The sequence below is a fragment of the Symphalangus syndactylus genome, chromosome 24 (genome assembly GCF_028878055.3).
Source record: "Symphalangus syndactylus isolate Jambi chromosome 24, NHGRI_mSymSyn1-v2.1_pri, whole genome shotgun sequence".
Lineage (NCBI taxonomy): Eukaryota > Metazoa > Chordata > Mammalia > Primates > Hylobatidae > Symphalangus > Symphalangus syndactylus.
The window spans coordinates 40493950-40563861 of NC_072446.2; the positions used below are offsets into that span (position 1 = coordinate 40493950).

Below are 69912 nucleotides of genomic sequence, written 5' to 3' on the forward strand. Positions count from 1 at the left end.
ACATGTTCATTTGCTGAGTTTTTACAAATGCATATATATTTATGTAACTTAAACCCCATTAAGAGATACATTTTTATCACTCTAGAAAGTTCCCTCTTGTCCTACTATATATATATATATATACACATATATATACACATATATACACGTATATATATACACATATATACACATATATATACACATATCTATATACACATATATATATACACACACATACACACACACACACACACACACATATATATACACACACACATTTTTTTTTTTTTGAGAGCAGGTCTCGCTATGTTGCCCAGGCTGGCCTTGAACTCCTGGTTTCAGGTGATCCTCCCACCCCAGCCTCCCAAGTAGCTGGGACTACAGGCCTCTATGGTGTATTTTAATTGCTGACATCCTATGGGTCAACACTAAGCACAGAGCCAGGTATATAGTAAATGCTCAATAATGTTGGTTGAAGTAAGGAATGAGTCTAGGAATGAATGTGCAGGTGGCTTGCTCCCCTAAGGGCAGGACCATGTCTTCTTCTTTTGCAATCACCATGGAATTGATACACATCAAATGCTTAACAAAGGCTTATTGATTGTGCCTGGGAAGGGTGGCTTACACCTGTAACCCTAGCACTTTGGGAGTCTGAGGTGGGAGGATTGCTTGAGCCCAGGAGTTTGAGACCAACCTACACAACAAAGTGAGACCCCATCTGTACAAAAATAATAATAATAATTAAAAAATTAGCCCAGCATGGTGATGCATGCCTATTGTTCCAGCTACATGGGTGGCTAAGGCAGGAGGATTGCTTGAGCCCAGGAGGTCGAGGTAACAGTGAATTGTGTTCACCCCATTGCACTCCAGCCTGGATGACAGCACGAGATGGTCTCAAAAACAAAAACAAAACAACAACAACAAAAAACAAAACAACAACAAAAAACAAAACAACAACAAACAAAAACCTTTGGTGATTGTATTAGTTATATACTGCCGTGTAACAGATTACCCAAAATTTAGCAACTTAAAACTGTATAATTATACAGAAGAAGCAGGATTGAGATTTAAAAAATTGTAACTATTAAAAAAAATAGAGACAGGATCTCACTATGTCACCCAGGCTGGTCTGGAACTCCTGGCCTCAGGCAATCCTCCCACCTTAGCCTCCCAAATTGCTGGGATTACAAGTGTGAGCCACCACACCTGGCCAACATTTATTATCTCACACAATTTCTGTAGGTCAGAAATGTGGAACTAACTTAGCTTAGTGGTTTTGGCTTGGGATCTCTTATGAGGCTGCAGTCAACATGTCGGCCTGATGAGAAGTCATCTGAAGGCTGGACTGGGGCTGGGGGATCTGTTTCCAAGATAGTTCACTCACATGATTGTTGGCAGGAGGCTCTGTGCTGGGTGCTGTGATGAGCTCCAGGGAATGTAGGAATGAGTCAGAACCAGCCTCCCTTTCCAAGATTCTCTGTGTGTGTGTGTGTGTGTGTGTGTGTGTGTGTGTGTGTGTGTGTGTAAGTGTGAGTGTTGGGAGTAGGGGTGGGGTTGGAGGGGTCAGACAGATATGGAAACAGATGGTGTCTGTAGAGTTCGGTAAATACCACAATACTGGAATAGTGGTTTTTGAAAAAATTGCTTTGCTGTAATTCATATTCATGACATAACATTTAGGACACATCATGCAAAGAAAGTCTCCTTCTCTCCTTATTCTATAGCCACACACTCCTCCAGCTCAGAGGCAGAACTATAACTTGTTTTGTTTACCTTCCAGAACTATTCTACACTTAAAAGACATTTCCCGCCTCCTTAAACAAAAAGACAGCACTATTCAAAGTGCATTGTTCTGTACTTTGCCTTTTTTTTTTTTTTTTCACTTACTCTATCTTGGAAATAATTCTGTATCAGTACACAGAACTATGTTGTTCTTATTTATGGCTGCATGGTATTTTATTGCCTGCATGAACCACAGTTCTTTTTTTTTCTTTTTTTTTTATTATTATACTTTAGGTTTTAGGGTACATGTGCACAATGTGCAGGTTTGTTACATATGTATCCATGTACCATGATGTTTTGCTGCACCCATTAACTTGTCATTTAGCATTAGGTATATCTCCTAATGCTTCCCCTCCCCGCTCCCCCCACCCCACAACAGTCCCTGGAGTGTGATGTTCCCCTTCCTGTGTCCATGAGTTCTCATTGTTCAATTCCCACCTATGAGTGAGAACATGCGGTGTTTGGTTTTTTGTCCTTGCGATAGTTTACTGAGAATGATGTTTTCCAGTTTCATCCATGTCCCTACAAAGGACATGAACTCATCATTTTTTATGGCTGCATAGTATTCCATGGTGTATATGTGCCACATTTTCTTAATCCAGTCTATCGTTGCTGGACATGTGGGTTGGTTCCAACTCTTTGCTATTGTGAATAGTGCCACAATAAACATACATGTGCATGTGTCTTTATAGCAGCATGATTTATAGTCCTTTGGGTATATACCCAGTAATGGGATGGCTGGGTCAAATGGTATTTCTAGTTCTAGATCCCTGGGGAATCGCCACACTGACTTCCACAATGGTTGAACTAGTTTACAGTCCCACCAACAGTGTAAAAGTGTTCCTATTTCTCCACATCCTCTCCAGCACCTGTTGTTTCCTGACTTTTTAATGATGGCCATTCTAACTGGTGTGAGATGGTATCTCACTGTGATGAACCACAGTTCATTTAACCAGACCCCTATCACTGAACATCTGGTTTATTTCCAAATTCTTGTTATTAGAGACAAAGCTGCAATGACTTTCTTTGCACATTGGTTTCCACTCATGTGGGTATAAATGTCGGAGAAATTCTTGGCAGTGGAGTTGTTGCATCAAAGGGCTCATGCATCCTGGTAGATGTTGCTCAGTAGGGTTTATACCAACTCGCTCTCCCACCAGAAATGTGTGAGAGTGTCTGTTTCCTGACACCTACACCCACATAGTGAGTGATCACACTTTTCCAAACTTTGCCAATCTCTTAATTGAAAACTGGTTGCTCAGTGTTGTGTTAATTTGCATTTATCTTATGAGTGAGGTTGAACATCTTGTCACACGTTTTAGAGTCGTTTTTATTTTCTGTGAACTGTCTGTATAAATAATTTGCCTATTTTTCTCTTAGGCTGTTGGTCTTATTTACTTGTAGGTCTTTACACATCAAATGCACTACCCCTTTGTCCGCATGATAGGCTTTGAAAATATTTTTTTTTGAGGAGAACAGCCTGCTTTTAGATATAAATGAGAAGTTTCTGCAGATTGCATCATTTTCTGCACATTGCTGCAGGGCTGCCCAATGGCTGAGGCATCAGAAATACTGTGTGGGGCTCTTAAAGGTGAAGTTAGAAGCCAGGTGGGGGGCCCCGGGGATGGTGGGCAGGGAGTGGGGGGACAAGGAGGTGGATGTTAGCTCTTGCATTGGATAGAAGGGGCTGCCACAGGAGACAGTGAACTCCCCAAGGTAGGAAGTGGGCAGAACAGGCTGGCCTGGCTTTAAGGCCCCTTTGCCCCCGCTCTGAAATACCTGAGGATAAGCAACAAGTCAAGTGGGAGGACCCACCAAGAGGGCCATCAATTTCTGGCCATTTAGGCCTGATTGGGTTGTTACTGCATCTGGAAGCTCCTAGTAACATTTAATAGTAATATAAACTCCTAGAATGTAAACTCCAAGAGGCCAGGGTTTAAATGCTAAATAAATGGTTGTGGAATGAATGAATGAATGAATGAATGAATGAGTTTGGTCAAAGAATGTGAGGGGCTACTATTTCTGAGTGGGGGTGGGGGTAGGCAGAGTTCTCTTTCTCTCCCTTCCTCTTTGAACCTACTCTCTCCTCTTCCTTCCTCTTACCCCAGCTCAGTCAGGTCTTAGCATCTCTCATGTGGTCCTGGTTCCAGCCTCCTCCCCACTTCCCTGCTTCCAGACACTCCTCTGTTTTCCTGTTGATCCTCCTCTCCAGCAGCTCAATTCGCTTCAAGAAAATGTAGGTCCCCTGGCTTGTTCCCAGGCTGGGCACCGTGGTTCACACCTGTAATCTCAGCACGTTGGGAGGCTCAGGCGGGTGGATCCCTTGAGCTCAGGAGTTCAAGACCATCCTGGGCAACATAAAGAGAGCCTGTCTCTACAAAAAAATTTAGAAATAGCCAGGCGTGGTGGCACACACCTGTAATTCCGCTACTTTGAAGGCTGAGGTGGGAGAATGGCTTGAGCCCAGGAGCTGCGGGCTGCAGTGAACTATGATTGTTTCACTGCACTCCAGCCGGGTGACAGAGTGAGAACCCACCTCAAACAAGGAAAACAACAACAACAACAACAAACGTTAGATCGCCTCCCATTGCCTACACTTCCTAGCCTGCCCTTCAAGGGCTTCTAATCTACCCACTTCTCTGGTTTCCTCTCCTGCAACTCCTACCCATCCACCTTGCCTCCCACCTCACACACTCCGTGTTCCTCCAGCAATCACAACGGTCATTAATTGAGCACTTTCTACGTGTACTTTTACGTGAAATATCTTGTTTAAGACTCACAACAATCTATGGAAACTACGAGGGTGAGGCTATTATCAACCCCACTTTACAGATGAGGAAACCAAGACCACCAAGACCCAGGGACATTTTAGGGGCTTTCCCAAGGTCACCCAACAAGCAGATGGCAGAGTTCAGATTCAAAACCCTCCGACCCTCTGGCCAGGGAGCCTAAGTGCTGCACGAGTGCTAACCGGTTGCCAGTCCTGGAGCACGCCATGCTCCCTCAAGCTCCCCTGCCTTTGCTTGTGTCAGGTCCTCATCTGGAGGGCTCTCCCTTCTATTGTTCACCCGCCAAAAACCTTGTCCTTCAAGCTCTCTCTCATGGGTCACCTCCCCTGTGAAACCTTTTCTGGCTTCCCCAGAAAGAGCTGGTGTCTCACTCTTTGACTTTACAATTGAGAACTTTGTGCTGTGATTATCTGGGAACTGTCTTCCCCATCAGCGTGCCCCTCAGTGGGCAGACTGTGCTGTATCTCCCTCTAGTGCCTTGTGCAATGCCTGGCACAGAGCAAGTGCCCTCTAAATGCTTAGCGGCTGAATGACAGTGGCCCCAGGACTCCTTCTCCTGAGCACATAGTTGGGAAGGACTGCTGGGAGCTGCCAGTGGAAGTGGGGAGCGGGTAGGAAGTTTCAGGGCCCCACCTTGGGAGAGGTGTCCATCTACGGCAGCTGGAGACAATTTTACCACTCACATTTGGGCCAAGACTGTCCCCAGGGGATCCAGCTGGTGGGGAAGTTCCATACTTGCACTACCCCTAGAAGTCCTTGGGAACCAGCTATCCCACCCCTAGGGGGGTTTCCCCTCTTGTGATGTCAGGAACTGAACCAACAAGGGAAGCAATTCTTGGCAGGGTCTCTGGATGCTACAGGAGGAAGTGTGGCCAGAGTCTCTAGGCTCAGTGCCTGGGTTGTCCCAGCCAGTGTCCTTTGGACCCCAGGAACTAAGGGGTTACATGGCTTTGGTAAGAAGGTAGTTCCGGAGTGGGTGGGGACTTCCTTGGGGTGTGAGGGAAATTGCCCCATCCCCGGAACTGTGGGGTAAGAACTGTCTGTCCCAGTGCCTCTCAGCAGCCCTGTCACTGTGCTGTGGCTAGGACTTTGGGCAGTTTCTGAGCTTTTCTTGGAAAGCCCCAAGGCCTTTAAGAGGGACTCCTATATCTTTGGCCCCTGTCCCTACCCAACCAACTTTTCCCTCTCCGGCTGCCTTGCTCAGGAACTTACTAAGGCTCCCTGTAGCCTCAGGTCCGAATGCCTCAGGCTACGGCCACTACATCCCAAAGTCTCAGAGACGGGACAGTAGAGAGGCTAGGGACATGGGCTCTGGGTTAGCCAGACATGAGCCCAAAGCCCAGCTCACTGTGTGACCTTGGGGTATTCACTTCACCTCTTGAACTCCAGTTCCTTCATCCAGAAAATGAAAATAAATAAAATCGACAACCTCAAAATTAAGGAATTTGCTCAATAGAACAAGTTTGCCCAGTGGAAGCCATCACAAGTCAGTTGTTCTCAGAGAGGTCCCTGGACCATCAGCATCACCTGGGTACTTGTTAGAAATGCAAATTATTGGCCGGGCACGATGGCTCATGCCTGTAATCCCAGCACTTTGGATGGCCGAGAAGGGCAGATACCTTAGGTCAGGATTTGAGACCAGCCTGGCCAACATGGTGAAACCCAATCTCTACGAAAAATACAAAAATTAGACAGGCATGGTGGCGCACGCCTGTAATCCCAGCTACTCAGGAGGTTGAGGCACAGAGTTTGCAGTGAGCTGAGATTGCGTCACTGCACACCAGCCTTGGTGACAGGGCAAGACTCTGTCCCCCCAAAAAAGAAAAAGCAAATTTTCAGGCCCTTCCCCTTCTTTTATGGAGAATCTCTAGGAGTGGGGCTCAGACATCTGTGTTTTAGCGAGCCTTCCAGGAGATTCTGATGCCTGCTGAAGCTTGAGTACTGCCACAGATAAACTTGACAGAAGGCAAATATATTAGGTGAATATACCTGGAACATCAACATCCAAAAGGAATTAATATCTAAAATTTATAAACTACTCTTGCAAATCAATGAGAAAAAGACAGGAAGCCCAGTAGGAAATGAACAAAAGATATGAACAAGGAAATCACAGAAAGGAAAGCTCAAATGGCTGACAAGTATAGGAGGAAGTTATAAATTTCAGGATTAACAGAGAAATGCAAATTAAAACAACTTGCCATCTTACACCCACACTGAAGGCAAAGTTACAAAATCAGATGATGAAAAACCTGATGAAGATGTGGGGAAACAGCATCCTTCACTCACCATTGGTGAAAGCCATTCTGGAAGAAGTTAATGTAATTTAAAAACTGCCCTGTAATCTAGTAATTCCACTCTTGGGTTTGGAACCCAAAGAAACGCTCACATAGGCCCATAAGTTCCATGTACAAAAACGTTCATCACAGTGTTGTTTGTGGTAAGAGAGAGTTGGAAGCAACCTGGGTGTTCATCTCTGGGGAGATGGATAAAGAAAACAGCGGATGCTCAACTCGAAATATCTTGCAGCAGTTGGATGCAACAGTGACATTTTTCAATAGCTGCATAGGTAGGTATTTAAAACATTATAGGGTGGCTGGGCTTGGTGGTTCACGCCTTTAATCTCAGCACTTTGGGAGGGTGAGGCGGGAGGATCACTTAAGCCCAGGAGTTCTTGCAGTGAGCTGTCACTGCACCATTGCAGTCCAGCCTGGGTGACAGAGCAAAAACCTGTCTCTAAAAATTTTCTTAATTTTTTTTAAATTAGAAAAACATTACAGAGTAAGAGAAGGAATCGAGTGAAATTCTTATATAATATCATTTATACAAACACACACACAAAGCACTGTGTAGTTTAGGTCCAGGGACATATATCAGCACATAGGGTTAGGTGCTCATAGTAAAGAGGGAAAGGGAGTGTGGGTAACATGTGGATCGGGAGAGGGTGAAACAAAACATCAGAAGGGCCCTACATGGACCAGTGATGACGGGATGATCATTTATCACAAACCAAGTATGAATTAGGGAACTCTTTGGACCTGGAGTCCTCATAATATTTTTTGAAAATTGCTAACAGTACCTATTTTATGGTGTGTACAATGTGTCTGGCCATGGAAGCCTTTGCAAGGTTTTACAAACACATTTTGGCTCTCCTATGTGAGTCTCTGGCCTCCTCTCAGGCCTCATCCCTTTTAGCTTTCTAGCCTTTACTCAGGCTGTGCTGAATGCTGGCCTTATCCTGACTTCTCTACCTCTCCAGCCTTTCCTTCCCATTTCTTTGACTACCCCAGACTCCCAGATGGCTGCCTGTAGAGTCTTGGCTATTTCTTGTTTGGGACTTGAGCACAGAGCTAGGCTGTAACAAGGCTGCAAGGGCACAAGTACTGTTTCTTCTTCCCAAACAGTGAGCTCCCCTGAGGGTCTTCTGAATAGTTTACCGCCACCTCAGTTGGGGTAGGATGCACCCAGGCATCTTTTGCTTATTACCAGGCAAGAAAGGTGAATTGAGTCAGAAAATGTTTGATGTGGAAAGGAACAACATTTATTGAGCACTTATCGTGTGCTAGACCCAGGTCTAAGGTCTTAACCCTCAGTAATCCCTATGGCATGGCCACCCTGTTAGGTGGATGGGGGCTGAGCTCACTGGACAGATGGGGAAACGGGAGGCACACAGAGGTTACGACACTAACCAGATAGAGGCTGCAGATCCTGCAGCTGAACAAACCCTTGTTTGGGGTCTTAAGGCCAGAATGGGACCCAGTTCATCCCCGAGTCAACCCTGGGTGGAGGAAACCGTCTACTCCACACTGACTGTACACGTCAGGCATCAGGGGACGGGAGACCCTGACATTTAGAGCCTTAAAAAGACCTTCTACACTATTTAGTATGGTCAGTTTGAGGTCATGTAAGGAGAATCAGGAGATTCCCTCAAGCCCCTTCCCCTCTTCTTGAACCATAGTTTCTCAATCTGTAAAATAGGACCGAGTTCTGGAAATTCTTTTCTCAATCTGCCAGCAGGTGGAGCCCACTCTTCATGCCTTCCTCAGCCTCCAGAAAGCTGCGGCGTCCCGGGGAGGAGGGTGTGTTCTGGGGCTGATCCCTCTGGGCTTCTGGGACGGAGCAGGATCGCTGCCCAGCCCCAGCCCGGCAGAGCGGCCCGTGAGCCCCAGACTTTAGGGCCCGGCTTCGCTTTCCCCCTGCAGGACAGTCTCGGTACTGCATGGCCTTGGGCCCCCAAGGGCAGGGAGCGAGACCCTGGAGTGAAGACGCCCCCTGGCCCCGCCAGGTGTGATGGGGGGGCCCTGGGGATAGGGTCCCCGAAGCAAAGCCGAGACTCAGAGGTGGGCTGCGGGGTCACGCCGTCCGCAGGGGTGGTGGCTACAGGTAGTTGTCTTCGGCGGCGTCGCTCCCGCCCCTGGAGCCCCGGGGCTCATCCTCGTCGTCGTTGTCATCGTCATCGGGGGCCAGCGCCTCGATGTCGTGCGTGATGTCAGCCAGCAGCCGGTGGAAGGCCTGTGCCTCGGGCCGCTGCGCCGCGCCATCGTAGCTGCGCACTGCGGAGGCCGACGTGGAGCTCATGCTGCGCTTGATGCGGCCGAAGCTGTCAGTGAGGATGCCGCCCTCGCGGATGCCCACGCCCTCCAGGAAGCCCTCGAAGTAGCCAATGTCCTGGTCCGGGATGAAGGGCCGCATCCCTGCGCGCCGAGGGGCGTGGTGAGTCCCCAGGGCACGTCCCCTTTCCCTCCCACAGGGGAAGCGTCCTCTCTGCAGATCTGGGTGCAAATCCCTGCTGTCACTCACTGGCTGTGTGGCCTTGCCCAAGGTTCTTAACTCTCTGAGCCAGCAAACTCAGCACACAGTGAATGCTCACTACATACTAGATTACTGTACTTTTATTATTATTATAGCCTCCGCCTCCCAGGTTCAAGCATTCTCATGCCTCAGCCTCCCAAGTAGCTGGGATTACAGGCGCACACCACCATGCCCTGCTAATTTTTGTATTTTTAGTAGAGACAGGGTTTCATGTTGGCCAGGCTGGTCTTGAACTCCCGACCTCAGGTGATCCGCCAGCTTCAGCCTCCCAAAGTGCTGGGATTACAGGTGTGAGCCACCTTGCCAGGCCTATTTTTGTTGTTATTATTAGTACCATCATTATATTCCCATTGATTAATTATGTTGAACCTCATTTTCCTCACCTGTAAAACTGAGATAATTGCACCTGTTCTCTGGGTAGGGATGTGAGGATTAAATAACAAGGTACTCAGCACATACTGAGCGCCCCGTAAACAGTTTGTTTTATTCCCATTCCTACTTACTAGCTATGTGACCTCAGTCCTTTACTTTGTAACTCTGAGTCTCAGTTTCCTCACCTGCAAAATGGGGACCAATAATAGTACCTACTTCTCAGAACTGGGGGCATTCAATGAGATGATGCTTGGCACAGGGTAACTGCCAAGCACATGTCAGCTTATTTGTATTATTCCTCTTGTTATTATTAGCCCTACTTACTAGCTACGTGACCTTGGACATGTTCCTTAGCCTTTCTGAGCCTCAGCTTCCACATAGGGTAAGATGGGAAGAATCAGTCCCTCTCCCAGCTTTGCTGTGAAGATGAAATGGCCACACCACTGCTTAGTTCTTCTTATCAACAGTGTCTCCCAGCTCTGACAAGTCCTTTCCCTACTCTGCACCTTGGGCTTCTCATCTGCCCTGCGAATCTCATGATCTGGGTTTCATCAGAGGCTGAAAGATAAGGAGAAAACATTTGCAGCCTGGTGCCTGACTGGGATGGCATGGACCAAGCAGGGGCTCTAGCTGACCTCTGGGGGTACAGCGGGAGCTCACCAAGGAGGAGGAACTTGCGCCGGTCTCCGTAGAGCTTCAGCAGGCCTGTGCAATAGTCCTGGATGGGCAGCCCCAGCCGGTACTCCCGCAGCAGCATCGCAAACTGCTGGATCTCGAGGGGCCCCAGCTTACTCCGCAACTATGTGGGGGACACCATTTGAGATCAATCCCAGGAAGCAGCGCCACCCAACCCCTGCCTGAAAGGCCCAGAGTCTTCCCTAAGGGCATGTTTGGCCCAGCTCTCCTCTGAAAACGTTCCCGTGGGCTACTCAGAGGACATCTAGATCCCTTAGGCTGCATTTAAGAATAGGATATGGACTCAAGCTGCCTGAGTGCAAATCTTGACCCCTTCACTGGATCAGCTCTGTGATCTTGGGTAGATGACAACCTCCATGAGGCTTGCTTTTCTCATCTGCAAAGTGAGGATAATGATGGCATTTTCTTCTTGGAGTTGTTGAAAAGATTAAAAGAAATAATGCATGAAAGGTGCTTAGAATGGTGCCTGGTATACAGCAGGCACTCAGCTAATGCCAGCTGACTTTAGTTAAGGCCTTTCACAAGCTGGCCTCAGTTTACTCTCCTAACCTCATCTCCTGCTCTGACCTCTGATGTCTTCTGCTTAGGTTATGTCCAGGGCAATGTGCAATTCCCAAAATGTTTACTCCAGCCTCCAGGCTTTTTGCTTGTGCCATTCCCACCACCGGCCCCAGCTCACCGTGACCATGTAATCCTGTAACTGCTCCAAGCCCAGACCGCTGTGGTCGCTGCTGCTGCAGTGGGAGCCGTGGAAAGAAGGTGTGGACGTGCCGCTGTAACATGCTTCAAAGGTGTCCTGGGAGCCATTGCTGCAGGCACGGGAAGAAGGGCTTTCACTCGCCTCCCTCCAGCTCCTTGCCCTCAGGCAGGCTGAAGGTAGGAGGCCTCATCCTAGACTGCATGCTGGCCTCCAAGGCCTCGCACACGCTGGCCCCTGGCACCTCTCAAGTCTCATCTCTCACTGTGCTTGCCTTTGCCTTTGCTCTTTGTGCTTCGCGCCCCCCACCCCCCTTCTCCTTCTTCCTCTACTATCTCCTCACCTCTGGGTGTTTGCACCTGCTGTTCCCTCTGCCTGGATTGCCTCCTTTCCCCTCCCTTTTGCTCAGCTAACTCTTATTCATCCCGTGATCTTAAATGTCATCTCCTCAGGAGAGTGTTCTCTAATTCCCCTAGGTTGGGTTAGAACCTCTGTCGAACATGCTCCCTCAGTCCATGGCCTACCTGCGACACGCATGGCCTTTCCAGGTACCCCCAAGCATCCTCTCTGACCACTCTTTCCCTCACACCATTTGCCACAGCCACAGTGGCCACCTGCTGCTCCTCAAACCCACTAAGCTCTATCCTGTTCAGAATTATTATTTTTTTTTTTTTGAGACAGATTCTTGCTCTGTCACTGAGGTTGGAGTGCAGTGGTGCAATCTTGGCTCACTGCAGCCTCCGCCTCCTGGGTTCAAGCAATTTTCATGCCTCAGCCTCCTGAGTAGCTGGGACTACAAGCATGTGCCACCCAGCCAATTTTTGTATTTTTAGTAGAGACAGGGTTTCACCATGTTGTCCGGGCTGCTCTCGAATGCCTCACCTCAAGCAATCTGCCCACCTCAGCCTCCCAAAATGCTGGGATTACAGGCGTGAGCCACCACGCCTGGTTAGTTCAGGATTCTTACATTTGCTGTTCCCTCTACCTGGAACACTCTTCCCCCTTTCATCCTCCAGGCCTCAGTTCACGTGCCATCACCTCTGAGAGGCCCTCCTGACTCTCCAGCTGAGTTGCGGTCCCCCTCAGCCTCTCTTATAGCACCCTGAGCCTTCCTTTAGTACTTATTACCATTAATGATTGTTACTGTTAATTGTGATTTCATTGCCTCCCATGCTAGATAGTAAACTTGACAAGAGCAGGGACTTTGGTTTTCTTCATTTGTTGAACACCTACTATGTGCCAGGCCCAGGTTTTGCCCTCTGTATTGTGTCCATCTGTATCCCCAGCACACAGCACAGTGCCTGGCACATAGAAGGTACTCAAGAAATATTGCTTAATAAAAACTCAACGTTGGGCTCCTGCCTGCTTGTCTGTAAATTGCTCCAGAACCATCCTCCATTATTACCTACAAAGAAGCAGTGTAGCTTTGTGGTTAAAGGACTGGATTCTGGAGCCAGCCTTCTTCTGTTCAAATCCCAGACCTACAACTTACTAGTGCTTGACCTTGGGAAAACTAAACTTAATTTCTCTATTTCTCAATTTTTCCATCTGTAAAATGGGATAATAATAATTAGTGTCATCGTGAGAATTAGAGGAGTTAATATTTGTAGAACACTTAGAATTATGGGCTATAAGCAATAAACAGTAGCTGCTGTAATGTTACTATGTTGATGAAAAAATAAAGTGCTTAATAGAACAGCACTTAGTACATAGCAAGCTCAAAGTTCAAACGCTATTATCACTATTTTATCTCTTCAGTAGATATCTGGTTGTTTAAAGACTAGCCTAAGGGCATACAGTATGAGGAAGGCAAATCTGTTGCCACTAAAAAGGAAAAAAACAGTAAGGCATATATCACTGGCAGAGACTGCTACATGCCAAACTGAAGCCCTTAGTAACATGACTAGGTGATCAACCAGTAACCCAGGACTTTCTTGGTTTTAGCACTGAAAATCTCATATCCTGGGGAACCCCTCATTCCTGAGCAAACTGTGACAGCTGGTCACCCTAAACAGAACCCTGGGTAATGTTCCCAACTGAATTGTTTAAAATTTTATTTATTTGTTTATTTATTTATTTAAATAGAGACAGGGTCTCCCTATGTTGCCCAGACCGGCCTCAAATTTGTGGGCTCCGGTGATCCTCCTGCCTTGCTCTCCCAAAGTGTTGGGATTACAGGCGTGAGCCACCGCGACTGGCCTGAATTTTTTTTTTTTTTTTTTTGAGATAGAGTCTCGCTCTGTCGCCCAGGCTGGAGTGCAGTGGCACTATCTCAGCTCACTGTAAGCTCTGCCTCCTGGGTTCACGCCATTCTCCTGCCTCAGCCTCCCAAGTAGCTGGGACCACAGGTGTGCGCCACCATACCTGGCTAATTTTTGTATTTTTGGTGGAGATGGGGTTTCGCCATGTTGCCCAGGATGGTTTGGAACTCCCGGGCTCAAGCGATCCACTTGCCTCAGCCTTCCAAACTGTTGGGATTACAGGTGTGAGCCACTGCATCTAGCCTGAAATATATTTTTTTAATCCTAAATTTTCCAGCTTTTCTTGTAGCTAGTGATGGCTATGCGACCAACTTCTGGCCTATGAGATATAAGCTCATAAGAAGTCATCAGGTGGGAATCTGGCAAAACTTTTTAAAGAGGCCCCTTAGCATGCTACTGTGATGGCTGGAGCTACAACCACCATCTCGGTCCATGAGGTGACCTTGAGGATGGCTGCAAGTCCTGAAGAGGGTAGGGAAGGAAAAGAGAAGCCTGAACTCCTAACAACCATGAAATGTTGAATTGTTGCTCTATTTTATGTCAAAGATAAGAAAAAAAAGTTCTATCTTGTTTAAGATACTCTTTTTGGGAGTTTTCTATCACATGGAACCAAAATTAAGCTATGGTTTTGGTTTCTGCAGACCACTGTGCCGGGATGACTGGGAGAGAACCACAGGCCTGTGTGGACCCACATCTGAGTTCTGGTGTCTCCTGGGTCTCTCAAGGGTCTGGATCCTGTGAGTTTCCAGAGTCAGGGAGCTCAGTTTACCTCCCCCTCTTGGTGCCCAGTGTCTCAGCACACATCAAGGTTGGGTCACCTTCTCCTACCCTCTCTAGTCATCCTGTTTGTACAGGGGTAGGGGGGCAGGGTGGAGTCCCTGACAGGGGCTGTACTCACAAGGAGCTGCAGCAGCTGAAGTCAGCGTCATAGGCATACGTCCCATCTGTGTGGCAGCTCTCACCTGGGACCAGCAGACAGAGGGACTGTCAGAGGCAGCAAAGCAGGGATCAGCATCCCCTGCTCCCTGAGGCCCCACCCTCAGTCTCAGCCTGAAGTCTAGTCCTGCCCCTGACACCAACACACAGCAGACCCTGGGGAACTCCCCTCCCCTCTCCTGATCCTCAACTTCCCCGACATGGGGACAATACCACCCCCCGCCTACCTCATGGGGGCTTTGGGAACAGCAGATGAGGAAACATGTGAGGGAATATTTTGTAAACTGTGTGTTTCAGGCAAGACAAAAAAAAAAGAAAAAAAATTTGTGGCTCATGCCTGTAATCCCATCACTTTGGGAGGCCAAGGCAGGAGGACTGCTTGAGCCCAGGAGTTCAAGACCAGCCTGGACAACATAGAGCGACCCTATTTCTACAACAACAAAAAAATTAGCTGGGTGCGGTGGTGCATGCCTGTGGTCCCGGCTACTTGAGAGGCTGACATAGGAGGACTGCTTGGGCCTGGGAGGTCGAGGCTGCAGAGAGCCGTGATTGTACCACTACAGTCCAGGCTGGGTGACAGAGCTGGACCCTGAAAAAAAAATAAATAAAGAAAAGAAAAGAAAGAGAAAAAGAAAGAAAGAAAGAGGAAAGGAAAGGAAAGGAAGGAATCAAGGAAGGAAGGAAGGAAGGAAGGAAGAAAAGAAAGAAAGAAAGAAAGAAGAAAGAGGAAAGGAAATGAAAAAAGAAAGGAAAGAAAGAAAGAGAAAGGGGAAGGGGAAGGAAAAGAAAAGAAAGAAAGAAAAGAAAGAAAAAAGAAAAAGAAAGAAAGAAAGGAGGAAAGAGAAAGAAAGAAGAAGAAAGAGGGAAAGAAATTTGTGAAGGAGAAGGATCTGAAAACCTTCAGAGCAAAGAAACACCAAGTACAGAGAGCTTGCGCTCTTCCTAGTCCTGTTGTCTCATTTAGCTGGTTATTAGCCCTACCCTTTCTGATCTCTGATCAGTGTCTCTTCCTTATCCTCCATGTGGGGCCAGTTCCTCATTATACATTCTCCCAGCACAGTCTGTGGTTATTTATTTATTTATTTATTTTGAGACAGAGTTTCGCTCTTGTCGCCCAGGCTGGAGTGCAGTGGTACGATCTCTGCTCACTACAACCTCCACCTCCCAGGTTCGATCGATTCTCCTGCCTCAGCCTCCCAAGTAGCTGGGATTACAGGTGCCTGCTACCATGCCCAGCTAATTTTTGTATTTTTAGTAGAAATGGGTTTTCACCATGTTGGCCAGACTAGTCTCGAACTCCTGACCTCAGGTGATCCACCTGCCTTGGCCTCCCAAAGTGTTGGGATTACAGGTGTGAGCCACCGTGCCCAGCCTGTGGTTGTGTATTTATTTGTGTACTTATTTAAGCACTGTCAGCCTGCCTCTACTAAGTAAACTTCATGAAAACAGGGCCACCTCTGGTTTTGCTCACCAGAATAACCTACTGATTATCACTGGATCTGACCTACTAGGTGCTCAACAAATATTTGCTAAATGAATGAATTTGTTGAAATATTTGTTGAATTATCTCACTTATTTGCCTATCATCCTTGTGAAAGTTGAACTAACCCAGCTTCCCAACAAGCACAGCTCCCACCAATGCGAGGGTCTTGGGAAGAAAAGAACGAGAACTCTGTTGCTGGTACCATGCTGCGGGAGACAGTGGCTGGGGGAATTCACCCACTGGCCTGAGGGCAGCATGGGGAGTAAGGTTGTTGCTTATAGAAGCTTCAGAATCAGACAGACCTGGGTTTGAATCCTGACTCTGCCACTTACCAGCTGTGTGACCTTGAGTAATTTAGTGACTAATCTGAGCCTTAATGTCCTCATCTGTAAAACTGGAATCCTGGCCAGGCGCGGTGGCTCACACCTGTAATCCCAGCACTTTGGGAGGCTGAGGCAGGCAGATCACGAGGTCAAGAAATCAAGACCACACTGGCCAACTAACATGGTGAAACCCCGTCTCTACTAAAAATACAAAAATTAGCTGGGTGTAGTGGCACACGCCTGTAGTCCCAGCTACTCAGGAGGCTGAAGCAGGAGAATCGCTTGAACGGGGAGGCAGAGGTTGCAGTGAACCGAGATCCCACCACTGCACTCCAGCTCAGGCGACAGTGAGACTCCAACTCAAACAAACAAACAACAACAACAAAAACCAACCAAACAAACAAAAAAATGGGAATCCTAAGGTCTCAGAGAGTTCTTTCATCCATTCAGAAAAAATATTTCGTGAGTATCTGATGTACCCAGTCTCGTGCCAGGCACAGGGGATACAGTGACAAAGAGGACAGGCAAGGTTGCTATGAGGACATGGCACATTGGTACAGTGCTTGGCACACAACTGGTGCTCAACAAATGTCTCTATTAGTCTCATTCTCCTTCTAGTCCTTGAGTGCATTCAAGGACCCATCTGGAAATCTTGGTTTTGCGTTAGGGTCCTGGTGGGACCAATGGCTCAGTAAGCAGACAATACATGTGCTTAGTTTGCTGCAATACAGGGACACAAAAACAAAAGGGAGAGAGAAGAGTTCAGCTCTAGGGGGCTTGTTCTGAATTTGACAATCCAAACATCTTTGAAGAAGCTAAGTTTGAGATCATCATGAAAACTGATGGCTGGGTGCAGTGGCTCACGCCTGTAATCCCGGCACTTTGGGAGGCTGAGGCGGGTGGATCATGAGGTCAGGAGTTCAAGACCAGCCTGGTCAAGATGGTGAAACCCCCGTCTCGAATAAAAATACAAAAAAAAAAATTCGCTGGGTATGGTGGCACATGCCTGTAATCCCAGCTACCTGGGAAGCTGAGGCAGAGAATTGCTTGAACCCAGGAGGTGGAGGTTGCAGTGAGCCGAGATGGCGTCACTGTACTCCAGCCTGCACAACAGAGGGAGACTCTGTCTCAAAAAAAAAAAAAAAAAGAAAAGAAAAAGAAAAAAAGAAAATTGACATTTCACCTACAATTGTGGGGTACACTGTAATTATGGCAGAGATCAGGAACCCTAAATACCTTCATCAGCCCCAAGTCCTGGGACATCTTCCCTCCCCTGGCCTTTTTGGGATGTTTCACGGGGTGAGAGAACAGGAGTTCTGGTACTCACTGCGGCTGCAGAGCCATGGCCGTTCAGGTGTGGATGTGTAGTGGTAGCCAGCCCTGTCCACACACTCAATACTCTGGTCCCCGTAGATGATCTGGAAGACCTGACAGATGAGTGCGCAGGACTCCTCTGCAGCGTCCTGGCCGAGGGAGGAGGAGAGAGAGCTCAGGTCCTCACCAATGACCAAGATGTTACCCTGCGTCCTAAAACACAGTGTGAAGATGCACACAAAGATACACACCTATAGAGCCCTTTAAATTGGCTTTCAAGACTTTTTCCATCAAAATTCTATGGCTACTCTCTGGATCTTAGAACCCCTTTATAGAATTCAGTGACAACTCTAACTCTTGTGCCATGAAAAATGTACCCCAGATTTGTGGAGGATTCATCAGCCTTCCTGAAGCCCTTCTAAGATAAGTCCTAATTTAGTTTAATGTATAGGTATGGAAACTGAGGCCCAGTGAGGGGAAGTGATTAGTCAGGATTAGAATCCTGTTCTCCTAATACCTAGTAGGAGAAGGGATGATTAAATGTATCAAAATTTTAGGCTCAATATAGTTACTAATACTGGAAGCCATATTTAGATATGAGCTTCCTAGCATTCAGTGTGAAAATGGAAGCAGGATAAATAAAATTCAGTCTCAGATAGAAAGAAGGAGTTTAAGTTCTTGGGTAAAACTTTTTTGAGACTGCAAATGTGAATAGGAATTTAGCTCTTGAATTTACCTCTTTATGCCTTAAGCAAGACACATAGAAAACCAGTAATTGATGAAGAGACTGTCTTCATGAAACTTTTCTCTATGTTGTGTCTCTAAAAAGGCCCAAGACAATGGATGGTTGGACACAAAAAAATAGAAATAAAAGAGCCCAAAGAATAAACTAAAATGTAACTCGGGATAGGCATTTTGGGAGAGTAGGTGTGTCCTAATAATTAAACCAGGTGATCCTTACCATAAACCTACAAAATAGACAAAGAGGATCCTTATTTTATAATGAAAGATGCTGAGACTTAGAGTGGTTAAGTGCCTTGTCTAGGTTCACAGAGCAGGGTCATGGCATTAGTACCAGCATCCAAGTTGTTTTTTACTCGAATTCCTATATCCTTCTTGGGACCAGGATGACTCAGATAAGAAGCCAGATGCTCAGACAACCCTGGAAAGCAACTTTTTTTTTTAGATAGAGTCACACTCCGGTTGCCCAGTGGCACAATCATGGCTCACTGCAGCCTCAACCTCCTGAGCTCAGGTGATCCTCCCACCTCAGCCTCCTGAGTAGCTGCGTGACAGGCACACACCGCCATGCCCAGATAATTTTTTGTATTTTTAGTAGAGACGGGGTTTTGCCATGTTGCCCAGGCTGGTCTGGAACTCCTGGGCTCTAGTGATCTGCCTGCCTCAGCCTCCCAAAGTATTGGGATTACACTTATTTACTCACTCCACAAATTCTAACTTAGTCCTATTATGTGGCCGACACTGGCCCAGGTTCAGTTCCCCAAAGCCCTCACAGTCCAATGGGATGATTGTTGGCTTTGTCTGGAATCCTATTTCCAGCCACAGAAGAAGTGGGCATGGTGGCTGGAGTACAAATGGCCTTGTAAGCAATTGTAAGGATGTTAGCTTTTACTTGGAGTGAAATGGGAAGCCACTGGAAGATGTGGAGTAGTGACATGATGTGACTTTCATGGTAATGGGACCACTCTGTGTGGGGGAAGAGACTGTCAGCAAGGGCTGAACCAGTCAGAGGGTGACCACATAATTCAGGTGAGATAAAATGGGGCATGGACCTGGGTGGGTACAGGGGGAGGGTGGGGAGAAGTAAATGGATTTTGATGTTTTTTTGGTTTTGTTTTGTTTTGAGATGGAGTCTTGCTCTATTGCTCAGGCTGGAGTGCAGTGGCGTGGTCTTGGCTCACTGCAACCTCTACCTCCTGGGTTCAAGTGATTCTCGTGCTTCAGCCTCCCGAATAGCTGAGATTACAGGCACCCACCACTATGCCTGGCTAATTTTTGTATTTTTCGTAGAGACGGGGTTTCACCATGTTGGCCAGGCTGGTCTTAACTCTTCAACTCAGGTGATCCACCCGCTTCGGCCTCCCAAAGTGCTGGGATTACAGGCTTGGTTATGTTTTAAAAATAAGAGCCAACAGGATTTATTGACAGAGTGGATATGGGGTGTGTGTGAGAAAGACAGAGAGCGCGAGAGCCAGCCAAGGCCCACAGCAAGGTTTTGGCCTGACCAATGAAAGGACACAGCTGCTATTAATTGTGACAGGGAAACCAAGGGAGTGGCAGGTTTGGGGGAGTAGGTTGGATCTCAGCTTTGGATGTGTTGGGTTTGAAACAGTCGTTAGACCTTCAGATGCAGATCACCTAGAAATGGGTAGATGAAGGATAGATGGAGGAGGGAAGAAGATCAAGGACAAAGTCTGGGGCACTCCAACTTCTGGAGAAGAGGAGGAACCAGCTTGGTAGGAGAAAAGCCTGGAGAAGGTAGAGAGCTGGAAGCCAAGTGAGGAAGTGTTTCAAGGGGAGAGAGACAGCTGTGGTGTCTGAGTTTACTGGTTATTATCTGCCTCACCATCTAGACAGGAACTATGTCTGTTTCGTTCACCACTATTTTTATACAGAGGGATCTGGTGGTCCAAGATCAGAGGAAAAGCTTAGAATGCTCAGAACTTGAAGGTGTCTGCTCGACTGTGAGATCCCTAAGGGTGGACACCAGATGTCTTTTTCACGTCTGTATCCATAGCACCTAGCCCATTGCCTAGCCCAGAGCTGGCACTCAAGAAACATGGTCGGATGAATAAAAGCAAGGGTGAATGAAGAGGATGGGGGAGGCACAGGGGAAGACGGAGGGGGAAGGAAGAATGGCAGGAAGGCTTCTGCCTTGGGTGACCATCTTAGTTACCAAGAGTACTGGCTCTGAACTTCCTGGATTTGAATCTTAAAACCACCACGTGCTTCCTGTGTGACCTTGCCTATGTTACTTCACCTATGGATCTCGGTTTCCTTCTCTATAGAATGGGAATACAATAGTTGTAATATTTGCCTCCAGAGGTTGCTGTGAGAATTAAATGAGTTGATGCAGCCCTGTGTCTGGCATGAGCTGGCCCTCGATTCACGCTGGTGATTAGTGTCCTCGTGAATGTTACTGCGGTGGGGCCAACACCGACAACGTTGGAGAAGGAACGGGCTGGAGGTTAGATCTAGTTTGTTTTGGCCATTTTGAGAGTTCATCCCATTGAGGGAGTCAAGGGGAGATGCCCTGGAGGTGTCCAGGTCCGGAGTTTAGGAGCCATTAGGTGGGGCAGGTGCAGGGAGAAGGCAGGGGCAGATCCTAGGAACCTGGTGGGTGGGGCGGGGGCAAGGTTGGAGGGGAAGCAGCGTTCCCGAAGCCGGGCATTGGGCGCAGGCTGCTCTCGGGCTCACCCTGTTGGCTACAGCCAGGATGACCAGGTTGCAGTAGGCGTCAGGGCTGGGGTCCTGCGGGTCGAGCGGGTTGGGGCCGGGGTGGCGCCGCTCCCAGCTGCCACCGCCGCTGCCCGCCTGCCTCCGCTCCCAGCTGCCGCCCGGCTTCCCCGCGCCGCCGCCGCCGCCGCCTCCGTGCCGCCGCTCCCAGCTGCCGCTGAACGTCTGCCGTCGCTCCCAGCTACCCGACGCCCGCGCCCCGGCGCGCTGGCGCTCCAGGCTGCCGCCGCCTCCTCCCCCGGCCCGGGCCTCCGCGGCGCCCCCACCCCACCCCATCCGCCAGTCCAGGCTGCAGATGGTGTGGCGCCGCTCCGCGGTGCCCACCCGCCGCTTCTCGGGAGCCGCACCTGGCTGGCCGGGGTCGCGTCCTGCGCCGCCTGGGCTGGCGTCCACGCCGGCAGGCACCGGGTCCACGCCCAGACCTAGGAGAGTCCGGGGGACCTTCAGCCGCGGAGATCGGGACTCAGAGACCCCCTCCTGAGGCCGGCTGGCCACCTGACCTCGCGGCTTTGGGGTTCCACCGCCGCCTCCCCCGCGGCTTTAAAGTAGCGCAGCGATTCCCCCCCCACTCCGCTTCCACACTTTCTGGCCCGCCCCCGGCCTCAGTCTCCACCCCTGGCTTCTGGGTGGTGTGGCCAGGTGGCTTCCACGCTCCCCACGACGCCTGCGCCCCTGGCCTCAGACCTGCCCTCTGAACAGAGGGTGGTGGTCAGGCTGTCCCCTCCCGAGGGAGCCTTAAGTGAGGACCCAGTCCCGGGTTTCAGGGACCGCCCCCTTGGATTCTGACTTCCCGCCTCTCCCCAGCCCCGCCCCCGGACTCAGGCCCCGCCCCCAGCCCAAGGGTCCACTCTAGCCTCAGAGCCGGCTGGTAACTGCGGATTCAGCCCTGGCCTAGGTCTTGGGCTTCTCTACCCTCTCCGTGCTCCACCACCTGGCCTCAGTGTAGTGGCTCAGGCCACCCACCTTCATCCTCAACCTCAGGCCCTGTCTGCTTTCCCAGAGCCTCTTCGGCCTGCCCCTAGTCTCAGGGTAGTATGGTCAGACCTTTTCCATCTCCTCCGCCCCCGCCGCAGGTCCCTCTCCTTCTCTACCCGCACACCTCCTGCCCCTGCCCCGCCCCCGGCCCCTCCCGCCGCACCGGTCTTGAGCACTAGCAGGTGCAGCGCGTCGTCCTGCAGGTAGGAGGCGGCGGCGATCTCGTGCGTAGGGATTCGCAGGATGAGCTCTTCATTGTCGCGCCAGGTGAGCAGCAGGCAGCGGGCAGACAGGCTCAGGATGCTGTCCTGCTCCGCCGTGGTCTTCAGCGGCAGCTCCTTCAGCTGCTGCAGGGAGGGGCAGATCTCGAGTTCCCGAGGTCCGCAGGTAGAAGAGGGAGAAGGGGGCGAGATCCTGCCCTCCTCCCTCCCCAGAGTCTCACCCTGGCGGTGTCTAGCAGCTGCAGGAGCTCGTCCCGACTGGAGGGGTTCAGTGAGGAAGTCACCCAGGTAAGGTGGCCCAGGAACTGGATGGAAATCGGGGTGAGAGAAGGGCACAGAGATGTCACCCTGAAACCTTGAAGAACTCTGGCCTTCTCATTGATGCAGTGCGGATAGATTGAGATAGAAATACATGAATTAATATAACCTGATAATAACTTTTACTGAGCCCTTAATAGAAGCTAGGCACAGTTCTGAGCGCTCTATATATATTCACTCATTCACCCTTGCTTTAAGGATGAGAAAAACCAAGGCAGGGTGTGGCTAACTAAACAACTTGCCCAGGATTAGATAGCTAGAGAGGATCAAACTGGGATCCACATGCCAGAGCCCACACTCTCAACTGCTGGCTTATATTGCCTTAACACATAGTCATCTAGCTATAAGATTCCATAGGGAAGCAAAACTTATTATAATAGCTTGAAAGAACTGACCACCTGTAAATTTCCTCTGGCCTGAGTGGCTCTCTCTACCCCAAGCATCATTGTCAAAGGAATTGCAAATCACTTGCCTTCCTTATGGTCTTGTTGCAGAAGTCAAATGGAAAGGGAAGAATGTTGGATCGAATTAGTACATCATTTTGTCAGGAAAAATGATGCACTAAATCAACAAATTTTTCCTTTACTCTTATATCCTAATGTTAGCACTTAAATGTTATTCAATATAATAATTAACTTTTTTTTGAGACAGAGTCTCACTGTCACTCAGGCTGGGGTGCAATGGCAAGATATCAGCTCACTGCAAGCTCTGCCTCCCGGGTTCAAGCGATTCTCCTGCCTCAGCCTCCTGAGTAGCTGGGATTACAGGCGCGTGCCACCACGTCCAGCTAATTTTTGTATTTTTAGTAGAGACGGGGTTTCACTATGTTGGCCAGGCTGCCCTCAAACTCCTGACCTCAAGTAATCAGCCTGCCTCGGCCTCCCAAAGTGCTGGGATTATAGGCGTGAGCCACCATGCCTGGCCAACTTTTAAAAAATTATTTTTAGTTGTATTCTTCTAGGTGAATCCACCAATCAAACCTTTTCTTTTTATTCTTTATCAAATTTCAGTCCTCAATTTTTAAGCAGATTTATGTGTTAGTTTTTCCCTCCATATAGGGTTGCCAGATAAAATATAGGATGCCAGTTAAATTTGAACTTGAAAACAACAATTTTTGGGGGGGGCTGCGGGGGCTGGAGTCTCGCACTGTCACCCAGGCTGGAGTGCAGCAGTGTGATCTCGGCTCACCGCAGCCTCCGCCTCCCAGGTTCAAGCGATTCTCCTGCCTCAGCCTCCATAGTAGCTGGGATTACAGGCGCCCACCACCACACCCAGCTAATTTTTTGTGTTTTTAGTAGAGACGGGTTTCACTGTCTCTACTAAAAGATGGCCAGGCTGGTCTTGAACTCCTGACCTCGTGATTCACCTGCCTCGGCCTCCTAAAGTGCTGGGACTACAGGTGTGAGCCACCATGCCTGGCCGTTGATCAACAATAATTTTTAAGTTGTTTAGTATTTTTAGTCCCTTGCAATATTTGGGACATAATTATGCTAAGAATGTATTCATTGCTTATCTGAAATTCAGATTTTACTAGGTGGCTTGTTGTTTGCCAGTTCAGACAACTCTACCCCCATATCAATCTTCTTAGGCTAAATGAAGACCCATCATTGCCTCTTCATGGTGTTCATGCCAGGTGTGGTGGCTCACACCTGTAATCCCAGCACTTTGGGAGGCCAAGGTGGGCGGATCACCTGAGGTCAGGGGTTTGAGACCAGCCTGACCAACATAGTGAAACCCCAGCTCCATTAAAAATACAAAAAAATTAGCCGGGTGTGGTGGTGCATGCTGGTAGTCCCAGCTATTAAGGAGGCTGAGGCAGGAGAATTGTTTGAGCCCGGGAGGCAGAGGTTACAGTGAGCCAAGATCGTGCCACTGCACTCCAGCCTGGGTGACAGAATGAGACTCTGTCTCAAAAAAAAAAAAGTACAGCTCCTAAGTGGTGGAAGTTCTTTGTGCCTTGCTGTTAATCTGGACACTGTCCGAGTAACAGCAAGGTCACTGCAGTAAAATCTCATGGGAAATGTGAAAGTTGTCAATCAGAATGGAGTCACTTGTGTTAAAAGCCCTGACAAATAGGAGTGGGGATTCTCATGCATGAACGCCTGATAACGAGAACTATCAAAAAGACTGTAAAAACTACAACTTTGCACAAAGGCCATCACAACCTTACACGCACACACATATTCCTGCAAGGACAGCAACTGCTCATCCAACTTGGAAGTGGTGCCATCCTTGTTATTGATCCTTGCAGCCAGGGATAATTATCTCAAAACAATTATGTAATCCTCCTCACTTTTCCTTTAAAAACATTTGCCTTCCTTTACCTCCTGAATACAGGGTTTACTATGGCATGCATATTCCCATTGCAATGCCTATTCCTGAGTAACCATCATTTTCTTTTAGTGAGTCTCCCTTTGTGTTATGTCAGTTGACAAAAGGTAGGACTTTCCCGTGCACAGAACACTCTCCCATCTACTCTCCCCTGGGGGTAGGTTTTGAGCCTCATGTTGAGATGGGAACACTGAGGAGACTCAGCAGATGGAGGTCACTTGCTGAGGGTACGGGAAAGGCTGACATGAACCCAGGCCTCTTTCCCATGAGCCACAACTTCGCCTGTGTGAGATAGGGCTGATCAGAACTTGGTGTCAAGGAGAAGTGAAGGTCTCCTCACCCCAAGGTTTTCCCACCCCTTCTTATCCTGCACGCACCTTGACCTCTTTCTCCAGGTAGTCACACAGCAGAATCTGGGGGTCGATGAGGTAGTCGGGGGGATAAAGGGGCATTGAGTGCAGGGGCCGGCGGCTCACGCTGCTCCTACAAGCTGCCCGGCGCCCGGCCTTGGGGAACACCAGCCTTCGGATGGGGGATACAAAGCCCTGGGGAGGAGAGGAGGAATGAGAGTGATAACAGCGGCTGCTTTTGTTGAGCTCTTACTATGCTCACTTTTACTTACATTACCTAATTTAATTCTCACCAAAACTCTGCAGAAGGGGTACCTCTGTAAGTCCCATTTTACAGATGGAGAAACTAAACCCTAGAGAGGAACTAACTGATAAAGTCACCAGCTAGTAGTGGTGGAACGAATAGTTCACCTTGGGCATTCTGGATCCAATGACCTTCTTTCTAAACACCCAGGTGACAGTGTAGCTCCTGCCAAACAGGTTTGAGGAATGAGTCTAGGCTGGGGCAAATACAGAAAAATGTTAGGATTCAAGGCCAGGCGTGGTGACTCACACCTGTAATCCCAGAACTCTGGGAGGCCGAGGCGGGCGGATCACTTGGGGTCAGGAGTTGGAGACTAGCCTGGCCAACATGGTGAAACTGTGTCTCTACTAAAAATAGAAAAATTAGTCAGGTGTTGTGCCAGGAGCCTGTAATCCCAGCTACTCGGGAGGCTGAGGCAGGAGAATCACTTGAACGCAGGAGGCAGAGGCAGAGGTTGCAGTGAGCCAAGATCGAGCCACTGCACTCCAGCCTGGGCAACAGAACAAGACTCCATCTTAAAAAAAAAAAAAATATATATATATATATATATATAAAATATATAAATATATATAATATAGATTAGGATTCAACGTGGTGGAGTGGTGGTGGGTGCATAGCTATTTCTTAGGCTATTCTCTGTGCTTTCCTAAAAGTTAGAAATTATTAATAAGTACATTTAAGTAGAATCCAGAGGCACCTGCGTAAAAATGGCCTGGATCAAGTTTAAAGGTGCAAATTCTGGGGCTCAGCCCAGATCAGCCATCTGAATCTCAAAAGAAAGTTTGAGTTCCATCTAGAACAGCATTTCTCAACATGAGATTCCTGGACCAGCAGCACCACCTAGGAATTGAGAGAAATGCAGATTATCGGGCCCCATCCCAGACCCACTAAATTAGAAACTCTGGGCGTAGGGCCCAGCAATTAGGGTTTAACAAGCCTGCCGGGTGCTTCTGATACATGCTCAAGTGTGAGACTGCATTTAGAGCAGTTGCTCCCAGCCCTGGCTATCCTTTACAACTACCTGGGGAAGGCCAGGTGTGGTGGCTTATGCCTGTAATCCTAGCCCTTTGGGAGGCTGAGGTGGGAGGAGAGCTGGAGCCCAGGAGTTCGAGACCAGCCTTGACAACATGGTGAAACTCTCTACAAAAAGGATACAAAAAAAAAAAAAAATTAGTCGGGTGCGGTGGTATGCACCTATAATCCCAGCTACTTGGGAGGCCAAGGTGGGAGGATCACCTGAGCCTGGGATGTCGAGGCTGCTGTGAGCTGTGATTGTAACACCGTACTCCAGCCTGGGTGACAGAGTAAGACCTTGTCAAAGAAACAAAACAAACCCCTCCCCCCCCCCCACACACACACACAAACTACCGGGGGATCTTCTAAAACTTCAGATGTCCAGGTTACACTCCCAACCAACTGACTAAGAAATTCTGGGACTGAGACCCAGGCATAAAATTTTTTATTTTTTAATTTTTTTGAGATAGGGTGTTCCTCTGTTGCCCAGGTTGGAGTGCAGTGGCACAATCATAGCTCACTGCAGCCTTGATCACCTAGGTTCAAGTAATCCCTCTGCCTCAGCCTTCCAAGTAGTTGAGACTACAGGTGTGTAATACCATGGCCTGCTAATTTTTTAAAATTTTTAGTAGAGATGAGATCTTACTGTGTTGCCTAGGCTGGTCTTGAACTCCTGAGCTCAAATGATTCTCCTGCCTTGGTCTCCCAAAGTGCTGGGATTACAGGTGTGAGCCATTGGGGTTAATGAGCTCAGTCCATTAAGATTTTTTAAGCCTTCTTAGGTAATTTCAAAAGGAAGCTCAGCTGAAAACCACTGAGTGAATGTGTGGTGTGATTACTTAACTGTGTAAGGAGGCAAATGTGAGTAAGACAACCTCCCTGCCTGCAAGGAGCTCACATTCTTTTCAGGTAAACAGAACACAAGTCCACAAATATATCTGTTCATTTACTCATTCATTCAGTAAACATTTACCCACACCTGTATGGCTGGACTCTGCTGGGTGCTGAGGATTTAGTGGAGACCTGGACCCTATCCTTGCCTCCAGGGCTTGTGATAAATGACCTAGACTAGTGAGTTTCCAACTTTATCTGCCCTGGAAGTTTGATTCAGTAGGGTTGGGTTGGAGCCTGAGACTCTGCATTTCTACCAAGCTCCCATCTGGTGCTGATACTACTGGTCTGTGCACCACGCTTTGAGTAGCCAGGATCTAACCCGGTGGTTCTTAAAGTGTGGCCCCACAACCATCAGCATAACCTGTGGGTTATTAGAATTGCAAATTCTTTCTGACTCAGCGATCCTCCCACCTCTGCCTCACAGTAGCTGGGACCACAGGCATGCACCACCACCACACCTAGCTAATATATATTTTTTAAAGAGATGGGGTCTTACTATGCTGCCCAGTCTGGTCTTGAACTCCTAGGCTCATGCAATTCTCCTGCCTCAGCCTCCCAAAGTGTTGCGATTACAGGCGTGAGTCACTGTGCCTGGCCAGAAATGCAATTTCTTGAACCCCATCCCAGGCTCATTGGCCCAGAAACTGGAGGTAAGACCCAGTGATCTGTGTTTTAATGAGCCCTCAGGTGATTCTTATGGGTACTCAGCTTATGTTAGAACCAATATCATGGAGCCAGGATGGGGTATGTAGCAACTTTAAGGAATGAGAAGAAACTATCTGGGAGAAAGCATGCCAAGCAGAAGGCACAGCACGTGCAAAATTCTGGATGCCTCAAAGGCTGGATGAGGGTGAGCCTGGAGAAGCTGTGTGCAGTCAGTCTGCCGTGGCTAGATTATGGGACGAACATATCCTGAATGTCAGCTATGGAGCTGGGACTTTGTCTTGCGTATGCGTGTGTATTAGGGGTGGGGAGGGGTAAGTATTTTTGTTGGTGGCCCTGAATGGCTCAGCTCTGCCCACCTGTCCAGCCCCATCTGCCTCACTCTTGTCCCCTGGGCCCCCACTACACAGTCCTCCTTCAGTCCCTCTGGCTTGCTACGTTACTTCCCACCGTGGGGCTTTTGCACATGCTGTTCCTCTGCCTCAAACACTCTTCCCTACCCACTTTCCTTCCACCCATCAGCTCTCGACTCAAACTGATCAGTCTCCTCCAGCACTGAGTATGGGACCTCCTATGATTTTTTAAAAATTTTTATATATTTATTTATTATTTTAGACAGAGTCTCACTCTGTCACCCAGGCTGGAGTGCAGTGGCGCGATCTCGGCTCACTGCAACCTCTGCCTCCTAGGTTCAAGCCTCAGCCTCCTGAGTAGCTGGGATTAACATGTGCCACCACGCCCAGTTAATTTTTGTATTTTTAGTAGAGACAGGGTTTCGCCATGTTGGCCTGGCTGGTCTCGAACCCCTGACCTCAGGTGATCCACCCGCCTCGGCCTCCCAAAGTGCTAGAATTGCAGGTGTGAGCCACCGCACCCAGCCCTTCTATGCAATTTTACATTATTTATTGCTTTAAAAAAAATGAAATGCCTGGTGCATTATAGGCACTCAATAAATATCTATTAAAAGAACAAACTAAGAGAAAACATGCACGTATGTCTTGGCTCCCTTCTGAGCCCTCTGTGATTCCTGTGAGCACCTTTTAGAACAGCCCGGACACATGTTTCTGGTGGGGGTGGGGTAGAGGGGAGGGTGGAAATGGGGGTAAGGTGGAAGTTAAAATCAGAGCGGCTCCCTGAACTCCAAAGACAACCAAGTGAGACACCCAGAGAAGTGTACTAGAAAACTTCAGAGTCAGAAGGGTTGAGGATCTGGGGGTGCGGGGAATGGCTTCTGACTGATGCCTTGCATAGGCCCTTGTAGAAAGGTGGGAGGGGTAGGGGGGCAGGTGGGAGACTCAAGCCTGGGTAGGCAACCTCCTATCAAAATTGCCCTGGCTGGGTCCTTCTGTCTGGGGCAGTGGCGAGCAGGAGAATGGATCTGCTGGGTGTCTGTCTGTCCCTCTGTCTGAGAGGCTGCAGGAGGGAGCTGCGGGAAACACCAGGGAAGCAGGTGTGGAGAATCTCCCAAACTAAGTCCGTCTGGCCAGGTTTCCTGGGAAGGTCCCTGTCTGTCCATGTTAGGGATGCCAGAGGCCACTGAGAGTGGAGAAACAGGGAGTTTAGAGCCTGAATGTCTGGCTGCCCAAGAGTGGGAAGGAAGTTACTTCCAAATGAGAAGAAAGGCTCCACTTATGCCCCTCACTACCGACCCCCCACCCCACCCCAGTTTGCCCCCTTCCCCAGCTTTGGGGACATTCCTCTCCCTGTGTCCCTCCCAACCTCCCACCTACCTTCTTCCCTTTCTTGACTTCATATTCCATGGTGAAATGTCCCCTCTACTCCTGCCACCCTCCTGGCCATCCCTTCCTCCCACCCCCCCACCCAGTTCCTTTGTTCTTTTTCCTGCCTGGTCGGAAACTCCACCAGCCCTGGAGTTCCTGCCCCTCCCATCTGATGGGGAGGGCAGGGGGTGTGGAGGACACAGCCTTGGGACCCTGCAGCTGAAAGGTGGAAGCCCAGGCAGAGCTGACCTGAGGAGGGAGGCTCAAGGCCTCTAGCCAGACGGCAGGTTATTGGGGGAGCTTGGGAATTGGCCAAGGCTGGGGAAGGGCCCCCCACATTTGAAGTCCTAGTTTGGAAAATTCCAAGTTCCAGCCCTACTTTTGCCACTGACCTTGTTGTGTGACCTTGGCAAGGCAAGTTAGTTCCCCCTTTCACAGCCTGTTTCCCCCTCCCCTCTGTAAGTTGGGAGTCAACACTGCCTCCTTCCCTAGGCTGCTGTGGTGAGAAATGAAAGAGTGGGTGGAAAATGCCTTATAGAGAGTATTGTAGCCAATCAAGTTATGATTTTTTTTTTTTTTTTTTGAGACAGCGTCTCACTCTGTTGCCCCAGCTAGAGTACAGTGGCACGATCTCGGCTCACTGCAACCTCTGCCATTCTCCTGCCTCAGCCTCCTGAGTAGCTGGGACTACAGGCCGGCTAATTTTTGTATTTATAGTAGAGATGGGGTTTCACCATATTGGTCAGGCTGGTCTCGAACTCCTGACCTCGTGATCCGCCCACCCCAGCCTCCCAAAGTGCTGGGATTACAGGCATGAGCCACTGCGCCCGGCTGCAAGTTATGATTTAAAAAAATTAATCATTACTCTTAAGGGAGGCAGTATCCGTGGGCTTTGAAGATAGGCTGCTTGAGTTTGAATCCTGGCTTTGGCACTTACTAGGGTTATGACCTTTGGGAAGTCTCTTAACCACCAGTGCCTCAGTTTTCCCATCTTTAAAATGAGCATAATACTAGTTTAACCTCATAGTGACCTTGTGGGGATCAAATGCACCTAGAAGAATTTCTGGCACATATTAAGTACTCAGTAAGGCTGGGCGTGGTGGCTCACACCTGTAATCCCAGCACTTTGGGAGGCTGAGGCAGGCGGATCACCTGAGGTCAGGAGTTTGAGACCAGCCTGGCCAACATGGTGAAACCTCATCTCTACTAAAAATACAAAAATTAGCCGGGCATGGTGGCACATGCCTGTAATCCCAGCTACTCGGGAGGCCGAGGCAGGAGAATCGCTTGAACCTGGGTGGTGGAGGTTGCAGTGAGCTGAGATCCAGCCATTGTACTCCAGCCTTGGTGACTGGCTGAGACTCCATCTCAAAAAAAAAAAAAACTGAAAAAAAAAAGTGTTCAGTAAATATTAACTGTTTACCTCCCTAGTGGTTGTCAAATTAAAGAACAAACAGAGGCTCTCTAAAATAAAAGATATTTCACTTAGGAATTAAGCACTGCAGTGGGAATTACCCATATGCCATAGTAAGTGATATGCATTTTCAGGGAGGTGGGGGAAGACAAAGATTTTTAAAGGAAAAAAATAAGGATTACATTATTGTTTCTGAAATAATTATCCTTGACTACAAAGATCAATAGCAAGGGTGACGCCAGTCTAAAGTTGGACAGGCAGTTGCTGGGCAGATGTCTTTGCGGAAGTATTTTTTGTGCAAGGTTTTAATGGCCTTTGTGCAAGGTTGTGATTTTTGTAGTCTTTTTTGTTATCAGTCTTTGTTTTTATCTGTTTTGTTATCAGTCTTATTTGTTATGCAAGCATGAAAACCCTCTATGGCCTTCCCCAGCTCTATTTGTCAAGATTTTCTTAATATTAGTGACTCCATTTTTATTCTGACCATGTTCATAGGGTCTTGAGCTGTTTTACTCTCTTGGGAGTGTATTAGGGAGGCAAGGTCCCCTTTGTGGCTCTGTGCTGAACACTTTACATATTTTAACTTACAGTGTTGAGTACCATGATAGTACCTATTATACAGATTTTTGAAACTGAGGCTGAAGTGTAGAGCCTGGTTCAAGGAGGTCACATGGTGAGTAAGAGGAGGACCTGGGATTTCTGGCTGGTCTGGATCTGAGCCTAGCGTTCCTTACCTCTAGGACCTATGCATTCTGCATGCCCCACCCAGGACAGATGGAAAGGTTCTGAGTGGCCCATCCACACCTTGCCAAGACATCTGGGTTCTGGAGACCTAAGCTCTGGAACTGATTTGCTGTGTATGACCTGGTCCAGGTTGCTTATTGTAACCTCTCTTGGCGTCAGCTTTCTTATCTTTCCAATGGGAACAATAATTTCCCAAAGCCTTCCTCTGCTGGTCAGAGCTGTGGCCAGAAAGACACAGGCCATGGATGGAAGAGCAGTTGGAAACTGTAAAGTACCAATGCACTGGATTCTACTGAAAGGCTTTTTCTGAAAGCCTGGTGTTCAAGATCAGTGACTTGGAGGGAGGGTCAGAGCTCCCCAGCGCTTCTGGGTGTGAGAGCTACAGAAGACTCCTAGCCACTAGCCCTTCCTCTTCCTTCCCCTCCCTTGGAGGGGAAATGGCCCAGGCTGCTTAGTGCTGGCTCTCACAGCCACTCCCTCCTGCTCCTCTGCATCCTGCCGGTCACCTCCCAGCTCAGGAACTGAGATCTCCATTCAGCCTGCCAGGCGAACAGGAAGAGGCCAGGGTGTGCTAGCCAATTCCTGAGTCTGCTCTGGATGTGAAAGCTCCAACTTAACCCCTTGAGCCAGCCCAGAATTCCCACCCTTGGAGCAGCAGCAGGGCATGAGAGTTGTGGTCTCTTGCTCTGGCATCTCTATGACTGGCTTTTGCAAGCCTTTTCCTCTCTCTGGGCCTCAATTTCCCTGTCTATAAAATGGAAGCTTATATTATTCCTGGACTAGCTCCAAACATCACTGAACTGCTGGGAATCTCAAATAGGACAATAAGTGTTTTGCATGCCACTAAAATTAGAAAACTATCTCTGTATTCCCTGCAGTGCTCCCTGCAGAGCCATAACAGCTGAAGTGCTTAGTAAATGTCAGCGGAAGTGGTTGGAGATGGTGGATGTAGGCTCAAATGTATATGACCTTGAACACATTACCTCATCTCTTAGCGCCTCAGAGCCCTCATGTGTCAAAAGCAGGATAATGGCAGTACCTGCCTTGGAAGGCTACTGCAGGGATTGAATGGGAACAGAAGTGCACAATGATAACATATTATTAAAATTAGCTTGTGAATCAAAGAAGAGATGAGCAAAAAAAGTCCCTGCTCTCAAAGACTTAACAATTGTGGCAGATAGGATTCATCTCTTTTGAGCCACCTCCAGTTGATTGGCAGGGGCTGCCTGGAGGGCTGCGTAGAGGATTATAAAAACCGGATCTACTCCCAGCAGGAAGAAGGGATTGATTATCAATGCCTGCCATGGGCAGGAGTGGGGAAATTAGCAGCAGGTGGTCAGTGCACATGCTGACCATGATCTGGTTAGAGACAAAGACACACAAGCCAAGAACTCTGGTATCAGGCCAGCAACTTGTTTGGGAAAGGCAGAATCAGGAGCCATTCCCCAGGCCGGTGGCATTCAAGCCAAACCTTGAAGGGTGAATGGAAGGAAAGTTACTCTGGGCAGAGGGAACAGCTTGAGCAAACACAGTGCCAGAGTTCTGCCTGCAAGGAACAGACAACCCCGCCAAAGGTGGCTTAGACAAGAAGGAACATTTATTCCCTCTTAAAACAAGTCCAATAATGAGTGTTTTCAGGTTATTTGAGCAGCTCAACACTGGCATCAAATTCCTTTATATTTTTTACTTTGCTGGTGTTATTGTGTCGCTCCAATTTATTTGTTGAAGCCCTAACCCCCAGTACCTCAGAATGTAACAGTATTTGAAGATAGGGTCTTTAAAGAGGTGATGAAGTTAAAATGAGGCAGTTAGGGTGGGCCTTAATCCAATCTCCCTGGTGTCCTTATATGAAGAGGAAATTTGCACCTGTAATCCCAGCACTTTGGGAGGCCAAGGCACGCAGATCACCTGAGGTCAGAGTTCGAGATCAGCCTGGCTAACATGGTGAAACCCCATCTCTACTAAATATACAAAATTAGCTGGGCATGGTGGCACGCACCTGTAATCCCAGCTACTCAGGAGGCTGAGGCAGGAGAATCACTTGAACCTGGGAGGCAGAGGTTGCAGTGAGCCGGGATCACGCTACTGCACTCCAGACTGAGTGACAGAGTGAGACTCCGACTCCAATAAAAATAAAGAAAAGAAAGAAAAGAGGAAATTTGGACACACCGAGACAGCAGGGTCACTTGTGCACAGGGAAAGGCCGTGTGAGAACACAGTGGGAAGACAGCCATCTGCAAGCCATGGAGAGAGGCCTCAGGAGAAACTGTCAGAAGTGTTTGAACCAGAGCAACTCCATCTTGAATAGAAACTAGGTAGAATGAGGCCGAGACCTACTGGGCTGCATTTCCAGACAGTTAAGGCATTCTAAGTCACAGGATGAGACAGGAGTTACAGTAAAGAAGCCGGCTAAATCCCACCGAAACCAAGACGGCCACGAGACTGACCTCTGGTCATCCTCACTGCTACACTCCCACCAGCACCATGACAGTTTACAAATGCCATGGCAACATCAGGAAGTTACCCTATATGGTCTAAAAGGGGGAGGCATGAATAATCCACCCCTTGTTTAGCGTATAATCAAGAAATAACCATAAAAATGGGCAACTAGCAGCCTTTGGGCTGCTCTGCATATGGAGTAGCCCTTCTTTTATTCCTCTACTTTTTTAATAAACTTGCTTTCCCTGTACTGAACGGACTCGCCCTGAATTCCTTCTCGTGTGAGATACAAGAACCATCTCTCGGCGTCTGGATGGGGATCCGTTTCCTGTAACAAAACCAGCTCTGCCAATGCCTTGATCTTGGACTTCCAGCCTCCAGAACTGTCAGGAAATAAATTTCTGTTGTTTAAGCTGCCCGGTCTGTGGTATTTTGTTATGGCAGCCCGAGCAGACTCACGCACCTGGCAAGATGGCTGTAGTAGCCTTGGGAGCGGCACATGATGCCATCCCAAGATAAGGTCAAGGGTTTCCCCTTCTTGTGTGTCTTTCTTTCATGGAGAAAAACCTTTCCCAGGAATCTTCAAAAGATTTCCTTTAAGAAGCCAGGGGCCAGATGCATTCGCCAGGACATGTTTTGGCTGCATCAAAGACCAAATAATGGACCTAAACAGGAGAGTTTCTCTCTTCTTCAGGTAACAGTCAAGGGTGGGTGTGGTAGCTCCCTGGGTCCTGGACCTTGAAGTCTCCTATTTTGTTCCACCAAGCAGTGGTTCTGCTATCAACTGCAAGATGGCTCTCTCCACCCAGCTGCAGTCCAGCCAGTAGGATCAACAAAGCAGAGAACATGATCTGTCTCTTTAAAGTGATGTAAGTAGCACAAATTTCTTCTTGGCCAGAACTTGGTTCCTAGCTGAGTCTAGCTGCAAAGGAGGCTGGGAAATGTAGTCTTTTATTCTGAGTGGCTATGTGCCTAGCTAAAAACTCTTTAAAGTAAAGGAGGAACATGGATACTGGGGGACACTTAGCAGTCCCTACCTCACCAGAATTGGGTCACATGCCCCTGCCCCCATCAATCCCTGATCAGGGGAATTATCTTAGACCAGTGGTCCTCAAATGTAGGCATGCATCAGAATCACCCGGAAGGCCTGTCAAACAGATTGCTGTGCCCCGTCCACATGGTGGCTGATTTAATAGGTCTGAGGCCTGAGAATCTGCATTTATAACAAGTTCCCTGGTGCTACTAGTCTGGAGACCACAATTTGGAAACCACTGTCTTTGGTCAATCATGATTTGTCTCCTGGGGCCAGGTCAGGGTTACATTCCCTGGGCACTTTGGAGGGGGACCCTTGAAAAACTGGGGTTCCACCTGCATGAAAGCATGGCCAAGAAAGCCTGTTGGATGGCAATCAGGAGAGTCTTATGGAAACAGGAAGATGGGTGGTATGGAGAGGCTATGGGGGCCAGGTGGGGTACATCAGAGATGAGACTCGAGGTGGTTTTAGGCCCAGTTTCTAAAAGTCAGAGTCTGGCAGAAGAGTTTGACCTTTATCCTGAAGGCACTGGGGAGCCATGGGAGGTTCTAAAGCAAGGAAATGCCATGATCAGATTTATGGAGGGTACATTAAAGTAGTGGTCCTTGGCTGGGTGCAGTGGCTCACATCTGTAATCCCACCACTTTGAGAGGCCAAGGCTGGAGGATTGCTTGAGACTATGAGTTCGAGACCAGCCTGGGCAACATAGGGAGACCCTCATTTCCTTTTTTTTTTTTTTTTTTTTTTGAGACGGAGTCTCGCTCTGTCGCCCAGGCTGGAGTGCAGTGGCGCAATCTCAGCTCACTGCAAGCTCTACCTCCCGGGTTCACACCATTCTCCTGCCTCAGCCTCTCTGAGTAGCTGGGACTACAGGTGCCTGCCACTATGCCTGGCTAATTTTTTTTTTTTTTTTTTTTTTGTATTTTTAGTAGAGACGGGGTTTCACCGTGGTCTTGATCTCCTGACCTCGTGATCCGCCCGCCTCAGCCTCCCAAAGTGCTGGGATTATAAGCGTGAGCCACCGCGCCCGGCCAGGGAGACCCTCATTTCTATAACAATGTTTTAAAAATTAGCTGGGCATGGTGGCATGTGCCTGCAGTCCCAGCTACTCCGGAGGCTTAGGTGAAAGGATTGCTTGAGCCCAGGAGTACAAGGCCGCAGTGAGCTATGATTGCATCACTGCAATCCAGCCTAGGTGACAGAGTGAGACTCTGTCTCTGGGAAAAAAAAAAAAAAAAAGATCTGCAAGGTCCAGGTCCTCAGATCCGCTTGCACCAGAATGCAGGATTCCCAGGCATGTTCTTTAAACACGCCTGAAGAACTTTAAAAATGCAGATTTCCAGGCATGTTCTACCTATTCCCTGATTATGGAGGCAGAAATATGCGTTTAAAACATATCCCCTCTTCTCCAAGTGATTCTCATGCACTTTGAAGTTTGAGAACCACTGAATTAGGATGGAAGCCCTAGAGACAGAGGCCTTCTTAGAGGCAATACCCCCTAGGATAGGATGTAAGCTCCTTGAGGGCAGGGACCTTGCCTGTTTTATATCTTTCTTGTTCACTATGCCAAGAACTGCCTGGCACCCCGTAGGTTCTCAATAAGTATTTGTTGTAGTGGAGTTAGGAACTTCAATCTGGGCCCTGATTTTGTCATAGACTCATTCTGTGATCTCTGACAAGTATCCCCACCCTTTATCTCCCCCCACCCACTTTATCTGTAAAATGAGTTTGGAGATAATCTGTAGAACTTTTGGCCTTAGGATTCTGGTTGATTGGTTGAAACGCTGTCCAGCAAACAGGAGATGTTGTGTAATGTCCCTCCCTCTCCCAGCCAAAGGCCTTTCTCTCTTAAGCCACAGAGATTGTGGCAAGTGGTACCCTACCTATCCCTCCTTCCTCATCTCCTTCCCCTGGCCCAGAACAGCCAAAACAATAGGACACAAGCAGCACGTACTGAAATGACTTTTAATATCTCATGTCGCAGCAAAATTAAAAATATACAAAAAGTTTGTGGTGTATAAAAGAGTCTCAGTAAAGAGACCCCAGCTCAGGGCCCCCTCCCCCTCCCCCTCCTAGGGGAAGCTCGGAGGGTGAATGGGGGTCGGGGGGATGAGGGATGGCACAGATGTAGTAAATACCGGGAGGTGGGACCAGGAAAAGGAAACAGAAGAGGACAGGGGTGAGGGCCCGTTAGGGAGGAAGAGACGACAGGGAGGGGAAGAATCACTCGGAATTGTGCTGACAGAGGGAGATTAGCCCCTCAGGCATGGCTAGTGATTCCTAGAGTTCCAGGGGCATGGAGGGGAGGATCAGGGCTGGGGATATTCTAGTGGGACCCTCAAAAGAACTGAGTTCTGGTCTCACCCTGCCACCAACTTGCTGTGTGACCTTGGGCTGGCCATCTCCCATCTCTGGGCTTGCCCCTTCAGTAAAATAGGATGCTGGATGTCTAAACCATTGATTCCCAACGTGGTGTCCCAGACCCTGAGGACCTGTGAAGGCAGGAATGGGTGCCCACGAGTGCTTTTGAGAATTTTGTATTAAGCAACTCAATAAAATACATATATTCCCCCACCTTCAAGCCCTAGAAGTTGACTTGAGGCCTTGGAAGCATTTATCTGCAATCAGAAGCTCAGCTTGAGTTAATTTAATATGGGAAAATGAATTCTTCTTCAAGAAATGAGGCTGGTTTGGGAGAAAATCTCCCAAACCACAGGATCCTCAGGGAAGAAAATAATGAGGGAGCTATGGGAACGGTTCAGATACCTTCCAGCTGTTTCATGATGGGTTCGGAAAGCCAGTGGGGCTGGGGGCTATGTTTATATGAGGCTCCTCCAAGTTCGGTGGTTTAGCCCAATGGAGATCAGGCAGAAAAGGGTCAGATTCGATCTGGGGGGATTTCGGTGAAAGATGGAGGAATCGCCTTTTCCCCCCTGGCACTTTCTGTACCCCCTCTTTGTCCCAGGATACCCTCCATTCTGAGATTATTGCAGGTTCCCTGGGACCCCCACCCAATCAGCCTGGCCAGAGGTGCCCTTGCAGTGGTTATGCATAGAATAAAGGCCAGGGTTGCTGAGGAGAGGGCAGCCTTCTCCTCCAGAGAAGGGAAAGGTGGCAGAAGCTAAGCACAAGGGGTAACCTCTCTGTCCCCTGGGGAGTTTTCTGTCTCCAGAAACCAGGCCAGGCCTGGACGGGGCCTTCCTTTTCCAATCCCACATCTCCCGCTCCAGAGTTTTTCCTCCCCATACCTCTACCAGCAGCAGCCAAGGACCCAGAAATGTCCTATCCTCTCCCCAACCAGAATGGCACATTGCAGCTCCTTTCCTCCCCAGCCCCGGGTCTCAGAAGCCTCTGTGGTTGGGAAGGGGGACTCAGACCCCAACCCTACTACTGCCCATGCGGCTTGGCACCCACTCAGTCCCTTCCATTGAGACACTGCAAAGCACTTTAATACAGAAACTGACAGCTCCCCCTACCAACCTCTACTGCAGGCCCCACCACAGCCTGAACTGGGAGGGAGACAGGTGCCAAAGGTGGCAGGGGCCAGCACAGAATGGGACAGTTGGGTCCTGGCTTTCAGTCCACATCCTGCACCTGGACTCCCCTGAAACCCAATGTAGATTCCTCCTAACGAGGGGCCCCCAAGCTGGAGAAGACTCCAGCAGCCTCTAACTCCCTGAGGCACTGGAGGGGCCTGTAGCCCTTATCAGATGATGATCCCCAAACCAGGGACCCTGTGGAACCCCAGACTTCCCTTTTCAGCCGAGAGAGCAGTGGGCTCAGTTCTCAGATAGCCAGGTGATGGGGATTTAGGGTTGGACTAGCAAAGTCTCAGAGGGAGCCACAGCCTCTGTCCCTGACTTCCCCTGAGGGGTTTCCAGACTCTGCAGGACGCTCCAGAACCTTCTCAACATTTTGAACCATAAGTCTCAAATTGGTGGCACGTGGGCCAAATATGAGTGGCCAGCAGTTTCCCAAACATTTGAATTTTAGTACCCACAGGCAGGGCACACACTCACTCTCCTGTTTGCCAGAGTCCCCAACACTCCCTGTTGTCTCCATTACTCTTATTTTCATTATCTCGAGGCATTTGAGTTTGCATCCCATGCAGCCTTTGTCCCAGAAAACCTCCCTATTGTCTGAGGCTTCTGTGGACTCCAGGCCCAGATTAATTCCAAGGGAAGAACCTGCAGAACTCAAGTACTTAGGAGGGTGTTGACTGCAAGCGAGACCTTCCCTGCATATCCCCAGCTCCCTCAGCCCTTATCCAGAGACCTGGACTTTCCCCAGGCCTCACCTTCCCTGCCCTCTGTCTTCCCCCACTCTCATGGGTGACATGCCTCTGTGGGACACAGGTGTAGCAGGGAGCTGGCTGGGGGTAAGGCAGATTTTGGGGAGACACAAGAATGAGGCAGATGACAGGAGGGGATCAAGCAAGGCCCTCTCATTGGGGAGCCCTCTGTGGGGGAGTGGGGAGGTCTGTGCTGTTCAGCTGGGGTGACCGTTACAAGGCACGTGGCACATCAGTGCCAGGAGGCGCCGTGATGTGGGTGTGTGTGGTGCCTGCAGAGGTTTGGGGAACACAGTCAACAGCCTGGGGGTCAGTTCTAAGAAAACAGGTAGACAGAAGTCTGCCCTGGAAATGGGGACACTGGTCTCCTGGGGTTAGAGGTAACTGAGGGCAGGGCCTGCCATATTTGGTACCCAAAGCATCCTGTTCTCTTCTGTTCCTAGCAAAATTAAGATTCACCCAACTACCTCTCATCCCCAGGGAAATCCTAACTGCCACGGACTTTCTGTGTGGCCTTTGGTGAGTCCTTGGTCCTCTCTGGGTCTCACTTTCTCCTGTCTAATGGATGTGGAGGGAAGGTGGCTTAAGGAACCCTCAGGGACCCCCTGGGCTGCAAGGACCCTGGGAGGGTGGGAAGGACTGAGCATCCAGACTGGGGTGGGGGTCAGGGGACAGGAGGCAGAGGACCGGGGGGGTCAGTTCTGCCAGGGGAGAGACTGGCTGAGGTAGATTGTGTCACGGAAAGAAAAACAAAACAACAGCTCTAAGGGGATGGACCCCTCTCTCATCTGACTCCTCTATCCCAGTGAAATGAAGGGACAAGCCAGTGGAGCAGGGGGCCTCAGGCCTGGTCCCGAGCTCCTGGGTGGAGAGTCCTTTAAGAGCTGAGACTCTTCTGAGGGTGAGAAGCAGGAGAAGGTGCCTGCAGCCCTCTCCCCGGGCCCTTTAACTGTGGCCATTTCTGTGCCCAGATGTCCCTGCAGGCAGAGGCCCTGAGGGAAGGGTGTGTGGGGTTGAGAAGAGGTGGGGAGTGGGGGTGGAGTAAAATCCAAAAATGTAGCCATGGCTTCCCTGTGAGCCTCAGACCATGCCAAGCCCTGCCAGCACATCCCTGCCCCTTGGGAGTCTCCTAGAGTGTAAAGGACCCCAGCTAGGACTTTTCCTCTAGAAGGCAGCAGCCAGATGGGCCATTCTGGGATACTGGGGAGGAGAATAACTTGCCAACGGTGACCCTCATGCTACCTCTCTGGGCCTCAGTTTCCTCATCTGTAAGATGGGTTGATAATACCTCTCTTGCAGGGATGTGGTGACCAGAGGAGAGTGTAACTGAAACGACATGGGGTGAAAATTCCTGGCCCAAAGTCGGCCCTGGAGAAACAGTCTGTTTCTGGGTCTGGGTCCTCATCTTCAAAGCTCCTGTCTCACAAAGGCTTTGTGTGTGAATTCAGCCTCCGAAGATGGATTTGGGCAGAGAACAAGCAGGATGGATGAACCCAACAGAGTGGGCCTGGGTCAGCCTTGGGCTTCTCCCACCTCCCATCACCCTTGAGGCCTGGTTCCTGAGGGTGCTTAGCAGCAGAAAAAAGGAAAAGCACTCTTGCTGTGTTGGCAGGAGGGATGAGGCACACACCATCCCAGCCTGTGTGCTGGTGGGGAGGGTGACTTGTATCATGGTTGTGCTTGTGCTTGTGTGTATGTGGGCAGTCTGGCCCTCTCTGTCTTCGGGGTTACCCTGCATCCCCAGCAATTCATCATTACCCATCACCTTTTGATGGGCAGCCCAGAGTCTGGGACCTTGAGAGAGTGGCTGCCACTCTGGGCCTCAGTTTCCCATCTGCAACCCAAGAGAGGCTGAACCAGGGAGGGCTAAGCACCCCTCTAATTTGCATAGTCTAGGATTCTCATGGCCCATCTCACTCCAGGATCAGATTTGCATCTGTCCTTAACATCCCCTGCTGTCCTCTCCCACCAATCACACCTAAATTGCTGTGGGAGTGAGTGAGAGTGTGTGTGTGTGTGTGTGTGTGTGTGTGTGTGTGTGTGTATGTGGTAGGGTTCCCAGCTCTGCTAGAGGCTCTGTCTCCTCACCCCATGGAACTGCCTACTTCCCCTCTCCCATACACCCCCTCAATCCAGCACTGGCTGTCCTAGGTGGGAGGAGGGGCCCTGGGTGAGTCCCCTGGGTACTCCAGGATGTTCAGGCCATGGGAATAGATCACAGGTCCTGGGGAGTCATCAGATCTAAGGCAAAACAAGTCAGTTTCCCAGATACTGCCCCAGGGAGCCCCATTTGCAGGGTGGCTGAGAGCCAGGATTCATGTCACGTCCCCAGAGCTATTTTTTTTCCAGCTGGGAACCAGTTGGCAGCTGAATTCTCTCAGGGGTTCTGGGGACAATTTCCTTTTAGAAAGATGGCTATGGACCAAGGTAACAGGGGCCTAGAGCTCCCATGAGCCCCAGAAGTCTAGAATCAGAGCACCCATTCCTAGAAAATTCCATTCACACTGGGCTCTAGAACCTCTTCTTCCCCGCCACCATGACAGGTGCTAGCATCCCCCACAGCAGAGCAGCAGGGCTCCAATGTCCTCCTCCTCACAACAGAATACACAGATCAGAGTGGCTCCTGGGACATTTTATCAGCCTAGCCCTCTAGAACTCAATCTAGAACTAAGTGTGCTTCTGGATCAGTTCCTCTGATAAATGTGCTAAAACCTCACCTGCACTTGAGCCCAGGGATCTTTCCAGACATCTTATCTGCTGTGTTGAAGACCTGTATCTAGAAGCCACGTTCCAGGTGCTCATCTAGAACAAAGAATGGCTCCTTCAAACACTTCACCCGAGGCGTGTGGAACCTCATCCTTCACAGAACCCACAACAAGAGACGTCTCCAGAGGAGTTCATTCTTGTTTGCTATGCTCTGGATTGCAGGTTCCCCTCCCCCAAGTCTTCCACCCCTCCATGCTTCTGCCAGCCTAGACCCCCCCAGTTCTTTCTCCTATCCATTTCCAGCACTGCCAGCCCCCCACCCCAACACCCTGCCCCACCCCAACTCCCTTCTTCAGCTCCCTCTAGCCCTGGCTCCAGGCCTCAGATGCTACAGGAGCCATGACATCCCTGTCCACACAATGCTCCAACCTCACCCCATCCCTTCCACGGCCTCCTCCATCCTTCTCAGAGATCTTTTCCCACCATAAAGGCTGCCCACTCTCTACAACCCCTGAGGAGCACAGGGTCTAGGTCATGGACCCCAGACAGTGCCCTTTCTCTGGCAAGTCCAGCAGGGGCAATATATGGGCGACGCCAGGCAGGGGAGAGGTGTGGAGGCCCCATGAAAGCAGGGCAGCTCGAAAAGTGTAGCACCAGATGATTCCCCAGGCCCTGGGTCAGGGGAATTTAGGGAATGGGCCACAAGGCTGAAAACGGGGCCCAGGGCTGGGGCCTCCACAAGGCTGCCCCCTCCCCTGAAAGAACCCAAGGGTGGGGCCGCTCTACCCTTGGACCAACAGATCCACTCCCCCTTAGCCTGGTGGCCCTGAAATTCGGGGCTCAACACTGTGGTCGATGTGGGATCAGCCAAGCCTGTTTTTGTGCAGGGACACTGTAGCCTACACTGTGGTCTCATACTCCAGCAGCTCCTGGGGGGTCCCCACACTCCGGTACTGCAACCGGGGCGTGGCAGGTGAGGAGTACTCCAGTGCCAGGATGGTCTTCCGGAGCCGGCGGTCAATAAAATGAGCATCCCACGCCGGGTACTTCTTGCGAGGCAAGTCAATCCGGATGACAGGCCCCTCTGTCCGCAAGGTGCGGGCCACTGGTGTGGGAGGCAAGCCAGGCCGCACCTGGAAGACAGGTGGGGTGGGGGTCCCTGCGCGCTCTCCCGCCGAGGCCCCATCCCGCTCAGCACCTGTAGTCCTTGGCAGGGACCTGGGGGGACTCGTGATGGCGTCAGCGGGTGGGCCACAGGGCTCTGAGGCCTTACGGAAGATGCAACCAGGTGCCTGGGGACCCAGCATGGGCCCATTGGGGTGCAGGAGACAGTAATAGACACACATGAAGAATATGCCCAGCGCAAAGCTGGAGGCCACTACGCAGACCATGATGAGCGAGTAGAAGTCGGTTGAGAAGTTGCGGCTGGAGTACCAGAAGCCGGTGAGCGCGGCGTTCTCCAGCAGGACGATGCAGTGGTAGAGGGTCATGCGGCCGCGGCTGCGGCCCTCCTTGACGTTGAACCAGCAGAAGATGTAGATGATGCCCACCACCATGTTGTAGATGATCTCCTCCCACTTGGACATGCAGAAGTCCGTCTCCCCTTGGATGACCCAGAAGGTCATGACGCACCAGTGGGCCACGATGAAGATGCCAAAATAGAGCTTGTAGACGCTGGCGAAGAGCGCGAAGGCCAGGCCGCGGGCGGCAATGCTGAACAGGTGCCACAGTACCTGCGCCACGGCGCCCTTGTAGGACAGCGGCCGCTTGTCATCCCGCGAGTCCCGCAGCACCTTCTGGTAGGAGGCCAGCGTCCAGGCCAGAGACACAAGGGAGGCGGAGGTGGAGAGGGCTGTGGAGACAGGGCAGGGGCGGGGTGGGCTGGGTTAGGGGTGGGCTCGGGTTGGGGTCTGGGGAGAGGCGGAGGGTTCTGGGTCAGGAGCTGGGTTTTGAAGAGGTGAGGAAAGGAGCTGTGGATCAGCAGGGGTGTGGGGAAGGTCTGGGAGGTGGGGAGCTTCAAGAGCTACGACGAGGTGTGGTGAGGGTGCACGGGACTGGGTACTTCTGTAGGGTGGGAGCATAAAGGGAGACGAAGATGGGGGTTTGGCCTCCATCTAGGATCTGGTGTGGGGCTGTTAGGGTTCAGGGGTCTTGGTGGGAGGGTGGGAAATGAGGGTCCAGCACTCTGGGAGTGGAAGAGGAGGTGAAGAGGAGGTCATGATTAGGGTGTGGAGCAGCCAGGAGGGGGCCATTAGAAGTCGTGGGCCACCAGGAGGAGGCCGGGCATGGAGAGGAATATCTAGAGCTGAGCTGAGCAGAGCTGAGGGGTGGGGACGGGGAGACCCAAGGTGGGAAGCGTTGTGATTGGGACCCCGTAACTGGGCAAGGGATCCCCAGGGCCCTGAGGGGTGGTGATAGTCTTTTGGGACACTGAGGATGGGTTGGGCAGGGACTAGGTTGGGAGAGCATGGAGTGCTTCGGGGAGACAGGGGGATGTGATTTTTCTCTGATATTGAGGGGCTCTGTCATATGGAAGGGGCAAGGTGGGAAATTAACAGGGCCTGTAGGGAGGAGGAGGGGATGGGTGCCAGGACTAGGCCTGTGAGGGCCCCCTGGGGCCCCCCAGTGAAGGGGTAGGCTCTCTGAAAACTGATGGTGATTGGCCAGGTCTATGAGGCAGGGGGTCCCCAGGAGATGCAGGCTGGGATCAGGTTGGGGAAGGAAGTGGGCAGGGGATTCCCCAGAGGGTCTAAGGTGTTTGGATGGGAGATGGGGTTTGGTTGGCTCTGGTAACGGGGAAGGGAGGAGGGCAGGAGCACCCAGGGGGGCTGATGGGTGTCGAGGGAGTGGAGGGGCCAGGTCCCTCCTCACTCTGAGTGTAAGTGGGCCATCGACGGGGACTCGGGGGTCTCGAGAGGCCTGGAGGGTGGTGAGGGTAGAAGGGGCAGGCCTCCCTAAACCCTGAGTGAGCCCTGAGCTGGGATGGGGAAGCGCACAGGGCATTCCCCAGGGAGCCTAAAGCAGGGGGAAAGGCCCGGTGGGGCGGTCCCAGGCGCGGAGGGTGAAGGGGCGGGCTCACCCGGCAGCAGGTCGGGCGCGCCACCGCTGTGCACCAGCAGGCTGAGCTGCAGCACTAGCTGCGGCGCGCTGCGCAGGAAGGTCTCCAGCAGGCGCAGCATGCTCACGTCGGCGCTCTCGAACAGCATCCGCCAGTAGAAGTGGCGCCGCAGCTGCTCCCCGCGCCAGCGGCTCTGCAGCCCCAGGTACAGGGCGCGCAGGTACCTGCGGGAAGGACGCGGTGCTGAGGCTCCCGCGCGCTGGTTCCTCTAGCTCTGTCCCACCCGCCCCGAGCCGCCCGCAGGCGCAGGGGGCAAGTCACTCCCTACGCTGAGCCTGTTTCCTCAGCTGTGAAATGGGCATTTCGAAAGGATCACCTTATGAGGCTGCTGTTGAGGAGCACTGAATGGACTCATTAGCTTAGCGAGAGAACTGGCACTAAGTGAAGTCTTTAATACAACAGCGGCATCGCCATTGTTCCTATAACGGTTGGGGCGTGCTTTCTTTGGAGGGTTACTGACACCTTGGAGTGCGCTGAGCTTATAATAGCCCTGTTACCTGTCCCTTATTTTGTTTTATTTTAGAGATGGGGTCTCATTCTGTCACCCAGGCTGGAGTGCAATGGTGCGATCTTAGCTCACAGCAACTTCAAACTCCTGGGCTCAAGGAATCTTCCCGACTCAGCCTCCTAAGTAGCTGGGACTGCAGGCATGTACCACTACACCAGGCTAATTTTTAAATTTTTTTCTGGCTATGTTGCCCAGGCTGGTCTTGAACTCCTGGCCTTGCCTCAAGCGATCATCCTGCTTTGGCCTCCCAGGGTGCTGGGATTACAGGCATGAGCCACCGCACACGGCCCAATCCCCATTTTGTAAGTGAGCAAACTGAGACCCAGAGAAGTATGTCATTTATCCAAGGTCACACAGCTAGGAAGCAGTAGAACCAGGACCCAAACGCAGCCATTCTGGCCTCAGGGCCGGCACTCTAACCATTAGACAACACTGCCTCTGACTGTAAACCATAAAAAGTTTTGCTCACATAGGTTCCTTCCAGGAACAGTCCCTACTGCCTGGTGCCAGCCCGGGTTCTGTTGCCACCAGCAGCTCCCTGGCCTGTTCCCTTCTCAGTGCCCAGCTGAGGTGAAATCCTCACAGCTCAGTGCCCAGCTCTCACCCCAGGGTGCAAGGAAGGTGCTCACAGACATTTTTCCTTGGCATCTGAGACTGCTGCTTCCTCTCGTGCTACTCCTCCCAACAAACTCTACGGCTCTTCATGGCCACTCTGCACAGGTCACAGAGCCAGAGCTCACAATGTTCTCCCTCCTTGCTGAGGAATTGTACCTATTGTTTCCTCTCCCTAAAACACCCTGCCCTATCCCCTAACCCCATCCCGGCCCCAACCCGGGGTGACTCTTGCTTTTCTTCCAAGGCTCAGCTTTTGAACACAATTTTGTCCATAAAACTTCCGCTGACCACCTTCCACCTAGGGTAAGGGCTTCTCCCAGGCTTCCGTCTAATCTAGCTAGCACTTGTCACAGTGGGTTGTAACTGCCTGGTTATGTGGGCATCTCCCCCATGCTGTGAGTACCTGGAGAATGACTGGACTGGCTTGCTAACTGCTGCATCCTCAGTTCTTAGCACACAGTAGGTGCTTAATCTATGTGGGCTGAATGAATGAAAGTGTGCACGACGGCAGGCTTGTTGAACTGAATGGAACTCTAGTAACCCTATAGGGGGTATAGAAGGGACTCTGAAGTCCTGAGATCAATCCCACTTGGCTTCTAATTTACTGTGTGATCTTGAGCAAGACCCTCTCTGAGCCCTAGTTAATCCCTCCCAAAGTGGCGGTGAGGATTAAATGAACGAAAAGAAACTTTGCACACTATGAAGTGCAGTGCCCATGTAGAGTGAGAAGGGACCTATCCACACAGATCTCTGGGTCTGATTTCCCTTCTGCCCTGGTTCCTTGCCCAGAAGCTCCACTCCTGCAGCTACAGACCCTGCCACCTTCCCAGCGCCCCCTACTCCCGCCGGCTCCCGAAACTCTCTGATTCCCGGGGCAGGCACACTCTTTGCTGCAAACCACAGGACTCTTCCAAAAGTGGCTTTCCCAGGAAACTAGGGGTGGGGTGTGTGTGTGTGTGGGGGGGGGGGGAATCCTTACACAGATTCTCTGACCCCACTGCCTGGATCTGAAACTGGGGAGCCAGGGATTTGGGGTCTATTCCCAGGGTGAAGCGCTGGCACTTCCAGGATGTTGTTTGGGAACCAGGGGACTCACTCTATTCACAGCCCAAGGGAGGAAGTCACAGTTCTCCCTGGATGTGGGGCCAGCTGATACCAAGTTCCTCAAATGAGTATACTGGTCTTACCAGCTGTGTGGCCCTCTCAAAGCCTTAGTTTCTCCATCTGCCAATGAAAGGGATGAGTTTGATGACTCTGGAGATCCTTTCAGAGTGAATATTCTGGGACTCTCTCTGCAAAATGAGGCCAGGAACATCCCATTTAGGACCCTCCTCCTCCTCCCCATCCCTGGGTCATCCTGGCATCAGTCTATGGTGTAAACACACTGTCAACATAACACATGACAGGATTGGCAGCCAGGATGGGGAAGGGGGCTGTTCCCTCAGAAGCTGACTCTGGAAATGCAAAGCCCCCTCTGTCTAACTCTCCTGTGCCATGCTGGAATTCTTTCAGCCATTTCCAGTCTGGTGCATCTATACCCACTGCTCACACGCTCCCCAGGACAGGGATCTCAGCCTGCTGCATCTATACCCACTGCTCACATGCTCCCCAGGACAGGGACCTCAGCTTCTGAGTAGCTCCAGGTCTGGATTGTATTTCTTCCGATAAGCAGAAATTTGTCTCCCTGTATCTTCCATTTTCTGGACTCCTGCTTACCCCACACATAAGGATCCCTGCAGCCAGAATGATTCATTCATGTAGCAGGTGGATTTTGACCACCTGCTCTGTGCCAGGCTGTGTGCCCGTATGTATCTCCCAGTCCCATGGAAGAGAGACAAGATAGGAGGTGAAATAATGCTATAAGATGCCTTGGAAGGAAGAAACATTTGATCTCAGTTTTTTTGTTTGTTTTTGTTTTGTTTTGTTTTGTTTTGTTTTGTTTTGTTTTGTTTTGAGACAGAGTTTTGCTCTTGTTGCCCAGGCTGGAGTGCAGTGGCGTGATCTCGGCTCGCCACAACCTCCGCTTCCAGGGTTCAAGCGATTCTCCTGCCTCAGCCTCCCGAGTAGCTGGGATTACAGGCATACGCCACCATGCCTGGCTAATTTTGTATTTTTAGTAGAGACGGGGTTTCTTCATGTTGGTCAGGCTTGTCTCAAACTCCCGACCTTAGGTGATCTGCCCACCTCAGCCTCCCAAAGTGCTGGGATAGCAGGTGTGAGCCACCACGCCCGGCCTGATCTCAGTTTTAAAGCATGGGTTGGCATTTGAAGGCACACAAGAGATGGAAGGTCATTCCAGGTGGAAGAATCAGCTGAAGCAAAGGCTCAGAGGCCTGAAAGAATTTGGCATTTTAGGGGAATGGCCAGAGGTTTGCTGGGCCTGGACAAGGGGTTTTAATGGGCAGGGACATAAGGTGACTAGAATTGTGAAGGGCATGAAATTCTGGACTGAACAGTTCAGATTTTATTCTCTATCTGAATGCCATCCCAGAATCAGGGGTGATGAGCTTGGCTCAGTGGCTTAGAAAGCTTGCCGTGGAGGCTGGCTTGGAGGAAAGCCAGGAGAGGATGGGGTTTGGTCCAGGTCTGAAATTACAGGGCTGAGCTAAGGCAGGGGATACAGGAAGGGCAGAGAGAGATCTGGAGATGGCCAGAGGTGGGGGCTGGGGGAGAAACCAAGATGGCCCTTAGAACTTCTGAGGGCCTAGAATACAGGCCGTCTTTCCTAGCCTCCATTCCCACTGCCGCCACATTCCCTTCCCCTTCCCGCGGCTCTGGCTTTGACTAGGAAGGAGAGACCAGCTGGTCCAATGTGAAGGGGCCTGGGGAGTTGGGGGAAGGTGACACCCTGGAAGTTTCTCTCAGGCTGGAAGACCATCTGTTTCCGGGCCCGGGTCAGCATGAGAGAGGCCCTGGCCCCCGGCCAGCATCCATCACTACCTGACGGGCCACCTGCCCACCTCCCTGCCCACTCCTGCCACCTCCTGCCCCCTCCTCTGCCAGCTCCTAGCTAACCACAGACAAAGGGCTCACACAGCCCAGGGCCACCGTGAGCAGGAGCAGGGATGAAGGAAGAGAAGAGAGGAGGCCTCTGAGTCCCAGGAATGTGGGGTCAGTGGGGAGTGTGGAAAGACCACACTGTGGTCTGGGGATAAAAGGCCTGGGTTCTGCCTCGCTCTGCCCCTTTTGGCAACAGGACCAAAACTGTGGCTGTTCCTTCCAGCCAGCACGGAAAGCTCTCTGCCAAGGGCCTGTGAGATTTTCATGGTCCTAGGAAAATGTTTGAAGCCTGAAAAAAAAAAAAATTGGCTCCAAAACACAGGGAAAAACTACAGAATCAAAATTAATAAATGTTTAATTAAATGTGTGCAAAACAGAACATGATGTCAGCCAGTCAACTACAATTTGGCTTTTATCTGGTCATATATAATTTACATGGGATGTATGATGTAGCTGCATTTTAATATGCTTGATAGATGTGGTGCCCACAAAGGTCTTAAAACAGTCCTGCCCAGGACATGCAACCTAATTTCCCTGGCCCTCAGTTTCCCTTCTCTAAAATGGGAATGGCACTTGCCATTCTGCTTATACATAGCCACTGGGGTAAGGATGAGGGAAGAAAGGTAGCAACGGCTGGCATGTGGGTTTGATTCCCAGCCCTGTCCCGGACCTCCTGTGTGACCTTGGGTAGTCTCTCCACCTCTGTGAGCTTTATTTTCCTCCTTGTTGTGAGCATTAAATGAGTGTGATGGGGCAGGGTGCAGTGGCTCACGCCTGTAATCCCAACACTTTGGGAGGCCGAGGTGGGTGGATCTCTTGAACCGGGGAGTTTGTGACCAGTCTGGGCAACACAGTGAGTCCCTGTCTCCACACACACACACACGCGCGCGCACACACACACACACACACGCAATGAATTTAAAAATAGTTTATAAACTATAAAGGGTGTCCATAGAGGGAGCAGCGTACACTGGGCAGGGGCCGCTGGCTCCTTCTCACCACCAAGCAACCTCTCTTGAAACCTCCTCCAAGAAGTCCACCCTATCCCACATCCCACTCTGAAATGAAGTTGAAAGAAGCTGATCTTCACCCAAGGGAAGAACACCACACCTCAGGGAAGGGAATCCAGATTGGGGGTGGTGTACATCTCATCTTCTCCAAAATTATCCCCAGGCCAGGTGTGGCGGCTCATGCCTGGAATCCCAACATTTTGGGAGGCCAAGACGGGAGGATCACTTGAGCCCAGGAGTTCAAGACCAGCCTGGGCATCACAGAGAAACCCCATCTCTACAAAAAATTTAAAAATTGGCCGATGTGGTGGCGTGTGCCTGTAGTCCCAGCTACTCAGGAGGCTGAAGCGGGAGGATCGCTTGAGTCCAGGAGTTTGAGGCTGCAGTCAGCCATGACTGCACCACTGCACTCCAGCCTGGGTGACAGAGTAAGACCCCCGTCACTAAAAGACAACAAAATCCCCAGTCTGTCTATATCTCCTCTGCTACAACCTGTGCAGGCCACAGTCATCTTGCCTGGGTGACCACGTCAGCCTTCTGTGTGGGCTGCCCGCATCCACTCCTGCCTCCCTACAGTCCATTCTCCACATGGCAACCAGCAGGATATTTTTAAAACCTGTCAGATCATGTCATTCCCCTTCGCAAAGACTTCCAAGGGCCTCCCATCACACTTGGAATAAAACCCACGCTTCTCCCCTCGGCGTGCAGGCCCTAAACCATCTGGCCCTGCCTGTTTCTCTCACCTCATCTCAAACCACTGTCCCACTTGTTCCTGACACTCCAGATGTGCTGGGGGGGTCCTAAAACTCAGCCAGACTTGTGCCTGGCTCAGGACGTCTGCACTTGCTCTGCCTGGAATACCCCTTTCCCAGATCCTCCCGTGGCTGGCTCCTCATCAGCTCACACCTTCTCAGAGAGGCCTCCCAGGCCACCCTTGCCAACTCACTCTAGTCTACCACACCCCCCTGTCTTATTTTCTTCTTAACCTACACTATGAAATCACCATTTATTTATTTATTTTCCATTCTCCCACTGTGAATCCACGAGGGCAGGGATCTCATCTGTCTTGGTCATGCCTGTGTCCCCAGCATCAGTGCCTGTACAATAGGCACTGATGCATTATTGAGTAGGCACTGACTATGTGCTGAATGAATAAATGTGAGTATCTGTGTGCATCTCCCTCCTGACCTTACAGGGCTCTGGGGTTTCTCTGCTTGAAGTTGCAAAGAGCCAGGACACCTCACAGGCTCCTCCTGCCCTTGCTGACTCATTCTTGTCCTTCTTTCAACAGGAAGCCCTCCCTGATGCCCCTCTAGCCCAGTTAGGCCTCATTTTCTCTAACAGCTCTCAGGCTTGAACTGCGTGAAGCCTGAAGTGAGCCAGACACTGCAGTCCGTGCTGTTAACCTGACAGGCAACTTCTGCTGTCCCCATTTTATAGATGAGGAAACAGAGGCCCTCAGTCTGTTTGGAATCTAACTTACTGACCCCCCAGTCTTGTGCTCAGAGAAGAAGCTTGTCCAGGAAGAAACTGGAAGAGCAGATGAGTGTACATCTCAAAAGTGTACAAGTGGAAGCAAAAAAGCCACACCTAGCGAGAAGAGTAGAAGCTAGAGTATGAAATCCCTCCTGTCAGGGACCCAAAAACCTGTCTCTTCTGAACCTCACTGCCTCCGTGAACAGGTAGCAGGGTCGAGAAATTAATAGGAGCTCATTCCCTTCTCCCCAGGCCCATCCTACCCTCTTCACAGGAACTTTCCAGTGTCTCCCAGTCCCCCAGAGTTTGGGGGCTTCTCTCTAATGGGCAGGAGGGGAAAAGGACGAAGGGATCCCATGTTCTTGAGAAGCCAGGAAGCTTCTGGCAATGTCTGCATCACCTCATCTCTCTCCTGTTCTTTGTTCCTGAGTCACCCCAAGTCTGGTTCTAGGTCAGAGTTTCTGGCCTGTACCTCAGTCCATTCAGACAGTCAAACCTGGGCCCAAGCCTGGACCCATCCCTTTGACCTCAGACCTGAGTCATTGTCTCTGTCTGTGGCTCAGATCAGCCTGTCTATTGTGTCTGTCCCTTGAATGCAAGGCCAGCCTATTTATCATTCCTGCATTTCTGTCAGGAGTCTGTTAGTCAGTCAGTTTCACCCTGGAATCCTGGCTCAGTTCCAAAATCCTGGAATCCTGTCCCTTGGACTGTGGGTCACATAGTCTCTCAGATATTATGTCTGAGTCTCTCAGATATTGGTCTGACCCTGTGATCCTGGGTCAGCCTGTCTGCCTGCCCTTAGAGGCCAGGAGCTTCAGTCTCTGTCCCCTGGATGCCAGACAGCCTGTCTATCCTGTGAATACGAGGTCTGCTTTTCTGTCTGTCTTGATACTGGGTCCGCTTGGTGGTCTGTCTGTCTGTGTCTTGAATGCTGGATCTGTTTGGTGGTCTGTCTGTCTGTCTGTGTCTTAATACTGGGTCCTCTTGGAGGTCTGTGTGTCTGTGTCTTGATACTGGGCCTGCTTTGTGGTCTGTCTGTCTGTATCTTGGATGCTGGGTCTGTTTGGTGGTCTGTCTGTGCCTTGGATACTGGATCTGTTTGGTGGTCTGTCTGTCTGTGTCTTGGATGCTGGGTCTGCTTGGTGGTCTGGTTGGTGGTCTGTCTGTGCCTTGGATATTGGATCTGTTTAGTGGTCTGTCTGTCTGTCTGTGTCTTGGATGCTGGGTCTGCTTGGTGGTCTGTCTGTCTGTCTGTGCCTTGGATGCTGGATCTGTTTGGTGGTCTGTCTGTGTCTTGGATGCTGGGTCTGCTTGGTGGTCTGTCTGTCTGTGTCTTGGATGCTGGGTCTGCTTGGTAGTCTGTCTGTCTGTCTGTGTCTTGGATGCTGGGTCTGCTTGGTAGCCTGTCTGTCTGTGTCTTGGATGCTGGGTCTGCTTGGTAGTCTGTCTGTCTGTCTGTGTCTTGGATGCTGGGTCTGCTTGGTGGTCTGTCTGTGTTTTGGATGCTGGGTTTGTTTGGTAGTCTGTCTGTCTGTCTGTCTGTGTCTTGGATGCTGGGTCTGCTTGGTAGTCTGTCTGTCTGTCTGTGTCTTGGACGCTGGGTCTGCTTCGTAGTCTGTCTGTCTGTCTGTGTCTTGGATGCTGGGTCTGCTTGGTGGTCTGTCTGTCTGTGCCTTGGATACTGGATCTGTTTGGTGTTCTGTCTGTGTCTTGGATGCTAGGTCCACCTGGTGGTCTGTCTGTCTGTGTCTTTTAGTCCCTCGACTGCTTGGTCCATCTGCTGATTTGTTGCTCAGCTCGTGGCTTGGCGTGACTGCCAGTTTTCCGGCCATCCTCCCCTGCCTGCTCCTCCTCTCCCTGACTCTGGGTCTCTCTCTGTCTGTCTGTGTCTCTCACATCCTCAGCTCCTCCATCTGTCGGTCTCAGCATTTCCGAGTGTGTTCTCGCCCCTCCCCACTCCCCCTCACAGCTCTGGGCCAAACACACAGCAGCTTCCAGCGGCTCCCCCGCTGCCTCTCCATCCAGGAACCACCCTCATTCTGGCTAGCTCCCTAGTCTCAATGCGGGCCAGGGTCTGCAGACCCCTATAGAGTGAACAGAGTGAGGCTGGGAGGCAGATGGGAGAGCCAGGGCTGATGGGCAGGGGCAGGACATCCCCCCAGCTGAGCCCATAGTTAGTCTGTAGGTCTGCAGGGGGACAGTGTGCAGCGGTTACTAATGAGGATAACAGCCCACATTTACTGAGTCCCAACTGGATGACAGGCTGTGCTGAGACTTTTTATACATATGAACGTATCCATCCCTCTTAACAAATCTTTGAAGTGGGGACTACCATTATCCTTATTTCACAGATGAGAAACGTACCTAGAAAGGGACCAGGACTTGTCCCAAGTCACACAGCAAGTTAGTGCCAGATCTAGGACTCAGCCCTGGCTCTTCATGGCCTCCTGAGCCAGAGCAGGGATGAGGAAGGACAAGTCTTATCCCATGGGATTCCCCTGTTGCCTCAGCTGCCTACGTGGCAGCTTCCCTCGTGTGGAGGGTGTGTGGTACAGCTGCCCAGCAGGATCCTGATAGGACCCCAGTAAGACACGATGGACCTCAGGTTTCACTTGGGATTATATGGGTTTAGAGAAAACTGGGAGACGGGCAACAATAGTAAGTGGAGAGTCAGGAGACCAGGGTGATTCCGGGAAAGCCCAGCTCCTCGATGAGCCTCAATCTTCCTCTATAAAATGGGCCCAAGTAACTGATTCTTGTCTACTTCTTCCCTGGGGTGCTCGCTTCCAACCTTGCCGTCTTCAAGCCTGGTCTTCACGCAACAGCAGGGGGATCTTGTAAACTCCTAGGTCAGGGCAGGCCACTCCCCACTACTTGTTTTTCTTTTTTTTGAAATGGAGTCTCGCTCTTGTCACCCAGGCTGGAATGCAGTGGCATGATCTTGGCTCACTGCAACCTCCGCATCCTGGGTTCAGGTGAGTGATTTTCATGCCTCAGCCTCCCGAGTAGATGGGATTACAGGCATGTGCCACCACGCCTGGCTAATTTTTGTATTTCTAGTAGAGACAAGGTTTCACCATGTTGGCCAGGCTGGTCTCAAACTCTTGACCTCAAGGGATCCACTTGCCTCGGCCTCCCAAGTGCTGGGAGTGAGCCACTGTGCCTGTCCACTCCCCACTATTTATTTATTTATTTATTTATTTATTTATTTATTTATTTCTTGAGACAGAGTCTTGCTCTGTCACCCAGGCTGGAGTGCAATGGCATGATCTCGGCTCACTGCAACCTCTCCCTCCCGGGTTCAAGCAATTCTCCCTGCCTCAGCCTTCCAAGTAGCTGGGATTACAAGCACCTGCCACCATGACTGGCTAATTTTTGTATTTTTAGTAGAGACAGGGTTTTGCCCTATTGGCCAGGATGGCCTCGAACTCCTGACCTCAGGTGATCCGCCTGCCTCGGCCTCCCAAACTGCTAGGATTACAGGCATGAGCCACTGCGCCCGGCCCCTACTACTTTTAAAATTAACTCTTCACCATGACCCTTGAGGCCCAGGAGGACACAACCTTTGTCCCTCCCGGGGACCCTCTCCCACCACCCTCCCTCTCTCCCATGCTCCAGTTCCTGCTTCCTGAACACACCAAGCTCACTCCAACCCCAGGGCCTCTGCCTAGAATGGTCCTCACTAACGCCTGTCAAACTCTCATTCCCCCATCTCAGCTCAGTGTCACCTCTTCAGAGAGCTTTCCCAGCCGTCCCCCTCACCACTGCCTGTAACCCCGCAAAGCACTTTTGCAGCCCCCCTCTGGTCACTTTCTGTCATGTTACCCTGTTTTTTTAAGTAACACATATCACAACCTGAAACCATCTCATTTACTTGTTTACATATTTATTGCCTGTCTTTCCCCTAGCACTGCAGGCTCCATGAGAGTGGGGACCATGTTTATGACTGTGCCTAGTGCCTGGCACATCGTTAATGCACAGTCATTTGTTGAGTGAGTGAATGAATGAAGAGAGTGAATATACTTTATAAACTCTGCTTTGTAAACTTCTTAAGTAAAAGTAGCCAAGAACAGAGGGAAAGAACCCAGGTGAGAGAGTCAGGCCTGGGCTCAGATCCTAGCTCCATCTCTTACTGACTATGTAGCCCCAGGCAAGTTGCCTCCCCTCTCTGGACCCATCAGCCCAATACCCATTTACAGGGTAGCTGTGAAATCAGAAAGTAGTAATGTGTGTAAAACGCCCAGCTCAGTGTTGGGCACTTGATCAATGGAAGGTTTCAAGGAGCTTTTTGAATCAGAGGCCCCATCAGTAAGAAGGAAGTTTGGTTTCTGGCACAGCTGAGACCCACTCCTAGGCTGGCTTTCCCCTGGTGCTCGTCGAACCTGTCCCCAAGGGACACTGGGTCAGAAAGCTCCTTTGGGACAGGTTCTCAGGGCAAGTATTCTTTGGGGTCTCTGCCTGCCCCCCAGAAAATAACAACCACTCATCAAATACCTTTTATATGTACTTTGCTAAAATCCTCACTGTAGTCTTGTGAGGTTCGTGGACATAATCTCCATTTTCCAGATGAGGAAACTTAGTGTCAGAAAAGGGAAGGTTCATTTGACATTTATTCACCATGCATTTTTTTTTTTTTTTTTTTTTGAGACAGAGTCTCTCTGTCGCCTGGGCTGGAGTGTAGTGGCTCGATCTCAGCTCACTGCAACCTCCACCTCCTGGATTCAAGTGAGTCTCTTGCCTCAGCCTCCTGAGTAGCTGGGATTACAGGCATGCGCCACCACACCCCAGCTGATTTGTGTATTTTTAGTAGAGACAGGGTTTCGCCATGTCAGCCAGGCTGGTCTCGAACTCCTGACCTCAGGTGATCCACCCACCTCAGCCTCCCAAAGTGCTGGGATTACAGGCATAAGCCACCATGCCCAGTCCACCAAGCACTTTTGAGTACCTACTGTGTACCCCAAACTGTGCTAAAATGGCTCGTGGACACAATGGTGTGCAAGACAGATCCAACCCACTGGTGGAACTCAGTTTAATGGGGACCTGAAGATTAACTAAATCATCATGTAAACGTGTAACAACAAGCATGTTCCATGGGCTCCAGAAATGCTCCAAACAGAGGTCCCTGCTTCAGCACTGTGGATGACAGTGCTATTGGAGGAGAGCCAGGCCCAGCTTGGGAAGGGTATGGCAGTCAGGGAAGGCTTTCTAGAGGAGGTGACTACTGAGCCATGATCTGAAGCAGACATAGGAGTTAACCAGGTAAAGGAGGCAGAGAAGGGAGCCTCTGGCTGAGGAAACAACATAGGCAAAAGTCCTGAGGTGGGAGGGAGCGGTAAGTGGTCAGAATGGCTGCTGTCAGAGAAGGAGAGAGAAGGAGGGGAAGAAAGCACTTCATGAAGTGGAGATGTGAACCATGGTGAAGTATTTGGTCTTTATCTTTTGTTTTTTATTTGTTTGTTTGTTGGTTTGTTTGTTTTTAGACAGAGTCTTGCTCTGTTGCCCAGGCTGCAGTGCAGTGGCACGATCTCCGCTCACTGCAACATCTACCTCCCAGGTTCAAGCGATTCTCCTGCCTCAGCCTCCTGAGTAGCTGGATTACAGGTACATGCCACCATGCCTGGCTAATTTTTGTATTTTTAGTAGAGACAGCGTTTTACCATGTTGGCCAGGCTGATCTCAAACTCCTGACCTCAGGTGATCCACCCGTCTCAGCCTCCCAAAGTGCTGGGATTACATGCGTGAGCCACCGTGCCTGGCTGGTCTTTATCTTTTTTGTTGTTGTTGTTGTTGAGACAGGGTCTTGCTCTGTTGCCCAAGCTGGAGTGCAGTGGTGCCATCTCAGCTCACTGCAACCCCTGCCCTCCGGGTTCAAGTGATTCTTCTGCCTCAGGGCCATCCCAAGTAGCTGGGACTTCAGGCGTGGGCAACTACACCCAGCTGATTTTTGTGTTTTTTTTTTGTAAAGACAGGGTTTCACCATGTTGATGGGACTGTTCTCAAACTCCTGACCTGAAGTGATCACCTCCCTATGCCTCCCAAAGTGCTAGGATTACAGGCATGAGCCACAGCACCCGGCCTTTTTTTTTTTTTTTTTGAGACAGAGTCTCACTCTGTTACCCAGGCTGGAGTGCAGTGATGAGAGCACAGCTCATTGCGGCCTCGACCTCCTGGACTCAAGCAATCCTCCCACCTCAGCCCCCTGAGTAGCTGGGAACATAGGCATATGCCACCATGCCAGGATATATTTTTTAAAATTTTTAGTAGAAATGAGGTCTCTCTATGTTGCCCAGGCTGGTCCCGAACTCCTGAGCTCAGGCAATTCTCCTGCCTTGGCCTCCCAAAATGCTGGGATTACAGGTGTGAACCACCATGCCCGGCCTCGTCTTTATCTTAAGAGTGATGGAGAGCCACAGGAAGGTTTTAAACAGGGAAGTGACAAGATTAGATACCACTTCTGCATGTTAGAGGAAGCATCCTGGCTGTGGGGAACAGATTGCAGGAGGACAAGGGTGAAAGACAGGAGACCAGTTGCCAGGTGAGAGGTAAGTATGGCCCGGACACAAGGGAATAGAGTCTAGAGCCATTAGAGAAATGACTTGCCCAAGGTCACATGGCCGGAAAGCATCAGAGTTGCATCCCAAACCAGGGCTGGCCGACTCCCCCATTTCACCATGGGGCATGGGAACCCAAATATGGTCTATGGGTTCTCTAGGAAACATTGGGTTCCCAGCTATATAGCCTCCTCACCTGCAATGAAGCCCCAGAATCTTTTGTGGGGGGTTGGGAGGATGGCCCTGAGGCCTCCTCCCCATCTGCCTACCCCTTAATGTTGAGTGCTCCTGCAAGAATACAAAATAGGACCTTCCTGGGGTTGTCAGCCAAATGAGTCATAAATGTCAGTAAAGAATGTGATTTTACACGTTTGGCTCCCATTTCATGTGGTGCTGGGAGCTGGAGCTGGGCTGTCTCCCTCCTCCTTAGCAGCCCCCTACAGAGTCACAGCACCTTTTTTTTGTTTTTTTTTGTTTTTTTTTTTTTTTGTTTTCTGGGCTAAAGCCAAACATTTCCCAGCCACTAATTTTAGGCCCTAACTGAGAAGCTGAGACCCTCTCCCATCCCACTCACCCTCATCAGCTCCCAGCCAGCGTCCCTCTTTTGCACAGCAGAGGAATGGGCAGCCCCTCTTCAACAAAGCATTTGGGGACTAGGTTCTGGCCTCCCACATCCCTCACTGTATGAGTGCAGCCAGCTCTCCTCTCCTCTCTGGACCTCAGTTTCCCCATCTGTGAAATGGGTGCAGAGCAGAGACTAAAACCCAGGACCCCATACTCTAGCCCAAGGCCTTTTGTTCCCCCTTTCTCTCTTTGCTTGATATCCTCATGTGGAGTTGGTATGTCATAAGCCAGTGGGGCAGGGGGTTAGATTCCATCCTCCTGATGGCATCTGAAGGTATCACGGGACCAAGGCAGGGAGAAAACATCACTTCTATCTGCCCCTATTCTGGGTGTGAGATTCTACATGGTAGCCAGGGTCTCAAATGCCAATGCTTAAAGGGGCTCAGTTGCTATCATTATGAGGGACTGGGGAACTATGTGGCCTGTCTACAGAGGCAGCCGCCTGTCAGTTCCAGCCAACTGATGCCGTGGGAGAATATGAGCCCAACATGGCTGGAGTTTCAATTTTTCAAGAATAGGTGGATATTAGGATATTTATGCAAAAAGAAAAACAAGGGAAAAATCTCAATTTGGAAATGTTCACAACAAATTAAAGAAATACTATATGAATTTTTAAGAAATTAGGCTGGTGTAGTGGCTTATGCATGTGATCCCAGCACTTTGGGAGGCCAAGGTGGGAGGATCTCTTGAGCCCAAGAGTTCGAGGCTTCAGTGAGCCATGATTGTGGCACTGCACTCTTGCCTGGGTGGCAGAGTGAAAACTTGTCTCTTTAAAAAAAAAAAAAAGAAAAAAAGAAATCATAATTCCATTTTGTAGGTGTGATAGCAGTATTACATATTTTAACAATTTTTTTTTTTTTTGAGACAGAGTCTCACTCTGTCGCCCAGGCTGGAGTACAGTGGTGTGATCTCAGCTCACTGCAACCTCCGCCTCCCAGGTTCAAGCAATTCTCCTGCCTCAGCCTCCTGAGTAGCTGGGACTACAGGCGTGCACCACCATGCCCGGCTAATTTTTGTATTTTTAGTAGAGATGGGGTTTCACCATGTTGGCCAGGCTGGTCTTGAACTCCTGACCTCAAGTGATCTTCCCACCTTGGCCTCCCAAAGTGCTGGGATTACAGGCATGAGCCACCAGGCCCAGCCACTTAGCGATGTTTTTGAAGTCTATCTTTTTAGAGATGTTTGAGATTTGCTTGAAAATAACATGGAAGGGAAGGAAATGGAGTGGGGCCTGCAAATATGCTCTCCAACACCTACATGTTCAACACTTGCCATGTATGATTATTTAGATTTTGATTAACTACAAGTAAATAATTACAAGTAAAGAGTTTAAAATTTAGTTCCTCAGTCATACTGGCCACATGCCAAGTGCTCTATAGTGGCTACTATATTGGATAATGCAGAGATAGGACATTTTCATGACTGCAGAAAGTTCTACTGGATGGTGCTGCCCTAGATAAAATGAGGTTGGCCAGGAATCAATAATTGTTGAAGAGAGGTGGTAGGAGATCATTATCCCATTTCCTCGACTTTTTCATTGTTTAAATTTTTCTGTAATAAAAGGTTTTAATAAAAAGTAGGAGAAGAACCAGCACAGTGGCTCATGCCTGCAATCCCAGCACTTTGGGAGGCCAAGGCAGGAGGATCACTTGAGCCCAGGAGTTCAAGACCAGGCTGGGCAATATAGTGAGACCCTGCCTCTACAAAAAAAATGTTTTAAAATTAGCTGGGCATGATGGTGTGCACCTGTAGTCCTAGCTACTCAGGAGGCTGAGGCAGGAGGATCGCTGGAGGCTGAGGCAGGAGGATCGCTTGAGTCTGGGAGGCGGAGGCTAGAGTGAGCTGAGATTGTGCCACTGCACTTCAGCCTAGGCAACAGAGCGTGATCATCTCAAAAAGCAAAAAAAAAAAAAAAAAAGTAGGAGAAAAAATCCTTTGCGGACCAAACCAACACTCTTGAGGCTGGATTTGCCCATAGGCCACTGATTTGCAACCTGTGGTCCGGTGGTTAAACATCATGGAAGCAAGTATCATAAAGTCCCAAGGATAGAGCTACAGACACTTAGAACTAAGGGGCTTTAGAGATCATCTAGTTTATCCTCCAGACTGAAGCAGGAGTCCCTGCTACAGCATCCCTGCCAAAGTTAGCCACTTCCATCTGGACACCTCTGCTGATGTGGAGTTCACACCCTCGGGAACAGTCTGATTGACAGTGTGTTCTTGCTTCTATTCCAAAGACTGTGCCTCCCTTTACTTTGAGTTCGCATCTGCCCTCACACTATCTCTGGAGCCATAGAACAACTCTCCTTCCTTGATAGGGGGTCAGTGGGTGAGAGTTAGGACCCCTTATGCCCCTGCCCTAACCCCATCTTGTTACTAAGCAAGTAAGATGGGCTGTGACTTGGGCCAATAATAATAGTCATTGTAGTAGATGTTTTCAGGGGATATACTACGTGACAAGCCCTGTGCATTTACATTATCTCAAGACATCCTTATAAGCACCTTAAGATGTGGATACTATCACTATCCCCATTTCACAGGTGAGACAGGAGCTGTGGCTGGTGGAGCAACTTCCCCAGGGTCACGCAACTAGGATGTCGTGGCTCCTTGATCTGCGCTGGTGCCCCAAGCTCTCAGCTACTTTGCTTTCTTGTCCAAGTCCCAGGAAAATTCACCAGAATTCTGAAGTTACTTTACAGATGGAGTAACTGAACCCTAGGTGGCGAAGTGACTTGTCCAAGATTCTGATCTCAAAGGTTCAATCCAGTTCACACCAACATTTATTGAGTACCTACTGCATACAAGGAACTTGACTTCCTCCATCTCCTAAGTCAGCCACATCTGTATCATTCTGGGAACTCAACCCAGGGTTGTTCCTATTACCTCCTCTTTCCTTAGCCTTAGGCCGTGGACAGTTTTAAAGGCTGTGGATGTAGGCCTAACAGACCTCAGTGCTGTGTCCACAACTGCAGAAAGCTCCCACATTCAGCACCCCGCACTTCATCCACAGACCCAAAGCCTGCTTCAACTGGCTTCATGTTGCAAGAACCCACCATAGACCTCACCAGAGCTGGCTGGGCGCAAGACCACCAACAGTCACAGAGGATCTACTCTGGGCTAGTCACCATGGGAGACAGAGAGAAAAAGGGACAAAGCCTCAACTCCCCAGGGGTTTGTGATCCAGTGGGAAAGCCAGCCAGGTGGGTAGATGATCACAACAAAATGTGATCAGAGCTGTGGGTAAAGAGGAATGAGTAATTGTGCCTGGGGAGGAAGTCTGAGGGGAAGAACCCAGAATGTTAACAGTGGGGACTTTACATTAAAATACAAATTTAAAAATACTTTTCTGGCCAGGTGTGGTGGCTCACGCCTGTAATCCCAGGACTTTGGGAGGCCAAGGCAGGTGGACCACCTGAGGTCAGGAGTTCGAGACCAGTCTGGCCAATATGGTGAAACGCCATTTCTACTAAAAATGCAAAAATTAGCTGGGTGTGGGGGTGGGCACCTGTAATCCCAGCTACTCGGGAGGCTGAGGCAGGAGAATCGCTTGAACCTGGGAGGCAGAGGTTGCAGTGAGCCGAGATCGAGCCACTGCACTCCAGCCTGGGAGACAGAGCAAGATTCTGTCTCAAAAAAATAAAAATAAAAATAAAAATACTTTCTGATATTTTTTCTTGTGCTTCTCTAAACAATACATGATTGATTGTTTGTAAGAATACACTTAACTAGCAGAAGACAGTATAGCTTGGTGGTTCCACATGTGGGTTTGGGAGCCTGACCTCACAGCTTCAAACCCTAGCTTTGCTCCTTATGAATTGGAAGGCCACTCTTCTCTGTGCCTCAATTTCCACGTCTGTAAAATGGGGCCAATAATGCTAGCAAACACTAACTGAGCACCACTATGTGCTGAGTACTGTGCAGAGCACATATATATTAATTGAATCAGTCTTCACAATGGAGACCTGGGTAGGGATTGTTATGATGCCCATTTCACAGATGACAAAGCTGAGGTCCAGAAAGGTTAAGTGACTTGCTCAAACCCACACAGCTCTTATGTGGCAGAGCCAGGGTTTTGGGTCTACAGTTCTTCTTCTTCATCCTTGCAGTCTCTACCTGGCAGGATTGTCAAGAGAAATGATCGAATCTAAGTCTTAATAAACAGTAAGTATAATAAATTTCATTTTTATATCGATTTTTAAAAAATAGACGAATCTATACATGCATTTTTTTAGCTAATTAAAAACCAGAGGCAAAATCTTCAAGCAATGCAAGAAATATGTACTTAGTAAGTGGAAATCTCCCCTGACCCCACCCCTCCCGCCCCAAGAGATAATGAGCAGAGGGGAATCTCTTTATGCCTTTTCTGTATTGCCTGAGGTTTCAACAAGAATGTATAGCTTTTTGATCAACAGACAAAACAGCCAAACATTTTCCACTTTAGAACAATGACTTTTGCCTGGTTGAGGGAGTGGGAGGTGGTTTCTGGGGGGCAGAGGGTAGCATGTGTGGGATTTGTTCAGAGAAAGCTTCTTAGAAGAGGTGGCATTTGAGCTCAGCCTGGAAGGATGTGCAGAATTTCACTGGGAGGAGACTGGAAACTGGTGTTTGGTGTTGCTGGAGGAAGGACTGCAGGCAGTGGAGAGCAAGGGGGTGGGGAGCAGGTTGTCATGTGGGTACAGCGGGGAGGAAAGACAAAAGATCAGGGGGCAAAGGGCCTCAAAGCCAGGCTAAAGCACAGGGACTTGCTCTAGGGACAGAGGAGAGCCGTCGCTCTGCCTGCAGGTGGAGGCTGGATTGGGGTTTGGGGGTGATAACTGGAGGCTGATAGGATTTCCCAGGGGAGGAATTTGGATGCCCTAACAAAGGCAGGGTGGTGAACAGAGAGGCCAGAGAAGATCCCAACCATCCTCCCTCCTCTCCCCAGGGACCTGCGCCCCAGCTGCTGGGTTCAAAGCCATTTCCTCGCAGCCCTCCGCCCTCCGCCCTCCCACTCCCCAGAGCTTCTCCTGTGTGGTCTTTATAGATCAAACAGGGGACGCTGGGCCCAACCGCCGCCGCTGTGTCTGTTAGGAGCAGCTCTAATGGTCCATGGCAGCTGGATGGGCAAGGGGAGGAGGCAGGGTAGGGGTGGAGAGCCTTCTGGAAAGAGGTCTCCCAGGAGGTGAGTGGTGAGGCCCAAACTGGAACAACCCTACAAAGGCAGAGCTGGGAGGAACCTCATGGATGGTCATTGAGTTCAGGGGGCTGTAAACAAGTGTCAGCTGTAGGACAGATTATTCAAAACGAAATCTTAGACATGTCATAAAGGAGACATTCAGAGATACTTGGGTTAAAATGATGGAGACAGGGCTGTAAAACACAGTTTGAAAATGATGGAATCCAACCCCTGACCTGTTTTACAAATAACAATGGCTAATGATCATTGTTGAGTGCTTCCTGTGTTCCAGGCACTGTGCTGAACACTAAACATTATTTAATTTTCTACTACCTCAAGCCCCATGCGATAGGTGCTATTATTAGAGTGTCCATTTAGCAGATGAGAAAATCAAGGCACAGACAAGTCATGCCACTTGTCCCAAATCACAGAAAGTGGCAGGTGCAGGATATGGCTGATTCCGGAGAATGGATTCTGAACCATTAACTCTGGCCCCAATGGAGAGACTGAGGACCAAAGAAAGAAAGAGGTCGCATTAGCTCAGCCTGAAGCAGACCCCCACCCCTGTTGCTACAGCTTGATCCAGTCTCCATTGTCTCTCTCCTGCATCTTTGTAGCAACCTCCTCATGCATCTCCAGGCTTACTCTGCCTCCCTCCAGTCTATTCTCTCTCTTTTTTATTCTTTTTCTCTTGAGATGGAGTCTCACTCTGTCACCCAGGCTGGAGTGCAGTGGCGCACTCTCGGCTCACTGCAACCTCCACCTCCCGGGTTCAAGCGATTCTCCTGCCTCCGCCTCCTGAGTAGCTGGGATTACAGGCGCACACCACCATGCCCAGCTAATTTTTGTATTTTTAGTAGAGACGGGGGTTTCACCATGTTGGCCAGGATGCTCTCGATCTCTTGACCTCGTGATCCGCCTGCCTCGGCCTCCCAAAGTGCTGGGATTACAAGCGTGAGCCACTGCGCCCGGCCCCTCCAGACTATTCTCCACCCAGCAGCCAGAGTGGACATTGCAAAACACAAGTCAAGATCATGTTCCTTCTCTGGCCAAATTCTCCTGGGCTCCCCATGTCATGAAGAGTAAAAGCCCTAGTCCTCATCATGGCCTCTGAGGCCCTGCATGACCTCGCCCCTGCCAATCTGTCCACCAGCATCTCCGAACATGCTCCCCTCACTCTATTTCTGCCACACAGGCCTTCTCCTTGCCCTTCCCTTTTCCTTTGCCTGCAAAACCCTTCCCAAGATCTCTACACAGCTTGTCCTCACCTCATGCAGCCCTTTGCCCACATGCCACCTCCTTGGAGAGGTCCACCCTGACCACCCTATCTCAAAGAGCCACACCTTTCCCTGGCACTCCAGTAGCTCCCTGCCCTGTTTCATTTTTTTCCCCATAGCACTTATCACGATCTGGCCCAGGTATTATATATCACATATAATATATATCATAGTTTATTTTTCTATTGGTTCCTTCATTAGGCTATTGAGCTCCAAGAGGGCAAGGACATTGTCTTGTTCACCACTCTATTCCCAGCACTTAGAACAGTGCCTGGTATACAGCAGGTGCTTAATAAATGTCTGCTGAATGCAGACATAAATGGATGACTGCCATGTCATTATGGCTTCAAGGGAAGGAATTCAGGACCCCCTTGCTGTCCTGCCACGTGCTCCGTGAACAAACCTTTGTTCCACAGGGAGCAAAGCCCAAGCTAATGCACTAATCATTGCCAGCAGTTTCTGAGCATTTAACGATGGAACGAGCCCTTTGCTGAACCCTTACACATTATCTCATTAAACCTTGAAACAACCCAAGAGGCGGGTGGGTACAATTATGGTCCCTAGTTTACAATGGATGAGAGATTATTTGCCTTGTCAAGGTCACATATAAGAAGTAGTAAAGTCCGGATTTAAACTGAGGACATTTGAATCTAGAGTCCGTGTTCTCAACCGTTATGCCAAGAATGTAGTTTCCCAGAGGGGAAATCCAGAGCCTGACGTTCACTTCCAGTAGGTCACTAACTCATTCCAGAACTTCTCTGTCATGCAGGGCTTCTTAGGTGACATAGAGTGCAGTGTCCGGGCCTGCGCATAGAGAAGGCATTAGAGGGAGGGCCCCCAAATCTCAATTGCCTAATTTTCTCCCCATTTGGGGGTTCCCAGATCCTGAGAGCCTGGCAGGAATCCCATGTCAGATCATCTCCCACTAATTGGCTTAGCAAACCATGCTTATCTGGGTGAAGCTGGGGCCCATTGAGTTCAAGATTAGGAAAAGCAGGATTCATGGCTTACTGCTCTGCTGCCTACAGGGTCAGAGGGGACAGGGTTAGGACTTTAATTGGCTTAAGAACCCTGGGCAGTTTAACAGCTCAGAGAGTTTAAAGGGAAGGGAGGGATGAAGATGAAGGTTGGTGTCCAGGCCACAGCCAGTTTCGTGCCCCGCCAGAGGATCTGTTTGCTGTTCTCTCAGAGGTTCAATCTCTCTGTGCACAAAGACATTGTTCTGGCATCTCCCAAAGTAGCCAGTGTGTGGTGTAAAAGATAGAGCTAGGTTTGGGACTCATCACCTTTCCTCACTTCTCAGTGGGTGACTTTTGGACAAAGTTCCTTATCTGATAAACGGGTATATCAATAGTCACCAGGGGGGAGGGTTTCAGAGTAACATGAGATCACATGCCTGAAACACTCACACAGGGCCTGTGGGGACACAGTAGGTGTGCAGTGTCTGTGTATGCTTTCTCCTGCTCTCTCTCTTCAGAGCTTCATTTTATGTTTAAATTAGTAATAAAATGTTCTGTGTGAAAAGACCTTACCAATTTGAAGAGCTAAACCAGAGGTTACAAAGAAGACAGGCTAATAAATATGTTTCCTTTGGTTGACACTATTTTTAAACATTTTAATTAGTAGTTAAATTTTGGAGAGTTCACGGAAAAATCCCAATTTCCCATTTCTCTTGAGAAATCAAGACTGGGTCCACGATTTCTCATGGCATGATCAGCTAGAGCTTCCCTTTTCCTCGAACACTACTTGCCCCCGAATGTCCTCTTGTCTAACACCCCTCGTATCTTATGGTCTGTTACCTGACTGGGTCCTCAAAGCATTTGAATTTTTAATTCAGCATTTTACAAGTCTAAGAAGTTGAAAAATATCTTCACGATTATAATTATTTTATTCAGAATTGAGGAAATGGGATCAGGAGGTGAGTGACTGCCTAGCCTTCTAGGTGTGATTCTGGAGGACTCAATCACACATCTCCCTCTTCATTACCCCAGGCCCCACCACTCAGAACATCTGTGGGAACATCTCACGTGGTAAGCAAATGTGCTTAATTTCGACGAATGCCAGCCCCTGCAGCTTCTCTATACCTTCTCTGGGTTTTCCCTCCATTTATCCAGGCCCTTAGCCATTTTCGAATCAGAGATTTTGGGGGCAAGGGTCCAGAGGCTTTTGCTTTGGCAATAGACCCAGAGTCAGAATTTCAGGAATGGGAAACTCTTAAGGTCATCACATCGAATCTCATTTCACACACAGGGAAACTGAGACCCAAAGATGGAAAGAGCCTTGCCCAAGGTCACCCAGCAAACTATAGTTTACAAACTAGGATAAAGATGTCAGCCTCCTGACCAGACCACCCCCGAATCCAGCCTTTTCCCCACAATACACACTGTTCCCATCCTCACCCACATAGTTCAACTCCCTGCCCCTCTTTTCACATTCTTAGTGCAACAGAAGCCCTGACTTTCTATCACACTGGAATCTTGGAATCTCAGATTCATACTTCTTTAAGCTTGAGGGACACCTTAGTGGCAGAATTACAAAGTGGATAAATTGAACTCAGGCTTTAAAGGCAGAGAGCCTGGAGTCTCAGCTCTTCAAGTTCCTAGCTGTGTGACCTTGGACAAGGATGCCCCCTCTCTGAGCCTCCATTCCCTCATCTGTCAAATAGAAATTATAATGCTAACCACATGACAGGATGATTAGAAGGGGTACAGGACATAAAGCAGGTAAAAAGGCAACCAGTAGGCTTGGCACAAAGTCAGTGTTTAATAAAATAATTGTTATAGAACTGTAAATTAGGGCTTTCATGTCTAAGTGAAATAGTACAGATATGATCAAAGGGAAGGATGGACAAATTAGAGCATATAGACTCTTCCTAAATTGTTACAGGATTGATACTGCTAGATCCAATTTTTTTAAAGGGAAGCTATGACTCCGGGTTTTTAAAATACTATACAAGCCACATAAAACACTTCCACAAGCCACATTCAACCTAAGAGCTATTAGATTGTTATCCTTACAAACTTATCTCATCCCAGCCTCCTCATTCTGCAAATGGGAGATAGTAGAAATAGCTAGTCCTTTTATCCATAGCCAAGAAACCATAGAGCTGAGGGGATCCTTAGCAATTCTAGCTACTCCCCTGAGACTCCACACCCATGGCCATTTTTGCCCTATTTGAGGGAAACTCAGTTTATGCTTAACAAAGAAGAGAAGTATTAGTTTCTTGTAAGTGGATTCTGAATGGGGGGATAGCCAGTGAGTCAAGGGGTATCTGGCCCACTTTAGGCTGAAGGAAAAGGGGGATAAAGCTTGGCTACCAAGAATAGGAAGTTACCATTTCAGAATCTAAAAATATCTTTCACCATCTGTCCACTCGGGCACAGAATGATAAATGCAGATTAGTTCCTGGATGTAGACATGAATATTTTTATGTGTCACGCTAATAATAATAACACCACCTTGTGTGGATAGTGCTCCGCCCCCCTTTTCCCCTAGGGTAAGCTAAGTGGAATATACACATCATCTTGGCAGGAATAGATAGGGAAACAAAGGCAGAGAGATTCGACAACACAACAAGAGTGACACAGCAAGTGAGCAGTTGGGACAAACCCTAGGAGTCCTGTTTTCAACCCTCAGCCCCAAACTGAATCTTCTGAGTTAGGCAGAATGTGTTAACAAGCAGCAGAATAAATATAACAACAGCAGTAATCACCCTTTATATCTCTAGAGTGACTTTTTCCATGCTTTCCCCACACTCTTAAAATGTTACAGCCTGCAGGGCCCTCATGCAGACCTCTCACCTGACCATCCCAACAGGTAAGAATAATGCAATGATAAGACAATGCAATAAGAGGAGTAGGGATTCTCCCTCATTTCACAGAAGAGGAAACTGAGGCTTGGAAGGAGGAGAGCGTCTTGCCTAAGATCATATAGTAAGCAAGTTCATTCTGTTAGAGCACAGAAGGCCCTAAGCTACTAAATAGCAATTCGGAATCAAGAGGAGCCCTAGGTTTAGAATTCCTCCTCTCTCCAGTTAACTCAGTGCAGCAGGCACCCTCAGTCCTGGCAGAGGAAGAAGACTGAAAGTGGGCAGCTTGAACAAAGCCTCAGTTTTGCCTTACCAGTTTGGGATTAAAGGGCAGCCAGTGACCACCTAATCTCAGATTCAAGATTCCAAATCCCCTTGGCCCTGTTGGAAGGGGAGGACCCTTAGTTGGGGCAGAGGGGGTCATAGGAAGTAGA

General features: G+C 49.7%; 2 protein-coding genes across 6 annotated transcripts in view; both read right to left on the reverse strand.

Moving 5' to 3' along the window:
- Positions 1 to 8068: 8068 nt before the first annotated feature.
- On the reverse strand, positions 8069 to 29790 carry CCM2L (CCM2 like scaffold protein). 4 transcript variants are annotated; one of them, XM_063633756.1, is made up of 10 exons: positions 29722 to 29790; positions 25144 to 25311; positions 22339 to 22422; positions 22060 to 22240; positions 20883 to 21343; positions 17458 to 17593; positions 14287 to 14350; positions 11110 to 11239; positions 10395 to 10533; positions 8069 to 9244 (listed from the first exon to the last, which is right to left on the reverse strand). In XM_063633756.1, exons 1-10 carry the CDS (start codon positions 29749 to 29751, stop codon positions 8928 to 8930), a joined length of 1710 nt encoding a protein of 569 aa, XP_063489826.1. In that variant the 5' UTR covers positions 29752 to 29790; the 3' UTR covers positions 8069 to 8927. The 4 variants fall into 4 exon arrangements, with proteins under 4 accessions (XP_063489826.1, XP_055121825.1, XP_055121826.1 ...); XM_055265850.2 differs by having other exon boundaries at positions 22060 to 22243; XM_055265851.2 differs by lacking the exon at positions 10395 to 10533 and having other exon boundaries at positions 8991 to 9244; positions 22060 to 22243.
- A 7495-nt stretch (positions 29791 to 37285) lies between these two features.
- Positions 37286 to 69912, reverse strand: part of XKR7 (XK related 7) — a 33806-nt gene continuing 1179 nt past the window's right edge. The window contains exons 2-4 of one of the 2 annotated variants that reach the window (XM_063633752.1): positions 45416 to 45618; positions 43240 to 44188; positions 37286 to 42432 (exon numbers count right to left, since the gene is read on the reverse strand). In XM_063633752.1, the coding sequence (XP_063489822.1) occupies positions 42429 to 42432; positions 43240 to 44188; positions 45416 to 45618 (1156 nt within the window). In that variant the 3' untranslated portion in view covers positions 37286 to 42428. Of the gene's footprint in view, positions 44189 to 45415; positions 45619 to 69912 lie in introns of both variants that reach the window. The other variant, XM_055265799.2, reaches the window with a different exon arrangement.

Excerpts from the sequence above, each read along its gene's own strand:
- CCM2L (XM_055265850.2), bottom strand. The coding sequence starts at position 29,751 with ATGGAATATGAAGTCAAGAAAGGGAAGAAG. Across the intron at positions 25,312-29,721 it reads AAGTCAAGAAAGGGAAGAAG|GGCTTTGTATCCCCCATCCG; the intron begins GTAGGTGGGAGG and ends TCTCCTCCCCAG. Across the intron at positions 11,240-14,286 it reads TTCAGCTGCTGCAGCTCCTT|CAATGGCTCCCAGGACACCT; the intron begins GTGAGTACAGCC and ends CCGTGCCTGCAG.